The sequence below is a fragment of the Jaculus jaculus genome, chromosome 6, assembly GCF_020740685.1.
Source record: "Jaculus jaculus isolate mJacJac1 chromosome 6, mJacJac1.mat.Y.cur, whole genome shotgun sequence".
Classification (NCBI taxonomy): domain Eukaryota; kingdom Metazoa; phylum Chordata; class Mammalia; order Rodentia; family Dipodidae; genus Jaculus; species Jaculus jaculus.
This window is the reverse complement of record NC_059107.1, coordinates 1,636,768-1,707,348: the sequence shown is the minus strand read 5'-3', so window position 1 is coordinate 1,707,348 and position 70,581 is coordinate 1,636,768. Positions and strand designations below refer to the sequence as shown.

General features: G+C 50.3%; 1 protein-coding gene and 1 non-coding gene across 3 annotated transcripts; both read right to left on the bottom strand.

The window, feature by feature from the left end:
- Positions 1-14,332: 14,332 nt before the first annotated feature.
- On the bottom strand, positions 14,333-37,798 carry Sparc (secreted protein acidic and cysteine rich). 2 transcript variants are annotated; one of them, XM_004666598.2, is made up of 10 exons: positions 37,661-37,798; positions 24,656-24,723; positions 23,387-23,449; positions 22,717-22,804; positions 21,242-21,363; positions 20,188-20,308; positions 19,396-19,529; positions 18,726-18,874; positions 16,563-16,711; positions 14,333-15,512 (listed from the first exon to the last, which is right to left on the bottom strand). In XM_004666598.2, the coding sequence occupies exons 2-10, from the start codon at positions 24,710-24,712 to the stop codon at positions 15,484-15,486; spliced, it is 912 nt and encodes a 303-aa protein (XP_004666655.1). In that variant the 5' UTR covers positions 24,713-24,723; positions 37,661-37,798; the 3' UTR covers positions 14,333-15,483. The 2 variants fall into 2 exon arrangements, with proteins under 2 accessions (XP_004666655.1, XP_004666656.1); XM_004666599.2 differs by having other exon boundaries at positions 23,387-23,446.
- A 16,346-nt stretch (positions 37,799-54,144) lies between these two features.
- Positions 54,145-54,332, bottom strand: LOC123461746. Its single transcript, XR_006637828.1, has one exon. It is a non-coding gene; the product is annotated as a U2 spliceosomal RNA (small nuclear RNA).
- Between the last annotated feature and the right edge of the window lie 16,249 nt (positions 54,333-70,581).

Here is a 70,581-nt window from a genome sequence, read left to right as displayed (position 1 = left end):
ACAGCAACCTGCCATTTAGACACAGCTCAGACCAAACTTAAGTGCACTTTGGGGGCGTCCTCAGCAGGCTGCTCCTCGCTCCTCCCTCCTCCCCCAGCAGGGGAGGACGAATGCAACAAGCCTGGCCCACCAGGGATGTCAGCTCCCATCGGTTCCATTGGTTCCAGAACCTGCCTGTAGGGTGTGGCCAGCTCTGAATCCCATAGCCCAGCTGACCTCGCTGTTGCCGGTCTTCTCCGTCTGTCCCCGCACTCCAGGCAGCGCCAAGTCCATCCCACCCACCCTCGAGGAGGGCCAAGGGAGTGGACAGGCTCTGCGCCGGCCGCCTTGTCCTCCTCTGCTGCACGCGGACCGCCGCCCCAGGTGGGGAGGGCAGGGCGGCCCGGGAGGCGGCGGGTGGGCCCTGCCCCTCCGCTTTCCAAACGCTGTCTGTGCCAAAGCCCATCCTTGCTTTCCACTCCGCCCAAACCACCCGTGGGACTGGTTAGCCCCCACACAGGTCTCTTTGTTTGCTTCTCCAGTTTGCTTTCTGGCATTTGAACGGGGTTCTGTGGCTCGGGCTGGAGGATTGCCCAAGGCAAAGTTGGGCAGAGGGGGTGGGGCTGCCACACCTCCCTCCCCCTGCTGTCCCCCCGCCAGAGATACCCAGCCTTTCCCTCCGGAATCCCCTGCTCTTCTCTCCCTTCCTTTGGTTTCCTAGATCTCCGAGAGAAGGTTTTGCCTTAGGGACTCTTGGGTCTCCTGGTCTTTGTTTTCTGTGTTTTTATTGCTGCTGTTTGTTTGTTTGCCTCCTTGTAGCCTAGGCTGACCTGGAATTCTCTACGTAGTCTCAGGATGGCCTCGATGCCATGGGGATCCTCTTACCTCCCTCTCCTCAGTGTTGGGACTAAAGGTATGCACCACCACGCCTAGTCTTTAAAAATATAAATATATTTATTTATTATTTATTTGTAAGCAAAGAGAGATAGAGAGAATGGTCACACCAGGGACTCCAGTTGCTGCAAATGAACTCCAGATGCATGTGCCACTCTGTGTATCTGGCTTTACATGGGTCCTGGGGAATCAAACCCAGGACACCAGGCCTTGAAGGTAGGCGCCTTAACCACTGAGCAATCTCTCCAGCTCTGTTTTCCATTTTTGAGACAGGGGTCATGTAGCTACGGCTTGCCTTGAACTCCTGATCCTCCTGCTTCCATCTCTCAAGTGCTGGGATCACAGTCCTGTACCACCAGGTTCTTTGATCCCAATGGGAGGGGAGTCTCGGGAGGCTTGGTAGCTGGATTTCAGGTGGCAGTTTCAACCCCTGTGACAAGTCTATGGAGGTAAGTCAAGACAGTCCTCTGTTCATCCAGATTCTTCAGCAATTCCGATACCAGTGTGTCACTTGAAGGGTAGCACCTGCCTATTTCTGGTCCGTACAGCACCCTCGGGTGCACTGACCTCACAGAATGAGGCTCGGGCTTCCCAGCTGGCTGCACGGTGCCCTGCAGAATGCCGCTTCCTGTGGAAAGGGGCCACACCATGTTGTAGCCTCTCCCTCACCATTGATGAACATTGATGAATTTAGGGAGAGAAAAAAAAAGAACATGGCAGGGCTGGAGCGATATCTCAGTGGCTAAGGCAGTTGTTTGCAAATCCTGACAGCTGTGGTTTGATTCCCCAGTACCCACATAAAGCAGATGCACAAACTGGCACATGCATCTGGAGTTTGTTTGCAGTGGCTGGAGGCCCTGGCATGCCCATATTCATTCATTGTCTTTGTCTGTCTGTCTGTCTCTCTCTGCTTACAAATAAATAAATAAATAAAATGGTTTTATTACAAAAAAAAAAAGGAAATTTTCAGTGCCAGGGATGGGATACCTTCCAGTAAGTTGTTGGCCAGGGAGGTCCCTGATGCCCCCAAAACAATACAGGCCATTGCTGAGGCTCTTAGTTTCCCATCAGGAATAGGTGGTAAGACCCTATTGCTGAAGACTCCACAGACTTGGGCTGCAAGGCCCTGAGAAATCCTGCTAGAGCTGAGCCGAAAACCTCCTCCATGTAGATCAGCTGACAGAAAGCTGGAAAAAGCTATGCTGCATGGTTCAATGGGAGAGAGATAAATCGTCAGTGAAGATACTCAACAATGGACACTGCAAGGCTTATATTTTGCCAGCCAAGCCAAATGAGCCAACAGTGATAGTGGCACATCTGTTATGGGATCCACTCTGTGGGAGGGAATACATGCCAGATACTGAAAACCTATGGCGCAGGGAAGTCGTGAGCCCTATGGGTATAACGTCTGCTGGTGTCTGGCTAAATGTATATACTATGCTCACCAAACTGCCCAGTAAGTACTTCTCTTCATGTTCATACCCATATATTAGTGCTACGCTCACTTTTGGTTAGAGGAGCTTCTCTTTTCAGATGGTGGTGACCTCTAGGATGACTCCAAAGGCATCATAGTGTTGAGAAGAAGTGACAGAGGAGTGCTCAGTACTGAAACATCTCGATCACACCTTCCAAGGCTCAGGGTCCATTGTGGAAGAAGTGGCAGAAAGAATGTAAGAGCCAAAGGAAGGGTAGGACTCCTTACAATGTGCTCCTCCAGACACAAAATGGCCTGGATATCCATGACCTCACAGTGCCTGACACTACCTACACAAGACCATCATAATATGAGGAAAAGACATTGACATCAAAATAAGAGAGACTGATTGAGAGGGGGAGGGGATGTGATGGAAAGTGGAGTTGTGAAGGGGAAAGTGAGGGGGGAATTATCACGGTTTCTTGTCTATAATTATGGAAGTTATCAATAATAAAAAAATACTTACATAAAAAAGGACATAGCAAGCTGGGCATGGTGGCGCACGCCTTTAATCCCAGCACTCAGGAGGCAGAGGCAAGAGTATCGCCGTGAGTTCGAGGCCACCCTGAGACTCCTTTAGTCATCCTGGGCTACAAAAAAAAAAAAAAAAGGACATAGCAGGGCTGAGTGTGGTGGCACACACTTGTGATGAACATTTGGGTGGTTAAGTATTGCATCAGGTTCATATTGCTGTCAGAAAACACCCAACCAAGAGCAGCTTGTGGGGGGAGAAAAAGGTTTATTTTGGCTTAGAGATTCAAGGGGAAGCTCCATGATGGTAGGGGGAAACCATGGCATGAGCAGAGGGTAGACATCACCTCCTGGTCAACATCAGATGGACAACAGCAACAGGAAGCTGGCTATAACACCCGTGAGCCCGCCCCCAACAATCCAGCGCCTCCAGGAGGCGTTAATTTCCAAATTGCCATCAGCTGGGCACATGGCATTCAGAACACTGAAGTGCATAGGGTACACCTGAATCAAAGCACCACATTAGAGATGGAGAGTGCTAGCCTGGGCTACAAAGCAAGACCCTGTCTCAAAAACAGAACAAGCAAACCCAGGTTTGACTCCCCAGGACCCACATAAGCCAGACGCACAAGGTGGCACATGTGATGTGTCTGGAGTTCAACTGCAGTGGCTGGAGGCCCTGGTGTGCCCATTTTCTCTCTCTCTCCCTCCCTTCTCCCTTCCTCTCCTCCCTCCCTCCCCTCTCATTGCAAATAAATAAATAAAACAATGATAAACTCATAGCTGAAGATGTCAAAGATTCTGACCCTTTATTTTTTTAAATTTTTTATTTATTTATTTGAGAGCGACAGACACAGAGAGAAAGACAGGTAGAGGGAGAGAGAGAGAGAGAGAGAGAGAATGGGCGCGCCAGGGCTTCCAGCCTCTGCAAACAAACTCCAGACGCGTGCGCCCCCTTGTGCATCTGGCTAACGTGGGACCTGGGGAACCGAGCCTCGAACCGGGGTCCTTAGGCTTCACAGGCAAGCGCTTAACCACTAAGCCATCTCTCCAGCCTGATTCTGACCCTTTAGGAAGGCCCTGGGAAGGAGGCTGGGAAGCTGCTTGGGTTTCTGGCTCTGCCCACACTGGGCTGCTTCCTGGTTTGGGCCGCTTTCGCCTGGGCAGGGCATGTTGCAGTCTGCAAGGTGTGGTCACTGCCCTGACTCAGTTCAGTGTATTGGTCAACAATAGGCACCCCGTACCTCTGCAGAGGTGAGGAGCGTGAAGCAGGCGACAGCCTTGGAAACAGTGTTCTAAAACCGGGGCACAGTTCGCCTGTGGATGGGATTTACAGTGAGGGTGTGAGTGGATAGACAAAAGCCAGGCATGGTGGCTCACATTATCCTGACGGTCTGGAGGCTGAGACAGGAGGATTGTCATGATTCATGAAAGCCTAGGCTACATAGTGGGACCCTGTCTCAAAAAACAAAAAGGGTCTTGGGCTGGAGAGATGGCTTAGCGGTTAAAGCGCTTGTCTGCCAAGCCTAAAGACCCAGGTTTGATTCCCCAGGACCCACATAAGCCAGATGCACAAGGTGACGCATGTGTCTGGAGTTCAACTGCAGTGGCTGGAGGTCCTGGCGTGCCCATCCTCTCCATCCTCTTCATTCACTCTCTCCCTGTCTGCCTCCCTCCCTTCCTCCCTCCCCTCTAGTTGCAAATAAGTAAACAAAAGCATCTTTGATGTAAAAGTGCTCTCGAAGTGTGCAAGCTGAAGAGCCGGGATTGTCTCCCATCACCCCAGCACCCCATGCGCTATCCTCCTTATTCTAAATTTAAAATATTTGTTAGCCAGGCATGGTGGTGCACTCGGGAGGCAGGGGTAAGAGAATCGCCATGACTTCGAGGCCATCCTAAGACTAACATAGTGAATTCCAGGTCAGCCTGACCCTACCTTGAAAAAAAAAAAAAAAAAACTTATTTATTTGAGAAGAATTGGCATGCCAGAGTCTCTAGCCTCTGCAAATAAACTCCACACACACGCACCTCCTTGTGTATCTGGCTTTCTGTGAGTACTAGGGAGTAGAACCTGGGTCCTTAGGCTTTGCAGTCAAGCACCTTAGCCACTAAGCCTTCTCTCCAGCCCTCCTTAGGGACTTTGATGATGTACTTTCTAAGTCACCTCTCAGAAGCCCCTGGGAGCTCTGCCCCCACCCACTGCAAACCTGATCTCTATAAACACTCCTGCTCCCAGCTCTTTCATCTAAGAGGCTGTGCCAAGCCCAGGCAGACGCTCTCCTCCCTTCAGGCCTTCACTCCCTAAGCCTTTAAGCACCTTGTAACTCCATCATCCCAGGCCCTTTGGAAGGAGCCTGGCAGATTAAGTGACTGTGGATCCAGGCGCTGAGGAATCCGGGGCTTCTCGGGTTTCTTGGCAGGAGCAGCAAGCACAAGCAGGGACTCCTTCTTCAGAACAAGTGAGACTCATTCCTTGCAGGGGCAAAAAGAGGCAGGCTTTTGGCAAAGGCTGTGATAAGATGTTATCTCAGACCCTGCTTGAGAGCCCCAGCCAGGAGGGGAAGCTTGCTTAACCAGGTGGGAGATGGATGGGGCTGAGGGGAGGGACTTGGGCAGGGGAAGGCCACCTGCCTTTGCCCCTCTCCTGAGATGAGACAAGGAAAAGAGGGGGGCAAAGGGAGAGGAAAAAATGCACTGTAAAAACTTGGTGTGATGGTACAGTTCACTTGGGAAGTGGAGGCAAGAGGACCAGAAGTTCAAGGTCATCCTTGGCTACTTAGTAAGGTTGAGGCTAGCTACATAAAATGTAGAAGGGAAGGGAAAGCGTGGGGAGGAGAGGGGAGCGGAGAACAGGAGGGGAGGGAGGGAAGAGGAGAGTGGAAGAGGAAGGAAGAGGAGAGGAGGGAAGGAGTGGAGAATGAAAGGGAGTGGGGAGGGGAGGGAAGACCCCTTTCCATTCCCCAAGGTGGCCATCTTGGCAGGGAGGGGGAGTCACAGATCTGGAAAGCCAAGGCTGTAAGAAACTTGGGTACCATCCAGTCCTCTCTCTCATTTCGTGACTGAAGAGACCAGGGTCCCCAGACTGACGACTTCCCTCTGCTGGCCAGCACGGAACAGGCTGCCAGGGCAGCTGAGGAACCAGTAGAACTGGACACACTTTCAGAAGATGTTGGCAGTTCTCCCAAGGTGTTAGGTACACGCTCTGTGACCCATCAGCTCCACTTGTAGGAATTCATCCTGCAGAAAGCCTGTTCCAAGCACATGGAAAAGATGTGTGCACACACTGCCCCCATAGCCTGTTTGACAATGCAGGGCCTGTGTGGTTCCGGTCGAGGTAGGGGCAACCTTAAACTAGAACATTCATGTTACATAGTATTGTAGTCACTGCCAATAAGGGGAGAAAATACATCGCTAGGGAGAGGTCATGAAAGATTTTTAAATCTTTTATGTTTTATTTATTTACCTTTTCTGAGAGAGAGAGAGAGGTAGATAGAGAATGGGTGCACCAGGGCCTGCAAACAAATTCCAGATGCATGTGCCACCTTGTGCATCTGGCTTATGTGGGTACTGGGCAATTGAACCTAGGTCCTTGGGCTTCACAGGCAAGCACCTTAACTGCTAAATCATCTCTACAGCCCTATTTTATTTATTTGTTTGTTTGTTTTTCGAGGAAGGGTTTCACTCTAGCCCAGGCTGTCCTGGAATGAACTCTGTAGTCTCAGGGTGGCCTCAAACTCATGGCGATCCTCCTACCACTGCCTCCCAAGTGCTGGGATTAAAGACGTGGCCACCACACCCGGCTATCTCCAGCCCTATTTTAAATTGAACAATAAACACAAAAGCTGAATTTCATGGCTAAAACCGCTATTCCAGCACTTGGGAGGCTGAGGCAGAAGGACTACTGAAAGTTTGAGGCCAGACTGGACTATAAAACGAGAGCTTTTCTTAAAAAGGAAAATAAATGGCCGGGCGTGGTGGCACACGCCTTTAATCCCAGCTCTCGGGAGGCAGAGGTAGGAGGATCGCTGAGAGTTCGAGGCCACCCTGAGACTACATAGTGAATTCCAGGTCAGCCTGAGCCAGAGTGAGACCCTACCTCGAAAAACAAAAAAAAAAAAAAAAAAAAAGAAAGAAAAAGAAAATAAATGGAGCTGGGGTATAACTTAGTTGGCAGTGTGCTTGCCTATCATGCAGAAAGCTTTGGGTTTGATTCCCCAGCACCACAGATAGCAGACATATGCCCATGATCCCAGCCTTCCAGGTGGAGGCAGGAGGATCAGAAGTTCAGTCATCCTTAGCTACAGAGCAAGTTTGAGGTGCTGTATAGTATAAGCTATACTATATATATAAAAATGTATATATATATATATATATATATATATATATATATATAATGTCACCTTTCTAACAGATAAAACATAGATGATATATAGATACTTAACACAAAATTATTTTATTATAGTGTAATATGTTGCCAGAAATATATGCAAAGGGATATGAACTATTATTTGCCACATTTACCCCATTCTACACAGTGTGCACTTTTTCATTTGGTGTGTTTACTCACGCGTGTTTCAAGGACATTTGGAGTCTCTAGGTGGGAGGCCACTTGGCTGGCATTGTGAAATCTTCCTGTTACTGCCTGGATGGAAGCCAGAACCAAAGCTGCCAGCTTCTCTCTCTGCACTTTGGGTTGGAGTCCTGAGACGCCTCTGCCTCCTGTCTGTATGTACCCTAGCTGGGAACCGGAGGTGTGAATGTACTTTAGGTCTTTGAGTGCCGCCCCCCCCCAACACACACAGTTCATTCATTTTCTGACTGTACCACCAAGAGTAGGTACTGAACAAGTCTCTCATTTCTCTCCGCCGGTGCGACCCTGTGCAGAGTGGTGCAGTAGAAAAGCCGACCCTCCAGGTCCTGGGGACAGAGTTCAGGCTGCCGGAGCCAGGAGCTCCATTCCCGTGGTTAGGCCGCCCCCTGCTGGGCCCGCCAAGAAGCGCTCAGTAAACTGACAACAGAGGGTCTCAGTGGTGGCTGTACCGCCCGGTGGAGGCGGTTTGGGGAAAGATGCTTTGGTAGCCTGGAGCACTACGGGCAGGGGCTAGCGAAGCGACTTTCCCTGCCTCCTGCATGGATTTTTCTTTTCTTTTTTCTTTTGGTGTGCTGGGAATGGAACCCAGGTCCTTGATTGGAAATCTGGTACCTCTGCCACATAAAAATAAAAGAGAGACTGATTGAGAGGGGGAGGGGATATGATGGAGAACGGAGTTGCAAAGGGGAAAGTGGGGGGAGGGAGGGCATTACCGTGGGATATTGTCTACAATTATGGAAGTTGTCACAAAATAAATAAATGATTTTTAGTCAGGTGTGATGGCACATGCCTTTAATCCCAACATTTGGGAGACAGAGGTAGGAGGATCAATGCGGATTCAAAGCATCACCCCAGCCCTTACTCTTTGAGTATCTCGGGCTGACTTGGAACTCACTATATAGTCCACGTTGGCCTCGACCATGTAATTCTCTTGTCTCAGCCTGTCAAGTGCTAGGATTACAAATGTGTACCCCCATGCCCATCCCACCATGCAAGACTGAAGAGTTACTGACATACCAGTTAAACTCTGTCCTATGTCCCTGTTTTTCCTTAAGGTAACCCAGGGGGTCCCCACTGTTGCTCTGTATCAGCATCACCTGGGGATTTTCAGAAATGCAGGTACCAGTCAGGCGTGGTGGCATAAACCTTTAATCCCAGCACTCTGGAGGCAGAGGCAGGTGGATCACTGTGAATTCGAGGCCACCCCGAGACTACATAGTGAATTCCAAGTCCACCTGGACTAGAACGAGGTCCTACCTTGAAAAACAAAGAAAGAAGAAAAAAGAGCAGAAAAAGTAAAAGGGAGCTGGAGAGATGGCTTAGCGGTAAGGCATTTGCCTGCAAAGCCAAAGGATCCCATTTCGATTCTTCAGGGCCCACGTAAGCCAGATGCACAAGGCGGCACATATGTCTGGAGTTCGTTTGCAGTGGCTGGAGGCCCTGGCACATCCATTCTCTGTGTCTCTCTCTCTCTCTCTCTCTGTCTCTCTCTCTGTCTCTCTGTCTCTCTCTTTCTCTCTCAAATAAATAAATGAAATATATTTTTTTAAAAAAAGAAAAGAAATGCAGGTACCAGGGCTCCTCCATCCTTAGCATGCCAGGCTGGAGCAGGGAGGTCCGGAGGGACTGTACTAAGGAAACCTGTAGGTGGTCATCGTGGTAGCAGTGGTCCATAGGAGAACCCCCATCCCTCCCTCATGCCTGAAGCTCCTTTGCTGATATTCACAGTGACATTACCCCCACACTCTCTCCTAGAATGACACCAACAAGCACTTCCTGTGTCCTTGCAGAGAGGGAGCTAGACAGAGGTATAAGCAGAAGACACTGGGAATCGTGTTAGCCCAGAATTCAGGCGGTTCAAGGTCATCTCCACCACAGAGGGAGTTCAAGGCCAGCCTGTCCTAGACACTGGGCAGCTGGCCCATGCTTGGGTTGCAGATCCTGTTCAAACATTAATTCAGCGGCTAGACTTGTAATATTGTCGAATCTAGCAAAAAAAAAAACGGACGTGCATCCACCCTTCGATAACTCAGCTTGTATAGCAAAGTAGATTGACTACACAGTCCACCAGTCAAATGTAACTTTCAGATACCCAGTGGCTTTTTTGTTTTTGTTTTATGAGGAAGGGTCTCGCTCTAGCGCAGGCTGACCTGGAATTCACTACGTCCGTCCTCTCAGGGTGGCCTCAAACTCACGGAGATCCTCCTAACTCTGCCTCCCGAGTGCTGGAATTAAAGGTATGCACCACCATACCTGGCTCTTCTATTTATTTTTTATTTGAGGTAGGTCTCACTCTAGCCCAGGCTGACCTGGAATTTACTATGTAGTCTCAGGGTGGCCTCGAACTCACAGCGATCTTCCTATCTGTGCCTCCGCAGTACTGGGGTTAAAGGCATGTGCCACCTCGCCAGGCTCCAATGAGTCATTACTTACATGCAGTAGATGTCCAACATCATGTCGGATATATATACTTCAAAGTGTGTTGTTTATCTGAAGCTCACATTTAACTGCGTTTTATCTGGCAATCCTACCTGACGGGTTTCTCTGAGCCTCAGTTTCCCTATCTGGAAAATGAGAACCAGCTCTGGGTCCCTGTGACTTGTCTGTTGAGAGGAGTGCGGTCTGCTTTCCTCATCCCTGGTCCCTGAGAGCCCTTCTCTCCAGTACCACTAGGGGGAGCCCTGACTCTCCTCACTGGCGACTCCGCTAAGGTCCTGTGGGCTCTGGGGGAGCAGCTGGAGATACGGTGGACCAGCCTGTAAGCCTTCCATTGTGCCTATCCCTAGGACAGCAGATGCTCAAGTAGAGACGGGCAGAGCATGGAGTTTCTAGAGAGGACCATTTTGTCCAGCTGCCCGTTAACCATCTGTCAAAGAAGAGATGTGTGTCCAGGCATACACAGCTGACTGGACATCGCATTCCTAACTCTGCCCAGAGTTTATCTCCTTAGAGTATCCTTTATATTTTGGTCCCAATTTGGACATGTTTAACTCTTACAGTCCTGCCGTTTTTCAGCCAAGGCAAACACCGGCCAGTCCAGGAGAAGCCTAACGGAGCCACGATACCCCCAAGTTCCTTTCCAAATCTGGCTGGCAGGGGACCGGGGGCAAGTCCTGCCAGTACAAATAAGTGGTGGAGAAAGAGCCAGAGCCTGGCCGGTGATGCTGACATCCTCGTGCTGGCTTACTCTGTGCCCAGCACCCCAGCCCGGGAGGCACGGAGGGACCATGAACGTCAAGTTGGTCACAGAGGGTGGCACAGGCTCAGGCTGCTGGCACAAGCTCGGTCCTGTTGTTGCGGCAGCTGTGGGGAGCCAGGACTCCTTTACCCGCTCCTTCCACGTGTGCCTCCCTCTCAGGCTTGGTTTCTTCCTCTCCAGGAAGTGGTACAGGCTTAGAGGGGCTCCAGAGGACCCTCGGAGAAGTATTGCTACAAGGGAGGGTGGACTCCATGCTGGCCCAGATGAGTTGAGAAGAGTTACACATTTGTTTTTAATTAATGTCTAATTACTTATAAATGACTACATTCTATTTTCTCCTGTATGATTATCAAGAAAAAAAATTGGGGGTACATCCACGTGCTGCATACAATTGTTTTGGGTTTTGCTTGTTTGTTGTTTGTGTTTGTGATAGGCTCTGATGTAGCCCATACTGGCCTCAAATTCACTATGGAGCCACAGATGATCTTGAACTTCTGATCCTCTTGCCTCTACCTCCTGAGCGCTGGGATGACATGCACGCACCACCATGCCTGCTCTATGTGGTGCCGGGAACTGCACTCAGAGCTCTTTGTATGCTAGATGAGAACTCTACCAACCAAGTTATCTCCCCAGTCCTTATTGCTTATATTCTTATTGTACTGTCCTTAAGGTGATAATAAAATGTGGGTGGCTAGAGAGATGGCTCAGCAGTTAAGGTGCTTGCCTTCAGAGCTCAATTCCCCAGTACCCACGTAAAGCCAGATGTACAAAGTGTCACATGCATCTGGAGTCCATTTGCAGTGGCTGAAGGCTCTGGGGAACCCTTCCTCTCTCTCTCTCTCTTCTATCTCTGCTTGCAAATAAATAAATATGTTGTTTTTAAATTTTTTATTTTGAAAGTTGAAGGATTGTGGGAAGTTGTTTACTGGTTCGAGGCAAGCCCAGGTTGGCTTGAAATTCATTATGTAGCCCAGGCTGGCCTTAGACTTGAGATCTTCCTGCCTCTGCCTCCCAAGTTCTGGCTAGTATTATGGGTATAGGCACCAGGAACCCTGGCTCATTTTGTATCTTAAGTGATTTGCCTTAAAAAGGGGGGAAAGCTCTGCCATTAGGGGTCCTGGAGTCTTGAGGTCCCTGTCAGCTCCTCTGCTGGGCATGCAGTATCCCCAGCTGAGCTGTGTTCCCTGTCCTTCAATGCTGTTATTGGCAACTCTAAAGGGCTCCCTATGGGGGGGGGGGGCAGGGATCAGCACGTGGATATGTGGAGAAAACGCTAGGCTCCAGGCCCCCCATTATTCATCACGTCCTTGTGGTATGGCCAAGTCATCCACCCACCCGGAACCTCAGTAAGTTGGGCAGAGCTGTGGTGGTGAGCGCTGGGAATTCCATGATGAGCTTTCCGAACTGACCAAGGCACAAAGCTACGTCCTTCACCCACAAGGCCAAGGTCTTGTCCTCCACCGTGCCCGAGGGAGCACCCGTGCTCACTGTCCACATCAGCTCCCCGCAGTTTCTCTGGTGTTCTTGCTGTCCATATCCAGAGGGATTCTAACTGGAGCGCTGGGCTTACACGCCTCACAGGGCCAGGACCAGACTGGCCAAGTTCTTCCCTCTTCTCTCCTTCCCATGACACAGAAAACCAAAATCCAGTTGTGTTTGTTTGGAGGGTTTTTGTTTTGCATGCGTGTGTGTGGTGTGCGTTCAAGTGTGCACATGTGTGTGGGTAAACATGCATGTGTGTGTTGCATGTGGAGACCACATGTTGATATCAGCTGTCATCCTCAATAGCTCCCCACCTTATTTTTTGAAGATAGGGTCTTTTGCTGGCCCTGGAACTCATTGATTCAGCTAGACAAGTTAGGCAGTGAGCCCCAGGGAGTCCTGTCTCTGTCCTCCCAGCACTGGGATTATAGGCACCAGCCACCATATGCAGTGTTTTATGTGGGCATTGAGGATTGAACTCAGGCCCTCCTACTTGCAAAGCAAACCCTTTACTCACTGAGCCTTCTTCCAGGTTTCCGTTTTCTTTTTTAAAAGGCTTATATCGTTTTAGTTATCTTAAACTCATTTAAAACAAGATGGGGGGGGGCTAGAGATGGCTCAACAATTAAGGTGCTTGCCTGCAAAGCCTAATGACCCAAGTTCGATTCCTCAGTACCTACATAAGACCAGATGTGCAAAGTGCTGCATGCATCTGGACTTCATTTACAACAGCTGGAGGCCCTGGTTTGCCCACTCTCTCTCTTCCTTGCAAATAAGCAAATAAATAGGAAAAAAAAAAAGAGATGGGAAGGGGACCAATTTCTAGGCTTGACGTTTGAAGGCCCAGTGGTGTGGTGCGTGGCTACTGGACCCCCTCCCTTCTCGGGCCTTCTCCTCCACCTCAGTGGGGAGTCTTAGAAATCAGCCATAAATCGCACACTAGCCTGGCTGTCATGCATGCACTTTACAAAGCACTGCGTGGGCTTCTGGTGATCTAGAACTCCTGTGAGGATGATCTCTCCCATGGGGGCAACCATGTCCACGAGTGGCTCTCAAGCCCTTGAAACGTGGACAGTGGGATCAAGGAACACAAATTTGAGACTCAGGTGTATCACGCTGGCCTCAAACTTACTATGTAGCTGAGAATAACCTTGAACTCCTGATTCTCCTGCCTCCACCTCCCAAGGCATGCACCACCATCCCTCGTTTATACCGTGCTGGGGATAGAACCCAGGGCTTTGGGCTTGCTAGGTAAGCACTCTTGCTAAGTGAGCCACCACATTCTTGGCCCAGGAACTGAATTTTGAATTATCAAAATAGTCGCATATGGACAGGGGCTGCCATATGGGTTCACATTATGCTGGGATAATGCTAGGATGAAAATATTGGACGTGCCATATCTAGAGTAACTAATAAAAAATCTCATGCCAAGGAATCACTCCTATGGTGACCGTAGACTGATACACTAGAATACCGTGTGTCTCTGTTAAGCGCACACAGTCTCTCATACTCGCTGCTCTTGTGACATTGTGCAGGTTATATTTGGTTGTGTGATCATTTCATGCATCTGTTCCTGTTCTCTGGGCTCCAAAAACAACAAAGGCTTTGGGCTGGAGAGATGTAGTTAAGGCATTTGCCTGCAAAGCCAAAGGACCCAGGTTTGATTCCCCAGGACCCACGTTAGCCAAATGCACAAGGGAACACACACATCTAGAGTTCGTTTGCAATCCTGGAGACCCTGGCATGCCCATTCTCTCCCTCTCTCTCCCTCTTTCTCTGTCAAATAAATAAATAAAAATAAAGGCGTGCCCATTCTCTCACTCTCTCTCCCTCTTTCTCGGTCAAATAAATAAATAAAAATAAAATATTTTTTTAAAAAAACACAACAAAGGCTTTATTTGCTTTGCCACTATGGTGTCCCCTGGGCCTGGCAAGTAACCATAAGTATTTGTTGAATGAATGAATGAATGTTGTGTAACTGATCAATGGATAATGCCTTAGCCTAATTCTGGTAATAAAACACATTAATGAAACAGGTTAGATGAGACCCCATGACATTGAGCTTAAGTTGGTTGCATCTGCGCTCACAAGAAACACAGCTTTCCTGTGTGTGTATGTGAATGTATGAGCACATATGAGCACACATACATCATGGTATTTGCATCTGTGCAGATGGTGACCCGTCTGTGGGTCAGAGAAATAAAAGGCCCAAGACGAAGACACAGGTGACATCACTCCGGGAGGCAGTTTCTAAGTCGTTACTTTTTATTTTGAAGGATTTGGCAAACTCCTCATGCCACTGTGAGGGTCTGTACGCTCGGTAAGAAGCAGCCTTCTCATGAAATGCTTGGAGGTGAGTGAGCTCTCCACCTGTGAGGTCCGACCTTCCCATCTACTTAGACATTTCTCTCGATTAGAGGAAGATGGAAAAAGAGAAAAGAAAGGGGGGAACATGCTAGAAACCTTAAGGCAGCCATCTAAATGTGAAGCACAGAAGTAAACACTTCACCAGTTCCACTTTTTCTACCTTACAACTCTCATCTTTCTCTAGACCCCGGCTTTCCTTTATGAAGCAGCCACCCAGTCCCTGGAGCAGCTAAGAAATCTGAAACACCCCAAGAAGTTGGTGGGGGTATTCTGTTCCATGCCACAGCCTACAGCTCCCCAAAATTGGAACCAGCAGCCAAATGTGAAAAGAAACAGGCTGAAGAGTAAAGGGAGAAATGGGGAGGAACTGGGGCTGATGAAAAAGCTGCAGTTTCTTAACAGTTCCAGAATCTTCTCTTGGTCACAGCTCCAGGCATTCAAGACTTGCCATGTGGTTCTGGCTGCTGGGTCTTCCCATCCCAGAACACCCTCGCGTCTGTTATATACCCATTTCTCTTACTTCCCTTTGCCTACCTCCAGACCACCCCCAGAAACCCAGTAGCAACCCAGGAACTGACATGAAATGAACCATGAACTGACATGAAATGAAATGAACAAAAGTCTGACTGTAAGTATTAAATGAGCAGAAAAAAATGAAGAGGAAAGCTGAAGGGTGTGTGTGTGTGTGTGTGTGTGTGTGTGTGTAAGTGTGTGTAAGGCAACCTTAGGCAACTTTCCACCACAGCCAGCGAGACGCTGAGGCGCAGAAGAGGAGGTGCTGGGACTGGGTGGGCAAGCAAAAGCCCGAGTCGAGTTACATGGAAGAATGTTGTGACTTGGGTTACAGTTTTCATTGTTAGCACCGCGAATGTATTCAATTGAGTCTATGTTAGCACCTTATCCCCAGGCAGAACAACCGACCATCCAAACATTTTAAACATTGGGGGAACAGGAAGTGTGTCGGGGGAAGGGGTGGGGGGGATGTTCAGAGAGAGAGAATCTGGGACTGCGGAAGGAGCCACGGACTTAGACCACGAGATCCTTGTCGATGTCCTCTGCAAAGCAAGAAGAGGAGGAGCTAAAATGAGCGGTGGCACACGCTTTTAATCCCAACACTGGGGAGGTAGAGGTAGGAGGATCACTGTGAGTTTGAGGCCACCCTGAGAGGACAGAGTGAATTCTTGTCAGCCTGGGCTAGAGTGAGGCCCTACCTTGAAAATAAAAAATGAGGTTGGTCAGGGCCAGGTAGACAGCCAACAAGTAAAGTGCTTGCCTTGCAAGCATAAGGACCTGAGTTCAATGCCCAGAACCCACACAAAATGCTGAGTATGGCAATGTATGGCAGGAATCCCAGCACTAGGCACGCAGAGACAGGGGAATCCCATGAGCTCAATGGCCAGCCAGTCTATCCTAATTAGTGAGCTCCGGACCAGTTAGGGATCCTGTCTCAAAAAGAGGTTGATGGGAGCTGGAGAGATGGCTTAGCAGTTAAGGCGCATGCCTGCGAAGCCTAAGGACCCAGGTTTGATTCTCCAGGTCCCACGTAAACCAGATGCACAGGGTGGCGCATGTGTCTGGAGTTCATTTGCAGTGCCTAGAGGCCCTGGCGCGCCCATTCTCTCTGTCTCACTCTAGTAAATAGATAAAATAAATCTTTAAAAAAAATCTTTAAAAAGAAAGGCGGATGGTGCTCCTGAGAAAACAATATCCATGCTCCTCCTCTGCCCTCACATACGTGTGTACATGTGTGTACACGTGTGCGCACCAAGGAAGCTGTGCATCCTTCTCGGGGAACCACTGGATTCCCCACCATCCACCCCAGGGGCCGGAGCCCATGACTAGCCCAGCGCCGCCAGGAACTACGTGATGGGACCTCATCTCCCTTTCTCTGGCCCATTCGGGTCTCTCATACTTGCTGCTGCCAAGTTACATTTCCTGTGTCCTCTCTCCAGGCCTGCCAGTTCCCAAGACAGAGCTTTGTCAGAGTGAGAACTAATGCTTTCAGGCTGGGAAAGGGACAGAGAAAGAGAACTTGGGGGGAGCACAGCAGACAACAGCCCCGCCCTCCAGGAGCAGCCCCTGGGTCCCTGCGCACGGATACTCACGCTCCTTGATGCCAAAGCAGCTGGCCCACTCGTCCAGGGCGACGTACTTGTCATTGTCCAGGTCACAGGTCTCGAAGAAGCGGGTGGTGCAGTGCTCCATGGGAATGAGGGGAGCACGCAGCGGGGCCAGCTCAGTGTGGGACAGGTACCTGGCAGGGGGAGGCAGGCAGGACCTGAGCACAGGGCAGCCTGGAGCCTGGCATGAGCTGGCGACCACAGCCAGTCTGCCCTACCACACGGGGCCAGAAACCCAGCCCCTCCATTCTGAGCCTGTTTTCCCCCTCCATCGGACTGGGGGATAGAGTTGGCCACCCGGCCTCAGGGCCCTTTCAGTGCTGAGGCGCACAGGCTCTATAGCAAGGGTCTCTTGGAGCATTTAACGGTTCCCTATTGGCTGAGCAGTGGGGACATAGACACCCCAGTTACGGTAGGTCAAAGTCTGGTATGAAACAACACTGGAGACTCGATGCACACACACTGATACAGTTACAGAAGCTAGAGAAAGGCCTAAAAAGAGACCCAGAGACTGGTAACGGCTGGGGGGTGCAGCTCACTGGAACACATGCTGGGCATCCTTGAGGCTGGCTTCCATCCCCAGCGCCAAAAAAAAAAAAAAAAAAGCAAGCAACAAGCCAGGCGTGGTGGCGCACGCCTTGAATCCCAGCACTCGAGGCAAAGGTAAGAGGATCACTGTGAAGTTCGAGGCCACCCTAAGACTCCATAGTGAATTCCAGATCAGCCTGGCTTAGAGTGAAACCCAACCTTTGACACCCCCAAAAAGCAAGCAAAAACAACTGGTGCCATACTGCCGCGAGGGGCTGGGACAGAGCTGAAGGGAAGTGAGGAGTAACAGGTACTTGGGCCTCCTTTGTGGACCCTTTGCATACCGTGTAATGACCTTAAGGAAGCCCTTTCCTTCCTCTCCCACTGACGGCCATCTCTGTCCTCTGTGCTGACCTTGGCTTCCAGAGCATAGGGATGACTTATTAAAAAAAAAATTCCGCCCAGAATCCACAATTAGTTATTCCCAAGACACCCTTCCCTGCGAAGGGACTCCAAGGAACACTGTCTGCAATTTTCTTCTCAGCCTCCCACTCCTAACAGGCCTCACGCTGCGTCTGAACTGGCAGGGACCCTCTCCCCTGTGTTGCTGGTGAGAAAGCAAGCCCACTCACGTGAGGACAGGACGCAGGCAAGGAGGCTAGAGCACTTTCCCAGCTACACACCCCCTACAGTCCACCTGGAACCTTCCCTCCAGGCCCTGTGGCTTGTGGGATTCAGATGTCCCCCAGGACTGTCCCCTCCAGGACTTTCCACACCCCAGTGTCACTCAGTTGGATCCCAGCCAGAGCAACAGCTTGGGAGAGAAGCAGCTGAGAGCTTCCCAGAGCCCGAGAGAACCAGGCGCCTAGGACGGCCTCCAGCGTGGGCGATGTCCCCGTATGCAGCTGCACATAGTCACGAGCCTCACCCGGAGCCTCCCTGACCCAGGGTCGCTCCTCCAGGCTCGTGAGGACGGGTCTGCCCAGGCCCCTGACATAAGACGCGTCTCACCATCAAAGGAGAGAGTGGAAGGAGCTCAGGAAGGAGTAGGTGGGGTGTTTTATTTGGGGCTGTGTAAGAGCAAGGACTCTTGCTCCCAGGGTGGGTACAGAGGGGGCTGCCTGCTTAACTTCCTGCAGTGTGGCGTGTCATGCTCCATCACACCCAGACCAAGGACTATGCTTTGCAGTGAGGGTACAAGTGACTGGATTTGGGGGTGACTTCTAGGGCCTCCATTGGAGCCTCAGAGGGGTTGCCCTCCTTCCTGTGCTCTGTGGAAGGACTGGGCGTTTGGGTCTGTTCTCTCTCTCTCTCTCTCTCTCTCTGTCTTTCTCTCCATGGATGGGTCCCCAGTAGCAGCCTTCGCACACCTGAGAAGGTGTTCTCCACACACACACACCCACCTTTTTGGGCTTTCTTCTTCCCAAGTCAGCCCCCTTTCTTGGGTTGCTTGTCTATTCTGCTCCAAGTCCAGGCAGACCGTGGGCTCCAGGGACACAGCAAAGGCTACCTGGGGACCTGCTGGCCTCACCTCGACGCCCCCCCCCCACCCGCCTCCGCCAGCCAGCTTTGGCCAGGGGCCAGATCAGAGCCCGCATTCCCGGGGCACCAGGCTCTTACCCGTCAATGGGGTGCTGGTCCAGCTGGCCGAACTGCCAGTGGACAGGGAAGATGTACATGTGGTAGTTCTTCTCAAAGTCGCGGGCCAGCAGCTCCACGGGGTGGTCTCCGGCCTCCAGGCGCTTCTCATTCTCATGGATCTTCTTCACCTATGGGGGAAGGGGTGCAGTAACCAAGCTGAGATCCCCCCACCACCACCTGTGACTGCAGCCCAGCCAAGACCAAAGCCCAGGGTGAAGGGAAGGGAGAAGCAGGAGCCAGCAGCTCATTCTCAGATGAGGAGGCCCGCCATGCTCTCGAAGATTCCTTCATAGAGCTACCCACGAGGGGAACATTAAGTGCAGTTTCTGGAGCCTTGCCTCATGGGGACACTGATTCAGTAGGCCTCAGGAGGGGCCAAGGAATCAGCATTTGATCCACACCCTGGGATGCTTGATATGCCCAGCCAAGGTGAAGAGGCTTGTGGGGGAGAAATGGGCAGGGATGCTGCTTGGGTCTCCGCTGTCCTCAGAGCCCTTGAGGTGGGCTGGGAGCCTCCAAAGGCGGCAGGAAGCATGCGCCCCGGTGTTCAGGATGAAGGTACCCCGTAATATGGGGCCAAGGCCACCATGATCACAGCCAGCCAGAGACAGAAGGGCGCCCAGGAGCAGGCTGGGAAAAGACCACTTACACGCAGTTTCTGCTTCTCGGTCAGGAGGTTGTGGCCCTCGTCCCTCTCATACAAGGTGACCAGGACGTTCTTGAGCCAGTCCCGCATGCGCAGGGGGAATTCTGTCAGCTCGGAGTCCAGGCAGGGGGGGATGTCTAGGGTCCAGAGGACAAGAGTGATCAGTGTGAACTCCAGGCAGGGTTGACACGCTGCCCAGATGCCCTCCACCTTCCCTGTGCCACTCCTGCAGTCACTCCAGTAGGCCACCTTGGCCATCACAGCTCAGCCTCTCTGGATTGGTCCCCTTGCAGGCTGATGTGTGGGTAGACATGAAGGCACGCCTGCTCCTTGCCCAGCCTCCATCTGACTTTCTGAGGGTCACCCCAGAGGATGACCGTCCTGGGTGATGGGCAGGGTGAGATCTTAGAAGAAGGGGGACCCACTCTGGAGACACCAAAAGCTGGGAGGTGTTTGAAATGTCCATCCTCGCATATAGCTTGATGGGAGCAAGGAGCAGAAGGCTCAGGCATGTTAAACCCTCAGAACCTTCTAGAGATAATGACCCAGTGGTTGTCTTTGTGCTGGTGGAAGGTTCCAGCAACCCTCCTCCCAGTCTGTGCTTCCGCAGTGACTCAGGCCCCTCCCAGCGTACGTCATGACTTCGTTTGCTAAGTGGGAAGCCCAAGGCTCAGCGAGAGGAGGACACTTCCCAAGATCACACAGCATGGCGTTGGCCAGGAGAGCGCCCGCGCCGGGGACGGCCTCTTTCCTGGGGACGGACGGGAGGCTTGGCCAGGTCTGGGGCAGACTCACATTTGCACGGCCCAATGTAGTCCAGGTGGAGCTTGTGGCCCTTCTTGGTGCCCTCCAGGGTGCACTTCGTGGCAAAGAAGTGGCAGGAGGAGTCGAAGGTCTTGTTGTCATTGCTGCATACCTGTTGACGAAGCACATGGTACCTGTCTGTCATCCTGAAGCTGGTCCTTTTTCCATGGCCCTCCTCCACCCTGACGGTGCCCTGCTGCCCTCGTTCTGGGTAAGCATGATGGGCTGTGTGCTCAAACCGAGAGCCAACAGGAGACCGTCCTCCCTGGAGGTCCTTCTGGTCAGGCATTTTGTCACAGCGACACAGCACCCAAGCTCCAGCAGAAGTCGGCACCTCGGGCCATGCCTGCAGACTAGTGTTTTCTTTTTGCAATACCAGGGTTAAGCCTAGGGTTTTGGAATGCCTTCATTTTTTTAAATTTTTATTTCATTTATTTATTTATTTTTTTGAGACAGTCTTGCTGAGTTGCTCAGTCTGGTCCTGGAGCATACTCTAGAGACAAAGCAGGTCTTGAACTTGCAGTCCTCTTGCCTCAGGCTTCCTAGTGATGGGGGTGACAGGCCAGTGTTGCCAGGCGTGGCCAAAGTAAAATTGATTCTTTTCCTTCTTGGTTTATCAAGGTAGGGTTTTGCTCTAGCCCAGGCTGACTTGGAATTCACTATGCCCATCTTCTGACATAGGAAGCCTTAGGAAGTCTTGGCACCTTGGCTGAGATGACCGCCCACAAGTAGTGGAGATGAGTATTGGAGACAGCCTTCATGCTGACCCCAGACCCATGTTTGTGGGCAGGACGCTCTCTGCTAAGATACAGAGAGGACATTCTTCTGAGATTATGTAGACACCCCTAGAGCTTGGGGATCCTGTGGTGCTGGCTAAATTCTTGCCAGTGGCCAAAGGGATTCAGGCCAGGTAGGCCCCTCACCTCCAACTCGGCGCCACTTCCTTGCTGGGATGGGCCCTAGCGAGGACACTTCTGAGACTGGAACTGCCCCCAGGGAACCCCCACACCCACAAACTTCTGGGGCCAGACCCCCCCACACTTACCTTCTCGAACTCGCCGATGGGGGCAGGGCAGCTGGTGGGGTCCTGGCACACGCACATGGGGGTGTTGTTCTCGTCCACTTCGCACACCTTGCCATGTTTGCAGTGGTGGTTCTGGCAGGGGTCTGAAAGGCCCAGGGCACAGAGTGAGCACACCAGGCTGGCACGCCCACCCCAAGATATGCAGATGGAGTTTTGAAAAAACAGCCGTTCATAATCCCATGACACCCCCACCTCCACACTGGGCGCGGGTCATCCCTGAGTCCTCAACACTCATCCACAGAGCTTAGAACCCACAAGTATGGGAATCTGGGAATCTGAGGCTCAATTTGAAGCCGGGACCAGTCCCTTAGTAGGGGCCTGAAGGCTTAGAGGCGGAATTGGGAACATCGTATGCATATGGCTCCCCCAAGGCCTGGGGCAACTGCTGGGATTTTCAGCTGCTCACTGAAGGAATGCAGTGAGGCATTTTGCATTGAAAGCACTTTCTAAAATGGTTTGGAACTTGAACTGTTGTTATGGAGCCCAAGAAGCTGTGAGGCCCAAACACAGACTGAAATGCCCGTAAAGGAACAGGAAGAGGAATCTAGGGGCCGTGCTGAACAATAGGGCCTAGCTGTGTTGTGCAAACAGCAGATAAGGTGGGCATAGAGGAGGAAAGGGATGTGACTCAGAAGAGAGACCCCACCGCCACCACACCTGCTCGGCTCCCGCAGACAGCGCTCAGCTTGCTCCAAACACCTTGAGTTGTCCCTTAAGCAACACTCAGTCTAGCCAGGTCTTCCCCAGGCATGCGCTAGGGTATTTTCATCATTCTCTGTGGATGGTCTCCTACTTTGTCTACAACCCTCGCTGTGCCCTGATGTCACTTCATCACAGCCTGGTATGAAGGCTCAGAGGATTCACACCTTCCTTGAATCTCTTTGCTACTACACCCCCACACACACACTGATGCTTCAACCCGCAGGCTGGAGTTTCCCCACCTCCCCAGGTCCTCAGGGCCTACATCTCTCCCTTTGGCACGATCTCCACAGGCGGCAGGAAAGGTGATGTCAGGCTCTAGCCCATTTCCTGGAGCTACTAAGTGTCAGCCAGAAGCTGCCTGGCATCCCTTGTCAGAGTGGCTCCTGAGTGGAGCTCGAGCTGAGACAGAGGCCCCAGGAAGACCTCGGTGACAAAATGGGACCATGACCTCGGTGGCAAGGTGAAGGCCAACTATGGAGTCTTGGGGAGCTGTAGGAGAAAAGGCCTCATCCTGATGGGGAGCCTCCCTTCCTGCCCGGCGCCTCACAATCTGGGCGACCCAATCATGAACAGATCTTTTCCAGCCTCCCCAAGCCTGAGCATCGTCAGCTCTCTCTCCATGGCCCAGAGGGCCACGGCCAGCATTTCGTTGAGCAGAAACCTGGGTGGCCCTTGGGCGCTGCAGCCGTCGGGCTGGGTGTGCCCGGCTACGAGGGAGCGGGGCAGGGACCTACTCTCGGCTCCCACATCCTCCACAGCTTCCTCAGCACCGTCCTCGAACTCCCCCACTTCCACTTGCACAGGGTTGGTGCCCACAGGTACCTAGGATGGGAAGGGAAGAATGAATGCACACCCCAGACCTGGGAGAACGGGGCAAGACTACGGGGCTTCCTGGAGGCCTTAGGAACTCAGGGGGACAGTGAGAGGCCAGCCAGGAAGGTGGAGGGGGCCCCTGTTAGAGCACGAATGCCGGGGTGAAGAATTTCAGTGGGATCTTGTATTGATCATTATTTTATTAAATGTGTTCATAATCTTATGTCAAATCTGTCCAGAACTTGGTTGAGGTGACTTGGAGTCCACCCAAGGATACTACCCCTGCCAGGCTTAGCTCAGCAGGTCCCCCTTCAACTGTTTCATGCCCCAGGGGACTATGGGCGACAATGGAATAAATGTAAAAACTAGGGAAGTTCAAAATGGTGGCTCCCAACAGCAGAGTTCTATTGAAGGCGTGGGACGCACACAGGGGCCTTTGGGGGGCACTCAGGATGGACATGGGTACTGTGTGCTCACAGGACCCATATCTCATTCTAGCGAGGAGCCCACTGTGCCTGTCTGCACTGCCCAGGGGAGGGACTGCACGGAGCAGGACCGGCCTGCAGTCACCACCACCACCACCCCGCATACCTCGGCCTCCTCAGCCACCGTCTCCTCCACTGCTGTTCCCTCAGACAGGGCTTCGGCCTGCTGCTGGAAAAGAAGGAAGGGTTCAGAGGAAGTCCAAGGCCAGCTTCCATCTGGAGGTCTGGAGCATAACGCTAGGGAGCGGGGCTCAATGCCCCTGGCTGGGTCTCAGGAACCCCAAGGTGGGGTATGTAAAGGAGAGGCTTCTGAAAATAGAAGAACTCCTTTTTATTTGATATGTAATTTCCTATCATTTAGGCAGGGATCCCTGTGTAGTCCACATAGCTCTCCAATAGTGTGAGCCACCATGCACAATTTACTACAGAGCAGACATCCACAGTGCCTAGACCACCCACGATGTAGCTTCCAAGAACATTTCTTTCCTTTCTTCCTTCCTTTTCTTTTCTTTTTCTTTTTAAATGTAATTTGTTTATTTGCAAGCAGAAAGAAATAAAAGAGAGACAGACAGAGAATGGGCACATCAGAACTTGAAATTATAGAAAACTCTTTTCTCTGGAACCTCCAGCCAGTGGTTCTAAACTTATTGGCTTAAGAGAAAGGTTGGGGGTTGTATTGTGTGTGGCATGTGTTTGTGTGTGGACCCACATGTGCACACAGAGGACAACCTCAGGTGTTGTTCCTCATGTTCACCATCCACCCATTTTTGCAGGGGTTCTGAGGTAGGGTCTCACTCTAACCCAGGCTGACCTGGAATTCTCTATGTAGTCTCAGGGTGGCCTCAAACTCACGGCGATCCTCCTACCTCTGCTTCCCAAGTGCTGGGATTAAAGGCGTGTGCCACCACGCCCGGCTCATCCACCCCTTTTTGAGAATGAGGCTATCATTAGTTGGAAGCTCAGCTATTAGGCTGGAATAGCCGGTGAGCTTCAGGGATTCTCTTGTCTCCACCCCCCATTCTACCCCCCAACACTGCAGTTACAGGCATGCATCACCATGCCTGGTTCAAAAAAAAAAAAAAAAATGAACTTGTTGTGTTACTGAAAATGACCTTGAATTTCCAATCCTTTTCCTCCACCCCCTGAGTCCTGGGATTACAGGAATGTGCCACCGTGTCTGCTTTACACGGTGCTGGGGGTGAAACCAGGCTTCAGGCATGCTAGGCAATCACTCTGCCAACTGAGCCACATCCCTAAACCCAAGAAAGTCTTGGATAGATAACAGATAACTTGAGATGAGGAAGTTCCTCCTCCTCTGAGTGTCCAGAGAGAAGGGAATGAGGTCGAGACACAGATGGCATCTTGGGGTACTTACAGGGGCGGCCAAGGCCCTTCCGGCCAGGCAAAGGAGAAAGAAAATCCAGGCCCTCATGGTGCTGGACCCTGTGGGGGAGAAGAGAAGAAAGGTCAGCAAGAGGGGGCTTCCTTCCAAGTGCCTGAGTTGTGCAAAATGATTTTAGGCAAAATGTGTTCACCCATGGTGAAAGGTGGGGCGGGAAGGTGGTTCCTTCCACGCTTTCAGTTTTGGCTCTGTGAAAGCCTCCATCTGGGCTAAGACGCCTTCGGCACCTCCGATAGCCATCCAGCCACTTTTTCTTTTTCTTTTTTTTAATGAGCGACAGACAGAGAGAGAAAGAGACAGAGAGAAAGAGAGAGAGAGCACCAGGGCCTCCAGCCACTGCAAATGAACTCCAGATGCATGTGCCACCTTGAACATCTGGCTTACATGGGTCCTGGGGAATTGAGCCTCGAACCAGGGTCCTTAGGCTTCATAGGCAAGCACTTAACCACTAAGCCATCTCTCCAGCTCCTATCCATCCACCTTTTTAGCAGGGAGAGCAGTCCTGGCTCAGAGCCCCCAGGGACCCACACGCAGCTGCAAGGACAAGGAGTTGGCTTGGTGCTCTGTGTTCACTTTACAATTTCCTCCCATTGACAGCAAAGGGCCACAGAGCTCTCCACCCACAGTGTGATAAGAAGCCTCCATTCTAAGCACACCCATTATATATTTAAGTGGAAAAGTGATCCACAATGCTGGCGGGCTAATTTTTGGACAGTGCCAGGTCTAGAGCCCTCCCACCATTCCTTCTGTAAGATTTTCCTCTGCTCCCCAAAGTCTCCTCCTCTCATCTTCACCCCTTTCCTCCCCCAACATTCTTCCTCCCCCTTCTTGTAGTCCTCCAACCCCCTCCCCACTCAGTTTCCTCTCTCCCCCTCATCTTCCTCCTCACCCGCCTCTCTCTCCTCCTTGGCAATGGGAGAAGTTAGTGGGCAGCCATCCCTTGCAAAATTTCAGACAATGAGCTCCACATTTTAAACAAAGAACAACAGTCTGGAATGTGACCCATGGAAATGACTGCAACACATTTTTTCCCCCATTCTACCCATAAGGAAAGCGCTCCTTGGGATCCTGCAGGAGGAAACCTTCCAGATGCTTCCATGTATTGCAGAGGGGGATGTTAGCTAAGATCTAGAAAGTTCCCCTGGTCTCTGCTCAGACCCCACTTCTGACTTGTGACTTTAAGGGATCTTGGAGCAGAATCTCCTCTGCTGACTTAACACCAAAATGTCACCCATGACAAAGATCTGTGGTGGGGACAAGTGACTTCTTGTGCTAACTAATTAAATGGGTTACCATTTCCAGATGACTTGAGAAAATTCTTCTTTGTCATGATCTAATTGTCTCCTTGACATTTCTGGTCTATCCTGTAGCCCCACACAGCAAGTCTGTTCCCTCTGTCCTCAAAACAACTTTTCAGTCAAAGCCACTAATTCTTCCCTCTTTGGTTGCTCAACACCTCCACACTTATATACATGGGAATGGAGCTCAACTGGTAGATTGTTTGCCTATCATGCACAAAGCCCTGAGTTCTATCCCATCACAGCATCAACTGGGTACGCTGACCTGGAATTCACTGTGTAATCCAGGTTGACTTCGAACTCACAGCAGTCCTCCTACCTCTGCCTCTCAAATACTGGGATTAAAGGCATGCACCACACCAGCTAAGGTCAAGTTTTTTAAAAATATTTTATTTTTATTTTTTTATTTGAGAGAGAGATTGAGAGAATGGGTATGCCAGGACCTCTAGCAATTGCAAACAAACTCCAAACACATGTGCCACCTTGTGTATCGGGTTTACATGGGTCCTGGGGAATCAAACCTGGATCCTTTAGCTTTGCAGGCAAGTGCCTTAACCACTAAGCCATCTCTCCAGCCCCCAAGGTCAAGTTTTAAAAAGACAACTTCCCTACCTAACTCATCATCTGTAGCCTTCTCCTAGACTTCTCAAGGGGTCATGCATGGCTCTGGGAGGCGCCCTGGCATCGTGAACAAATCCGCTGAGCCTGGGGCCGAATGCCGTGGCTCTTGCTCCCTCAGTACCGCCTCAGTGTGCTGGTTAAACCCTCCGTCCTCTCCAGACCTTGGCTCCCCAGCCTCGCTGGAGAGGGTCAGGCAGCCAGCGTTGAGGTGGTGGGAGGAGTCTTGAGAAAGCTCTCACAGCGATCTAACCAGTGAGGGGAGGCTGGAGTCTGTGGCAGCGCTCAGCATGCCCTAGGCCCTGGGTTCAGTCCCCACACCAGAACAAACACACGCAGGTGTACGTGAGTCTTGTCACATCCTTCCAAGGTAGCATGGCTCTTCTTCCCTTAGATGCTAATATTTGTGATTTTTTTTAAGTCCAGAACTTGAGCTGAAGAGATGGCTCAGCAGCTAAGGCGCCTGCCTGTGAAGCCTGAAGATCAAGGTTCAATTTCCCGGTACCCACATAAGCCAGATACACAGAAACAGCACGTGTGTCTGGAGCTCATTCATGGTGGCTGGAGGCCCTGGTGTGTCTATTCTCTTCCTCTCTCTTTCTCTCTCTCTCTCTCTCAAATATATATATATATATATGTATTTTTTTTTAACTGTCCAGAAATTTAAGCTGAGGATTTTATCACAGTGGCAGAGCACATGCCTGCCACGTGCAGAAAACTGAGTTCACTCCCCAGCACCACCAAATTATGCAGATCGTATCTGGGTGGCAGGAGCAAGCCGAGGAAGACGGGCTTCCCAAGAGTCCTGTGCTGAGCTCACGGAGCTCAGAACCTTGCCGCCTGCTCCTGGAGTGGGTGCGAAAGAAGACCAACCAGCAAATTAAAGCAACGGGGAACTTGGCGTTGCTTCATGAGGGCCCCACGTCCCTTATGAGGGAGGAGGCCAGTCTTCCCTGTCCAGGCAGATTCTGGAATGTTCCTCTCCCTCACACAGTTGTTCACTTGTTTCCTCGAGCTTCACTGGGGAAGCTCCTATTTGCCCATTTGGAAGACACAAGGTCAACATGCCGTGCATGTGGCTTTGGACCCATGGAACAGGAAGAAAGCATCAATGGCAGGCTTGTCTGAGATCACTTGAAATGGAAAGGTCAAAGTCAGACTGACAGGTAGAGCTCAAAAGTCACTTTGTCCAGACTTCATTGATGGTGAGGTCATGTCATTGGAGAAGCCAGGCCAGGACGAGGCATGTCCTAAGCTCTGGGTTAGAGAGCCAAAGAGACCAACACCCATGCCTGGACATCTCTTCCTGATGAAGGGGAGAGAAGGGTTGGGGGTTTTTTGGCTCCTCTGGGACTGTCCTGTCCCCCCATCCAGCACCTTTCCCACCCACCATGCTGTCTCTGGGTCTCCATCCTGGAGGGCTTGAAGTGCTTTTGCTTGTATATGAGTGTGTTGTGCACGCACGTGTCTGTATGAGTTCTGTGTGTGCACTCGTGTGCGTGGAGGCCAGTGGTAGACACTGGGTGTTGTCCTCAGTCCCTCTGTACCTGACTCTTTGACACAGGGTCTCTAAGCCCAAAGCTCACTGATTCAGTTAGACTAAGTAGCCATCAGGCCCCAGGGCTTCCTTTCTCTGCCTTCCCAGCATGGGGATTTCGAGTGGGTACCACAGTGCTGGGTATTGAACTTGGGTCCTTGTGCTTGTGTGGCAGGCACTCTACCCACTGAGCCATCCTCCCAGCCCTCCCGAGTGCTTTACAGCATGTCCAGAGGCTGGAGGGTGGGCGGAGGCAAAGGCAGATGGAGTGTTGAGCAGAGAACGTGAACTCCTGGGAGGAGTTCCTTTCCACCTTTTAGTTCAGCCAGGTGCCCCATTGCCAGTTCCAGAGTTCCTTTCCTCCAGAGGAGGGGTGAGCAGGCAGGGGAGCCCTCGACTGCACAGCCACCCCCACCCCGCATGCTTGGGAGACACTTCTCTAACACACCACTGGCCAAAGAAGCTGGGGTCCACCCACCCTTCAAGGCTAGTTGGGATACAACTGTCACTCCAGCTGAGTATGATTGATCGACTGTGACCCTCTCCCATTAAATCCAGGCCCCAGCATGCCCCAGGTGCCTTCCAAACACCTCCCATCCAAACCAGAGCGGGAATGGAACCCCCTCTGGGCGTGTCTCTAGTGTACCATGGTGCACGAGTGTCTCCATTCTCTGCGGGGTTTTCACAAGTCAGCATTCAGCGTGGGCTCCAGGCAGGTCTTTCTGCCCCACCGTACAGATGACTAGACTAAGGCCTGCACAGGAAGATGTCTGCCCACAGTCAACATCCCAGGACATGAAATCCAGTCACTGGCATGTTTCCTGCCTCTGCTGTTCCCCCTTGGCAGCCACTCGCTCCCAGGTAGTCACTAAAATGAGACCCACTTGGTCCAAACTGGCCCTGGGTGCAGGTAGGAAATTGCACTGGGCAGGGAAGGAAGGGCAACAGTATTGCCTTTGGCTCTGTAGACGCCAACTGCGGGCACCAGGAGCCCTCGTCCCACCGCCACCTCCCCTTGTCCTGCACATCCAGTCCCTTCCTTCTGCCTCTATTTGCTCTGGAGATGACTGAAAACCCAGCCTCGGCTGCCAGCAAGGGCCCCGAAGACAAGGTTACTTGTCTCCCTCTGGAAGGACTCAGGGATGGAAAAGTACAGCCAGCTTTTCCCGTCCCGTCCCCGACCCCATCCCACCCTAAGGCTCGCCTCCCTCCAAAACTACAGAGGGTCCTCGGAGCACCCCGGGACACTGACTACCACAGCGGTACCACTCGGCACCGCAGACTTACAAAGGACACACACTCTGAGCGCCACCAGTGCCCGGCTGAGTGCCCGGCTGGTGGGACACCGAGGCCCGTCTAGAGGGTCAAACAGCTCTCTGTACTTGGCTGCGGCAGCTATTGGTCCGTGTGGGCTTGCAGTTAGCAGGCTCTTTTCCTTTCTTTTCCTGTTTTTGGTTTTTCGAGGTAGGGTCTCGCTGAAGCCCAGGCTGACCTGGAATTCACTATGTAGTCTCGAACTCACTGCGATTCTCCTACCTCCACCTCCCGAGTGCTGGGGTTAAAGGTTTGCACCACCACGCCTGCTTCTTTTTTTGGGGGCGGGGGTGACAAACTCTCATGTAGCTCTGGCTGGCCTCAAACTTGCTAAGTAGCCCAGACTAACTGTGAAGTCCTCATCCTTCCTCCTACATCTCCCAAATGTGGGGATGACAGGTGTGAGCCATCATCCCCGGCTCTATTTTTCTTTGCTTGCTTGTTTCTGCTGTGGGTGTGGATATGGGTGCGTGCACATGAACCTGCATGTGCGCGTGTGTGTAGCTCACATGCGTGCAACTGTGGAGGCCACGGTCAGGGTCCCTCGCTGAACCCAGAGCTCACCCATGCAGCTGAAGTAGCTGGACAGTGCGCTCGGCGGGGACCCTCTCCTTGCCAGCTCCTCGTTTCTGAGGCACAGGGAAGACGACGCCCTCCTGCTGCCTGTGGCTACTGAGCCTTTGACACGCCGCCCGTGGGAATGAACAACGGGCTTCTTACTGTGTAACATTTGGATGGATGTACGTCTAGATGGCCACATGTAGGAAGCGTCCACCGTAGTGGACAGAGTGGGTCCATGGGCAGTGTGGCATGAAGAGGAGCTCCCAGCTCTGGAACCGGGACACACTGGCTCAAAGCCTGGCTCTCAGCAATTATGTGTCCTCATTCAGAGTCTCTGAACCTCAACCAATCCCTGCCCATCTGTGAAATGGGAATAGCATGCCTACTGTGAAAGGCCCAGAACACGAGGTAGAATAAAGCGATTGATTCAGAGTCTCCAAGCCCTCTAGAATCCTGTGCTACTGAGCGTGGTCACACACACCTGAAATCCCAGCACCCAGGAGGCTGAGGCAGGGGTCGTGAGTTTGAGGACAGTCTTGACTATATAAGGAGTTCAAGGCCAGTCTGGATTACATAGGGAGAGTTTGTCTCCAAAACAAAACAGAACAAGATCAGTGCAGTAATCACGGCCCTTTACCTGCAAACCAGGAGGAGAGGTGAGAGGCAAGAGCCGGGCCTGCGGAGGACGCAGGGCTGCAGGCTGGGCCCCAGGCTGCGCCACACGAGTCAAGCAGCTCACCCCATGTCTGACTGGTAAACAAGCCCAAAGAAGTTCCACAGAGGGAGCTGCGGGCCAGGCTGCCAGAAGCCAGAGCCCAGAAACAAGGAGGGCTCCAACCCCCCCTCCCCCGCCACCTCCCGTACACACTGCCTGATCAGGGCAGAGAGGTGGCCATGGCACTGTGTCCACATGTCTATGCTGGCATTCCTGCTTGATCAACCACAGCTGCTTGGAGGTGGCCTCCCCACGGGGGTAGGAGGCCAAGTACCAGGGAAGGTCAACCCTGCTCCCAGCTCTCCCAAAAATGTCAGGAAATTTTCTCCACTTCCTGGACCTAAACTTCCCTCACCCCTCTGTACAGGAAGAACCCTACTTAAGGTCACAGACGTGTAATGACATAAGGCATGAAATCCTGCCACTAAAGCTTGCTGCACTGGGACAGAAGGGCTATTATCTCAAGCAGCCTGTGTGTGTTGAGACATGTGAATGTATGCATTCAATGCATGAGCTGGAGAGATGGCTTAGCCGTTAAGGCGCTTGCCTGCAAAGCCAGAGGACTCAGGTTCAATTCCCCAGGACCCACGTAAGCCAGATAGATGCACAGGGGCACACACATCTGGAGTTTGTTTGCAGTGGCTGGAGGCCCTGGCAGGCTTGCTCTCTCTCTCTCTCTCTCTCTCTCTGTCTGTCTTTCTGCCTATTTCTGTATCTCTCTCTCAAATAAATAAATACAAATATTAAAAAAAAAATCTTGATCCAGGCGTGGTGGCGCAAGCCTTTAATCCCAGTGCTCAGGAGGCAGAGGTAGGAGGATCGAGACCACCCTGAGGCTACATAGTGAATTCCAGGTCAGCCTGGGCTAGAGTGAAACCCTACCTCAAAAAAACGAAAAAAAAAAAAAAATGCATGAGCTTAAAACATAAAAAAAGAAAATGTCAAGGACTGGAAAGATGGCTCAATGGTTAAAGGCGCTTGCCTACAAAGCCTGCCAGCCCTGGGTTTAACTCCTGGCACCCATGTAAGCCAGATGCAACAAATGGCACAAGCATCTGGAGTTCCTTTGCAACAGGAAGAGGCCCTGGCATACCCATGCCCATGCAAATAAGTAAACAGAGAGCTGAGAAAACTGGAGTGGAGGTGAGGGTGACAGTCTGCCCACTTGGACATTCATGAGCCATCTTGAACTATCTCTAAGTTCCCTGAGAGACCCTTGGGCAAGGAAGCCCCTCAGGCCCTTTCAGCTGTGACCTCCTGAGCGAAGGTTCTGGGATGCCACCCCTCTGTACCACCTCCTAGACTCCCAGTTTCCATTTCTTTTGTTGTTAAAATTATTTATTTACTTATTTATTTATTTAAGATAGAGAAAGAGCGAAATAGAGGAAAAGGCAGGTAGAGAGAATGGGCATGCCAGGGCCTCTAGCCACCACAAACTCTAGACGCAAGTGCCACCCTGTGCATCTGGCTTATGTGGGTACTGGGAAATCGAACCTGGGTCCTTGGGCTTCACAGGCGAGCACCTTAGCTGCTAAGCCATCTCTCCAGCATCTCTGTTTCCATTTCTAATATCTGTTGCTGGAAGAGAATATTATGGAAAACTTTGAGGGTGCCACAGATGCTAAAAGCTAGGGTCAGTGAGATTCTGGAGCAAACTCAGAGGCAGCTCCAGTCCTAGAGGCTGGATGCCACCCAACTGAAATTCCACAGTGTCTTAAAGTGCCACGTTCCACTGTGGCTTGCCTAGGCTCAGGGTGGAGCCCCAGCATCCTCCTCAGTGCCCTCTGGGAAGCCACAGCTGCAATAAGGGTGACCACAAAATGGAGGGGATGAGAAACAACATGGAAGTGTCCAGGACGATACGTCTGGAAAAGGCCGAAGACAGCAGACGTGCAGCATATATGCCTTTTCACACCCATCCTGTGCCCGTGGCAGACATCATTAATCAATCATGCAACATTTTGCACCCCCCCACCCCAGTCTGGCACAGCATCAGAATTCCAGTGACTACTAGTTCTCTGCCCTGCCTCTTGCTTTAGAGAGGAACAACGGTTCACTCAGGGTCATCTGGAAGCTTGTAGGTGAGCCAAACTTCAAGATGTTCAGATAGATGCAGATGTTCACTCTGTTCTCTGCTAAATCTGATGTCCATGGGATGACCCAAGGCATCTGCCCCTCATGCAAAGTTTCTGGAAGGACCCGGCTCTGGATAGAACGGTCACTTCTTTTTTCTTGTCCTTTTCTTTCCTAACTGTCTGCTTTTTTGGGCACAGGTGTGCACATGTGTATGTGTGTCCATATGTGGCACATACATGGAGGGGTGTGCGTGGACATATGGACAGGTACGTCAACTTCGGGCTCTTCCTCAACTGCTTGCCACCTTTATTTATTTATTTTTTTTTTTTTTTTTTTTTTTTTGGTTTTTCAAGGTAGAGTCTTGTTCTAGCCTAGGCTAGAACATGGAATTCTCAGATTGGCCTCGATCTCACAGCAATCCTCCTACCTCTGCCTCTGTGCCTGTCTCCTCCTCCCCAGTGCTGGGATTACAGGCATATGCCACCAGCATTTACAAGGGCTCTGGGGACTTGAACTCAGGTCTTCATGCTTGCCCAGCAAGCATGTAGCCCATTGAAACATCTCCCTAGTCCGGCGAGTTAACTATTTCTGTTTCCCTGTGGGCAGCCCTGGCTGGGAGGATGACGGCAGAGCGGATGCACCGTGCAAGACGGCCTCTGGCTAAGGAGGAGGCTTTCTTTCTAAGCGTTTCTGTCAAGTCATTACTTGCTGGCCCCGGGTCTGCACAGCCCAGCTGTCCCTGGGATCACACTCTCCATTGTGGAGGAGAGGCCGCCTCACTAATCCCTAGGGCTGGCTGCTAGCCTCCCCCTCTCTCCTGCTGGGAGGGAGCCAGCAGGAGAGCCAGCCACCGCTGTAAACCGCTTACCAGCCATATTAGTTGGGCTTGGGCCTAATGACAAAGCCATGTGGGTTAGGGTAAGCCAATGTGGGCCAGCAAAGGAAGGGAGGAAGGGTTACTAACCACCTATTATGCATAGGATTTAAGCCCAACAGAGGAAGGGTGTGAGCCCAACTCTAAATTGGAAAGGGGACAGGGAGAGGACACAGTTTCAAAGACCTGGCAGCTGGGCTCAGACACCAACCTACTGTGTGACTTCAAGTAAGTTCCTTCCCCTTCCTGAGGTTCAAGTTCTTGATCTTAAAAATAAAGAGACAGGGCTGGAGAGATGGCTTCATGGCTAAGGCGGCGAAGCCTAAGGACCCAGGTTCAACTCTCCAGGTCCCACGTAGGCCAGATGCAGAAGGGGGCGCACACATCTGGAGTTCGTTTGCAATGACTGGAGGCCCTGGAGCACCCATTCTCACTCTCTCTTCCCCCTCTCTCTGTTTCAAATAAATAAATTAAATAAATTAAATGTTTCTTTTTAAAAGAAAATAAAGGGATCAACCAAGTGTGGTAGTTCATACTTTTAATCCCAGCTCTCAGAGGCAGAGGCAGGAGGATTGCTGTGAGTTCGAGGCCCCCCTGAGGCTAGAGCAAGACCCTACCTCGAAAAGAAAAGAAAATATAGGGATAGTTGGGTTGTGCGCCTGTTATGTAACTGTCTCCTTGTCATGATTAGTGTTCTGTTTGTGGGTGTTTGCACACCTCATGGTGTGTCTGCACAGGTGACTTATGGCCTTAGTGTCTGTTTTGTCCTGATGAGGACTAGGGTTGTCAAATCCACCAAGTACATGTACCTGGGGAGCGTGCGTGTGCATGTGCGTGTCGCTCAGAGAGATACAAGAGGTCACGAATATGTCATTTACTTATTTTGGCTGCCCCACGGGTTTGTGTTAACTCTGTGTCTCTCCATCCGTCTCCATCAGCACAAAAGGCCTCAACAGACAAATACTCAACGCTTTACCTCACATCCCCCAGGTCCTTCCTTTGCCACTTGAAGCTCATTTTCAGCCAGGAAATAGCAAGCCCCTCTGTGTGACTGGATGAGGGGTCTTCACAGACAGAGAAGGGTCTACCCAGAACCCTGGGCACCCCAGTCCTGCTCTCTAGTTCCTTTCCAAAGAGAGGAGGGGTGGCCATTAAGACTGCAAGCCAAGGAATTCAGTGTCTGGGATTTGGGTTCATAGGACTTCAGAGCTAGAAGTATACCAGGAGCCCATTGAGCTCAGATTCACCATCCAATAGAAAGGGAAACTGGGAGAGCTGGGTGTGGTGGTGCACATCTTTAATCCCAGCACTTGAGAGGCAGAGGTAGGAGGATTGACGTGAGTTCAAAGTCACCCTGAGACTGCATAGTGAATTCCAGGTCAGCCTGGCTAGAGCAAGATCCTACCTCGAAAATCTATTAAAAAAAAAAAAAGAAAGAAAGAAAGAAAGAAAGAAAGAAAGAAAGAAAGAAAGAAAGTAAAAAGAAAGTAAAAGGGCTGGAGGGATGGCTTAGCAGTTAAGGCATTTGCTTGCAAAGCCAAAGGACCCAGGTTCGATTCCCCAGGACCCACATTAGCCAGATGCACAAGGGGGTACACAAATCTGGAGTTTGTTTGCAGTGGCTAGAGGCCTTGGCACACCCATTCTCTCTCTCTCTCTCTCTCTCTCTCTCTCTCTGTCTCCCTCCCTCTTTCTCCATCAAATAAATAAATAAAGATAAAATATTAAAAAGATAGAAAGACAGAGAAAGTGAGAGAGAGAAACTGGAGACAAGTCAGGTAGCGTCTTTGCCAACATCACACACTGAGTTACAACCCATGTCTGTTTGTGGCCTTGGCCAATGCTCTTCCCACAGTAAAGGGCACAGGTCTCTTGGGAAATATGCAAGAAGGTCCCCAAAATAAGACGAATTTAAACAATATGGTTTTTGTTTTGTTTTGTTGAAGCAGGCTATCATTCTAGTCCAGACTGGCTTTGAACTCATGGAAACCTTCTACCACAGCCACCACACACATCCAGTTGATTTTTTAAAAGCCTGGCAGTACTTTTGTTAAAGAGAGGGTCTCTACAGACTTCCAGTGATGGAGCTGCCAGAAGAAAAAGAGACGGGAGTGATTTCACCTGCTCTTTAGACAAACCCATCAGTGTTGAAAACCCATCCATCCACTTAGGAGGGCAGTGTATAAAGTACTTCCTGGCACATTACACCATTTCATTCACAACATGCTCTGAAGGGAGCCACTGTGACTGTTCTTAATGAGGAGGAATGGGGCGTAAGGAAGGAGGCAAATTAGTTCAAGGCCCCGCAATCCCTTCTGGGCATAGATCAAAAATCCAGGTTTTCCTACACTCAGTTCTAGTCACTGAACACGCCCCAGGCTGCCTTGGGATACTGGGTGATGGGGCTGGGACCTGGAGTTTGCTGTCATCCTTGTATTTTGGGGGCAGGGTGGAATGAGGGAGCAATCAGATCAAGCCAGGCGCCTGACCATTCTCTCTCAATGTTCCCAGGAGCCCCTCCAAGCTAGCAGGCAGAGACCCTGGAAAAAAAAAGGTTACCGTGGCAACTCACATTCCTCGGAGAGTGAGTCACTGCGGAGAAGCGCCTCTTGGTGGGTGGGGCTTGGGGAAAGTTTCAAAAGTTGATTCCTTCCCCAGCCCACCCCTCCTCCTCCCGCCCCCTGGGCTCCAGGCTCTGTCGATGTGGCAGCTGAAGGCTGGGTTAACTCTTCCCCCAGCCCTACCCACCCTTTCACCCTCTGGCTATGCATTTGTTTTCTTTCTCCGCATCATTCCCTAGGGCCCTTTCAGGACTTTGGTACCCATTCTGGAGGTTTCTATGTCTAAAAGCTGTAAATACTCATCCTCTCTTTTACACACACACACACACACACACACACACACACACACACCACTTCACTAGGCACACAATTTTAAGAGGCTTGCAAATACCTTGAAGACCACTCAAAGACCACTTTATAGACTCAGGTACAAGACTTTCTTTGAATGCTTCAGGGCACAGCAGGCAGGGGAGGGAAGGACAGGACGGGGAAGACCCTGGCAAGCTCTCCCACAAGCCCTGCCTGAGATCCGCCATCCCACTGGCTTTGTGTCTCTCCATACCATGGCCACTTGGGAGGGGACCAGAAAGAAATACTTTCTCCCCAGCGAGCAGGCAGGCCTCCCCTGAGGAAGACACACGTCTCCTGTTCCCTTTGGGGAGAGCCATCCCAATGTCGCCCTCCCGGGGCGGTGTGTGTGTTGGGGGGGTTACAAACACAGAAGTTCACAGAACAACTCAGCTAGGCTGGACCGGACCTGGGTACAGTGCAGCGGCGAGGAGGGAAGGTGCCCAAGAGATGCCATCCCACCCTGCTGTGCACTGTCACACCCTAAGGCACCCGGATAGGAACAACGGCAACCCAGGGCCGGTGCCATTTCAGGCTCAGTGGCGCCACGATTGTGTGTCCTGTGCGTGGCGGGGGTGGGGGACTTCTCCCGAGGGGCTGACTAAAGCGGCTGCTCCATCTTTCTGGTTCACAGGTCGTCCCAAGCTTCCTGTATGCTCTCCTTTGGAAAACAGTGCCTCAAGCCAGAACCAAACCTAGGGAGAGGCTCTTCTTAAACAGGGAGCTAGACTAGCCAGATCCCTGGGGCAGCTGCGGTGGGCAGGCACCGACCAGAGTCCCAGGAAAGGAGACAGCCACCGCCAGATGGGGGGAAAAAGGACAGACATCTGCACCAGAGAGAAAACACCCCCCCAACATACACACACACACACACACACACACACACACACACACACACAAACAGATTATTTTCTGCAGACCTAGTGACACTTTTGAAAAGCAACAGGCGGCCAGTTGGGGACAGTGGCCTTCAGTGTAGCCATATGGGGAGCCCGTGGGGATGCACCGCAGCCAGGCTCCTCTCTCAGGCTGGTGATGTGGTTGCAGGAGGGAAGGGTGGGCAGGGGTGACGGTACCTCGGCACAGGCGGGCAGACAGCAGCGGTAGGCAGAGCAGCTCCGGCAGTCTGAAGGGCTCGCAGGAATGTGGAGGGGTTTAGAGACGGGCCACAGGAAGCCACTCAGAGCTCTGGGCTGGTCTATCCCCCCCCACCTCCACCCGAGGGCCCTCCTCCTCTGTCTCCTCCTTCCTCTGGCCTTCCTCCCCCTTCTCCCCAGAGCCAAAGCTAACTCTAGCCTCTTCTTTTTTTCTCCCTACCCTTGTGGTGGGCTGTGTTGCCCAGACACCCTGACCCCACCTGCCTTTCCTCTGGGGCTGGTGACTAAACAGATTCAGGAGGGCCAGGGCTGGAAGGACCTCAGGAATCACTTAGAACAGGCCTGGCTTTGGTCAGAAGGCAAAGACCTAGAGAGGGTGAGGATTTCCTAAAGGTCCCAGGGGCACTGCCAAGCTCAGTGTTCTAACTATATGGCCAGAGATCTCAGCCCTTAGCGTAGGCAATACGGAGAAGGACAAAGAAATTGAAGAGCGTTAGATCTGTGACAAAAACAAGACTGGCAAGGGCTTCCTGGAGGAAGTGGATGTTGGAGGTGGACTGGGTTTGGATAATATGGGAAGGAAGAAGGCAGATACAATCCTTAGACTAGACTTCCGTGCTTTTGTTTCTTTTTTTCAAGGTAGGGTCTTTCCCAGGCTGACCTGGAATCCACTCTGTATTCTCGGGGTGCCCTCGAACTCATGGAGATCCTTCTACCTCTGCCTCCTAAGTGCTGGGATTAAAGGTGTGTGCAACCACGTCAGCATTCATCATTTTTTGTTGTTGTTGTTGTTGTTGTTTTGTTTTGTTTTTCGAGGCAGGTTCTCACTCTAGCTCAGGCTGACCTGGAATTCACTATGTAGTCTCAGGGTGGCCTCGAACTCACAGTGATCCTCCTAAATGCTGGGATTAAAGGCGTGCGCCACCACACCTGGCAGGGGGTCTCATCTACGCCAAGCCGCTCTGCCAGGCAGTGCTGCTCTAGCCCATTGCCTAGGATGCCCGCGTAGACGTGACTTCCAACGACCCCCACCCCAAGAACACTGGCAACCTTGCTCATCCCTGCAATCAGCTCTTGAGGAGAGGCGGGGATCTCACATCAGGGTGGTGGGTGGAGGTACAGGAGGGCAGGCAAGGATTCCACCTTGGTGCGGTTCACATCCCGGCAGAAGGAAGCCAGCTTCACATGGATGGGGTTCACCGGATGATGGGAAAGTGACGCGGGGCATGGGGATGGCGACTCTAGATAGGGAACTTGGACCAGGCCTCTTAGAGGAAGGAAAATGAGAAAACGCTGGAATGCCAAGTCTAGGAGCACCGGCGAAAATTTCTAGCAAGGACAGAAAATAAGCACCAAGACCCTGAGGCAGAGCCCAGCTTAGGCCAGCCCACTCCTATAACCCCAGCACTCACTTGGGAGGGGGAGGTGGGAGGACCAGTTGAAAGTCATCACCCACGACAGAGGGCGTTTGAGGCCAGTCTGGGCAATATGAGACTCTATCCCCAATCAAGTAATTAATTGTGGTCCACATTGCAGTTATAATCATCCTCTGGCAAAGATTTCTTTATTCTTCCTCTTCTCTTTTGGCCACTCCAGAACCTTCCTCCTCTACTATCTCAGTGAACAGGCCTGGGAAGGAGACTGGATAGGATTCAAACCTACAGTGCTGACCTGGGGAACTGAGGCCTCCAGCACCCAGTACAGTTGGGGTTCCACACCCCATGACTCACAGTAGGATTCTCAGGCCCACAAGAAACCTACTTGCCTCTCTGACAACCCCAGAGGTTCTGCCACCCAATGAGCCATCTCTAGGTACTGGGCTGGGGCCAGGTGGGCATTCAGGGTTCTCATATGTGACTGGATACCCAGACAGGGCCTTGACTTTGGAAACAGGCCAGAAGCCAAGGTAAAGGAAGGCCAGTAAATGTCCCCAAATCTGTATGTCCAGCGCAGCACCAGTGGCTCAGTTCCGGGCTGCAACTCCTAAGGATAAAGTAACTAACTCATGGAGGGGGTGTGGCTCAGTTAGTAGCGTGCTCACCTAGCAGGCACGAAGCGCCGGATTCAAACCCAGCATCACATCCAACCAAGCATAGGGATGCATGCCTATAATCCCATCACTCAGGAGATGGAGAGGGGAGGGTCAGAAATTCAAGGTCCACCTTGACTACCCGGTGAGTTTAAGGCCAGCCTGGGGCTGCAGAATGAGTTCCAGGTCAGCTTCAGCTAAAGTGAGACCCTGGGCTGGAGAGATGGCTTAACCGTTAAGGTGCTTGCCTGCAAAGCCTAAGGACTCTTGTTCTACTTTCCAGGTCCCACATAAGCCCGACACACAGTGACACAAGCACATGAGGTCGCACATGTGCAAAAAGGGGCTCATGCATATGGAATTTGATTACAGTGGCTGAAGGCCCTGGTGTGCCAATTCCCTCTCTCTCTCAATCTCTCTCTCTCTCTCTCTCTTGCATTTAAAAAAGCGGGGCTGGGGAAATAGCTTAGCGGTTAAGGCATTTGCCTGCAAAGCCTAAGGACCCCAGTTCTACTCCCCACATCAGCCAGATGCACAAGGGGGCACATGCGTTTGGAGTTTGTTTGCAGTAGCTGGAGGCCCTGGCTCACCCATTCTTTCTCTCCCTCTCGATTTGCCTCTTTTTCTATCATCTCAAATAAATAAATATATATATATATATATATATATATATATATGTCTCCTTTTAAAAGGCCAATCAGTTGGGCTTGCCTCAAAAATAAAATAAGTAGCCGGGCATGGTGGCACACACCTTTAATTCCAGCACTTGGGAGGCAGAGGTAGGAGGATCACCATGAGTTCAAGGCCACCCTGAGACTACATAGTACATTGCAGGTCCCTCTGGGCTAGAGTGAAACCCTACCTCCAAAATCCAAAAATAAATAAATAAATAAAGTGAGACCCAAGCCCCCCCAAAAATAAAACAAGCTAACAAGCAAGTAAAACCACAGCCAGTTTTATTGTGAAAATCCTAGATGCCCCTGCAGCAGTTATCAGTGAACTAAGACGCCAATAGTCCACAATTTTTGTGAGCCGCTCTGGGAACCTGTGCCATGTCCACCACTCGCTTCATTTTCACAACAACACATGGTCAGTGCATCTGTTTCCCACAATGTACTTCCACTGGCTTGGTGGCTCAAAAGCCATTTGCTGTCTTACAGTTGTGCAAGGCAGAGGTCTTTAAATCATGGAGTCATAGCTGTGTTCCCTCTGGAAGCTTGAGGGAAAACTTTGTTTTCTTATTCCCTTTTGAGCTTCCAGAAGTCACCACATGCCTTGGCCAGCAACTTTCTATTTTTCTGGAGGTGGGGAGTTTCGAGGTAGGGTCTTACTCTAGCCAAGGCTGACCTTGAATTCACTGTATAGTCTCCAGGTAACCTTGAACTCACAGAGATCCTCCTACCTCAGCCTCCCAAGTGCTAGGAATAAAGGCATGCGCCACCACGCCTGGCTCGACCCTTCCATTTTATTTTCTGTTAATTCATTTTATTTGTAGACAGGGCTTCATGAAGCCCAGGCTGGCCTTGAAGTGGCTATGTAGCTGAGCATGACCTCAAATTTCTGTTCCTCCTGCTTCCATCTCCCCAGTGCTGAGATCAAAAGTATGCAGCTATGCAGCATGGGGCTGGAGAGATGGCTCAACAATTAGGGCATCTGCCTGCAAAGCCCAAGGACCCAGGTTCAATTCCCCAGTACCACTTAAAGCCAGATGCACAAAGTGGTACATACATCTGGAGTTCCTTTGCAATGACTAGAGGCCCTGGCATACCCATTCTCCCTCTCTCTCTCTCTCTCTTTCTCAAATAATACATAAATAAAATATTTTTTAAAGTACCCACCTCCACATCTCGTTCTTGCGACATGAAGGAACCAGGGCTATCTGTGCACTATCGGGCACTCTAGCAACCGAGCCACACTCCCAGCCCCACTTCCTCCAGCTTCTAAGCACCTCACCCCTGGCTCTGCTTCTGCCTCCAACTTCCTTTGTCTTGATTTGGCCCTTGGGCCTCCACCTTACATGGTTGATGATGACACGACCCGTTCCTCAAATTCTTTAATCTCAGAGTCCTGCCCAGTCCTGCTCTTCTTGGATGACTAAATTGTAGGGTTAGAAGGCAACTGGAACAGGTAGAGACCTAGGTCTGGAGTCTTGGTCTCCCAGCCCCAGGTCCTGGCTGCTGCCAGCTCGGCCTGCTTGAGACTTAGGGTAGAGGATTATGTGTCACAGCCCCTGTTGCTATGCCCTTTGTGTGTCTGGCTCAGCGTCAAGGCTGTCTCAGAAGGCCAGGCCCACTGGGGACTGATTCAGCCTGTTGCCTCGTTACTGTATCTTTCCCCAGGCAGACCCTCCCATTGGCTAGAGGGCATAAAGACCCCATTGTCATGGGGGCCTCGGTTCCGTGCTGACCAGGGTGAGGCCAAGCGCAGGAGAGGATGAAATTTGACTTCAGCTCTTTTCCCCACTCGCCACGCTCCCCTGGGCAGCTGGAAAGGCCCTCAGCTCTGCGAGCTTCACAGAGGACTCCATGCCCCCGAGCGCATGAGTGGCACATCTGAAGCCTGTGAGGTAGTGACACAGAGACTCACCAGCACGTCTTGAGCTGGGGCAGACAGCAGGCAAGACAAGAGAGTGATGTAGGAGCCGGGCTTTCCAGTCACGTCTCTGAATTTGAGCCTTGGGCAAGTTAGTTAATTCTGGACAACTAGAGGCAGCCTCAATTTCCTCAAATGTAAAGTGTACTCCTCTAAACACATGATATGAGGTTATTTTTCTTTAAAAAGGAAGAGCAATTGCTGTTATGTTGTTGTGTGTATGTGTGGTGTGTGGGCATACAAGCTCATACATGTGTGCGCACACATGCTTATGTATGACAAGCTAGAGGCTGACATAGGATCTTCTTCAATCACTCTTGATCTTGATCTTACTTTTTACATATTTTATTTATTTATGTACTTATGTGAGAGAGGAAGAAAGGGAGAGAATGGGTGCACCAGGACCCCTAGCCACTGCAAACGACCTCCAGACACGTGTGCCCTTGTATATCTGTGTTTGTTGGATACTGGGAAATTGAACTTGGCATGGCCTGATCTGCCTGGGCTACCCAGCTAGTAAATAGCGTAGCTGAATTTTTTTAATATTTTATTTATTTGAGAGAGATAGAGAAGAGTGAGGCAGAGAGAGAGAATGAGCACACCAGGGCCTCCAGCCACTGCAAATGAACTTCAAGCACTGCATATGAACTTCAGATGCATTCTCCACTTTGTGCATCTGACTTACTGGGGAGTCGAATCTGAGTCTTTAATCTTCACAGACAAGTGCCTCAGCTATCTCTTTAGCCCCAGAGCTGTGTTTTTATTTATGACAGAGAGATTGAGAGAGAGAGCGAAATGGGCGTGCCAGGGCCTCTAGCCACTGCAAAGAAACTCCAGATGCATGCACCACCTTGTGCATGTGGCTTATGTGGGACCTAGAAAATTGAGCCTGGGCCCTTAGGCTTCGTGGGTAAGTGCTTTAGCCACTAAGCCATCTCTCCAGTAGTCCGGAGCTGAGATCTGACTTAAGCTAACAGCCTTTGGTATGTGTAAGTGGAGGCATACATGGTACATGTAAGGAGGTCGAGGAGAACTCTGGGTGTTGCTTCTCAGCTTCCATCTTTTTTTTTTTTTTTTTTTTTAGGTAGGGTCTCACTCTAGCCCAGGCTGACCTGGAATTCACTATGGAGTCTCAGGGCGGCCTTGAACTCATGGCGATCCTCCTACCTCTGCCTCCCGAGTGCTGGGATTAAAGGCGTGCGCCACCACCACCACGCCGGGCCAGGTTCCATGTTATTTGAGGCAAGTTCTCTGTTGCTCACAGCTGTATTCCCCAGGCTAGCTGGCCCACCAGCTCCCAGGAGATTCTTCCGTCTGCACCTGGGAGCATAGGTGCCTGCTGGGACATGTGGTTTGGGGTCCTGGGTACTTGTCCTCCGGTACTCAGGCTTTATGCACAGAGCCATCTCCCCAACTCAAGGGCCCATTGCTTTTTCTCTGAATCCGTGCTAAGGAAATGCCTTCTCTTCTAAATGCTAGAGAATCCTGTTCCGCTTCTTGGCACTCTGGTCCTTCCCCTGGTGCCCGCTCCCACTTCAGGGAGAGCACCCTGGGCAGGGATGGAGGCGCTCGCTCCCCATTGGATTGGCTCTGCCTTCCCCCATCCTGGGTCTGGCATGTTGTCGCTGCTGGTCCACAGCCAGGAACATTCGCTGGCGGCCACCAGTTTTCCCCTGAAAGCCCACAGGATTGGAAGTGCTTTCCGCAGGAAGGAGGGAAGCCCAGCTGCCCAGCCCCGCCAACGTGGCAGCTCCCATGCCTCCCGACGTGGCCCACAGACCAGACCTCTCCAGTTTCAGCAGCAGTGTGGGGAGCCAGGACGTGGCAGCCCAGCCCATGACTCAGCACCCTGGCCCGGCCTCAGTCTGCAGGCTCTGCGCAGACACCTACCTGTGGAGAACGATCTAGATGAACCATGTCAGCCCTCTCCTCTGCTCGGCTTCCAGAGAGGAGGCTGACCTCACTGCCAGCTGCTACCTGGGACAGTGACGGTGCCCTATGGTGCCATTGCTTCCTACCTTGGGCTCCTGCAGCCTTGCCCATGAGCTCTAGGTATCTCTCACGCCTGTGGTTTACTCGTTCTAAAGAGCCCTGGTGGCTCCTCACCTGGGCCTCAAGGGCAGATAAGGGAGGCTGGGATGGGTGGTCTTCAGGCCTTGCTGCTTTGGCCTGACTAAAATTTCGTATCTAAAAATGATTCCAGGGCTGGGGAGATTGCTCAACAGTTAAAGGCATTTGCTTGCAAAGCCTGCCCTTCTAGGTTCCATTCCCTGGGATCCCTGTAAAGTGAGGTGAACAAAGCGGCCCATGTTTGCAGTGGCAAGAGGCCCCCACATGCCCATATACCCTCTCTCTCTCCTCATAAATAAATAAAAATGGTGGGGCATGGTGGCACACGCCTTTAATCCCAGCACTCAGGAGACAGAGGTAGGAGGCTCACCGTGAGTTCAAGGCCACCCTGAGACTACATAGTGAATTCCAGGTCAGCCTGGGCTAGAGTGAGACCCTCTGTTGAAAATCAAACAAACAAAAAAGGCGACCAGTGCCTGAGGAGCAACACCTGAGGTTTTACTCTGACCTCCGCACACATGTGTATATATGTACACACACAAAAACTTTGAGACTAGGTGTGGCAGCACATGTCTGTAATCTCACCACTTGGGAGGCTGAAGTAAGAGGGTTACAAATTCAGACATACGTAGTGAATTCCAGGCCAGTGTGGGCTACAGGGTGAAACACTGTCTCAACAAACAAGCAACAACAACAACACATTTCACATTTGTTGAGCTAATTTAGTTCATTTATGCTGAACCCACTGGCTCTCCAAGCACGGGACCAGGGAGGAGGGTTCCAAGAACCAGGCGAGAGCCGCAGAAGAGAGCAGACCCACCTCCCAGAAGGCCGCAGTCTAGCCACGTGGTGAGCGGCCCATGGTCTCTGCCTTGTCCTGGGAGGAGGAGGAAGGGGGCTGGGGTCTAATGGGATTGTAGGAGGCTGACACAGAACCTTCCAGCACCCGCAGAAAACTCAGGCAGGCAGCCCTTCTCTCATATCAAGCAACATGGGGACTTCAAAGGCCCAACACCAAATGCCCACCACAAGTCCTGGTCCTTTCTCCCCACCTTGAAAAGTTTTCTCTTCAAACAAAAACTGTGTACAAGGGCTGGAGAGATGGCTTAGTGGTTAAGGCGCTTGCCTGCAAAGCCAAAGATCCTAGGTTCCAGTCCCCAGGACCCATGTGAGTCAGATGCACAAGATGGCACATGTGTCTGGAGTTGTTTTGCAGGGCTAGAGGCCCTGGTGCATTTATTATCTCTCTCTCTCTTCTTTCTTTCTCTCTCTCACAAGAATAAATAAAATAAAATATTAGGGTAGGCATGGTGGTGCATGCCTTTAATCCCAGCACTTGGGAAGCAGAGGTAGGAGTATTGCCATGAGTTCAAGGCCACCCTGAGACTACATAGTGAATTCCAGGTCAGCCTGGACTAGAGTGAGACCCTACCTTGAAAAAAAAAAAAAACTGTATACAGGGGAGTGCCACCTTTAAGTGTCTGTTTTGGTAGGACCTGAATGTTCCCTTTCATACTTTTCAGAGGAAAAACATCTATCCTGGGTATTTGGGTCTGTTTGTTTGCTTTTTTTTTTTTTTAATTATTTGTTGGTTTTGTTTTTGAGACAAGGGTTCATGTATCCCAGTCTGGCTTCAACTTCCTATATGGCTGAAGGTGGATGACCTTAAACTCCTGATCCTCCTGCCTCCACTCCCTAGTGCTGATATTAGAAGCGTGAGTCCACAAAGTCCTGTTTATACAGTGCTGGGGATTGAACCCAGCCTGGCGCATGGTAGCCACACGCTTCACCCCCTGAGCCGCCTCCCCAGCCTGCTTTGTTGTTGTTTTGGCACAAGTTCTCACCCTGTCAGCCAGGCTTGCCCTGGAACTTTCAGTCCTTCTTCCTCTGCCTCCCAAGTGGGGGGTCACAGGTGGGCACCACCATACCTGGCTCCAACTTGATTGTGAAAAGTTTTTCCTCTGCCTCCTTCTCTCTCTGAACCTGGTCTTCATTTCTTGTCTCTTCTCCTCTGTTCTTCCCTACCTTTTAAAAAGAGTGCTCGAGCCAGGCATGGTGGCGCACGCCTTTAATCCCAGCACTCAGGAGACAGAAGTAGGAGGATCGCCATGAGTTCAAGGCCACCCTGAGATGACATAGTGAATTCCAGTCAGCCTGAGCTGATGAGACCCTACCTTGAACACCCCGCCCCCCAAAAAAGAGACTGCTATACAGGAAGCTGAGAGACTGAGCTCCTTTGCAATCAGATATGATGTGAACAAACCATCTCCCCTGTCTGGGCCTTTTATTTATTTACAAGGAGAGAGAGAGAGGCATGGGTGGGGGGGAATGCCAGACCCTCTTACCACTGCAATTCCAGATACATGCACCACTTTGTGCACCTGGGTTTACATGGGTGCTGGGAAATGGAACCTGGGCCATCAGGCTTTGCCAGCAAACACCTTTAGCCACTGGGCTATCTCTCCAGCCCAGTACATGCTAAGTGAGGGATGAACTGAGTTGCACCCCAGCTCCCCTCCAGCCTTTAAATTCAGGGTTCACTCAGCATCTTCTGACTCCGTCTCTTTTCCTTCAATCCTTACTGGGTCCTCAGTTTCCTGGCAGAGCTGGGATTCTCCACCTCCCCACAACCCCGCCAGGTTGGCCTCAGCATCTCCCCGGGACCTGGACTCTGCCCTTCCACTTGCCACCTGGGCTGAGATCCCAGAGCCATGAGCGAGAGCGAGGGCCACGGCAAATCCCAGCGCGCCACTCCATCTGGTCCAACGCTGAGCCTCCAACTCCTCCCCACCCCCCACTGAACTGCAGGCTCCCCAGCCCCGTCCCAAATTGGGTTATCTTCCTGATTCAGGCATTTTTGTGGTGTGAAATCATCACCACAGCCAGCCGAAGCCCAGAGCAGCCCCAGCCCACCGCTGCCCTCCCTTCCCCTGCCACGTCCCCACACCCACGGCTCAGCCTCCTCCAGGCCCGCAGAATTTCCCAGGGAGTCCTTCCAGCCTTGCAAAGAACGTAGGCAGACTGGCTAGGGCGGCTCCGTTCTCTCCCCCAGCGCCGGGCGCGGTTCCTGGTATGGCGTACTCCCCGGGACAGTGATTGGAGGAGTTTGAGAGATGGAGATAGAGAAAAGAGACAGAGCCCCAGGAGACAAGACACAGTCCCGCCGAGGAAGGCATGACACATACAAGTGCTACCGCGATGGAGGGACAAACTGACAGAACGGAAGGCACACAGAGACAGAGACTGAAAGGGTGAAGGCAAGAGGGTGGCCTTGTGTCCTTGAAACATTAGGCTGGCGCTTGGTCCCCAGTCCCATCCAGGAACATTTTCTTATTCACTACTGACTGGGGATCTGATCCAGTAGTTACTCGTTAATCTGTCAGCTTCTGTCCAGTGACACAAAAGACTCAGAGGTTACCCTGTTATTGCCTTGTAGGACATTAACCCGTGTCTATCTTATCTATCTCATATGGCTTAGCAGTCTTTCCCCACCATTCTTTCTTCTGCCTATCTGTACAGATGCCCTTTGAACCAGATTTACCATCTTGCTTACTCTTTTTTTCTTTTCTTTTCTTTTGAGAAAGGGTCTTGTGTAGCCCAGAGCAGGATAATAGATGAAAAGAGACTGGGGGCTGGTAATGATTTTTCTGAGATGAAGTGGTTAGTACTTGGGAGGCTGAGGCAGGAGGATTGAGAAAGGAGGCCTTGTTTCAAAATGTACAAAAGAAAAAAAAGAAAGAAAGAAAAAGAAAATTCGAGACTAAAGGAAAGCAAGAGAGAGAGTGGAGCAGAAATCACCAGAGACACCAAGACTAGCCAGAGCCAAGTGCTGGAAACAACGCAGTACAGTGGTAGAGTGTGTGTTAGCCTGGGCATGGCAAAAAGAAGGAAGGAAGAAAGAGGAAGGGAGGGAGGGAGAGAGGGAGGGAAGGAGGGAGGAAGGAAGGAAGGAAGGAAGGAAAAGGAAGGAGGAAGAGAAAGGGAAAAAGGAAGGGAAGTGCTGGGCATGGCGGCGCACGCCTTTAATCCCAGCACGTGGGAGGCAGAGGTAGGAGGATCACTGTGAGTTTGAGGCCACCCTGAGACTACATAGTGAATTCCAGGTCAGCCTGGGCTAGAGAGAGACCCTACTTGAAAAACAAAAAAAAAAAAAAAGGGAGAAAGAGAAAGGAAGAAGAGAAGAGAAAGGGCAAAAGAAAGGGAAGTGAGAGGAGAGGAAGAAAAGATTTTAAAAAAAGAGTAAAGAACACTAAGGGCAGAGAAAGCAAGCTCCGGCAGGAGGAGAGGAGAGGCTGGGTGGGCGGCTGGAAGATTGCCTCCACGGTCACCTCTGACCTCCCGACACTGCTAAGCCTGGCCCTGGACCGGAGGTGCTGGGGTTACATGGGAGGTGGGAACGGAGCTGGAGAAGGCAGAACAGGGTTGAGCACAGAGCGAGATGAGCAGGAAAAAGGCAGGGACAGAGCCAAGAGGGCCGGGGACATCCTTCTGCAGCCAGGACTCCCAGGCCTGAAACCAGAGAGACCAGGGGTGAAAGAGACAAAGAGAAAGCCACGGGCAAGAACCCAGGGAGCTGGTAATGGGGTTTTCTGCCAGAATGAGATCTCATTGATCTCAGAATGAGATTCTTGTAGAATGAGATCTAACTTGCTCGTGCAACGTGGCCCTGGTCTACCGGGCTTTAGTTCCAGCTTCTGTTTCCTGCACCGAGCACTCTCTCCATTAGCATTGTCAGGGTCCACCTCAGGGTGCTTGCCCTCACTGCTCTGCCTGCTGTTCTAATGAGGTCCTTTTTAATATATATTTTATTTATTTGAGAGAGAGAAAGAGACAGAGAGAGTGCAGGGGAGGGAGAGAATGGGCACGCCAGGGCCTCCAGCCACTGTGAACGAACTCCAGATGCATGTGTCCCTTGTGCATCTGGCTTATGTGGGTCCTGAGGAACTGAACCTGGGTCCTCTGGCTTTGCAGACAAACACCTTAAGCGCTAAGCCATCTCTCCAGTCCCTAATGGGGTATTTTTCAAATTAAATTTTTCCTTCATACATGCATATGTGTACATAATGTACTTTGTTCATATTCACCCATTATTCTCTCTTTTCCCCTCTCACTAGCCTCCTTGTTACCTTCATGTCTTTTTTTTTTCTTTTGGTGACCCACCAAGTTTAATTAGTACTGCACATATGTGGGTGAGGGGTTATTGACTGGAGCATGGGCAATTTACTACTGGCCACACCATTGAAAAACATGACCCTAGGCTGGAGCGATGGCTTAGCGGTTACAGCACATGCTTGTGAAGCCCGAGGACCCAGGTTCAATTCTCCAGGTCCCACGTAAGCCAGATGCACAAGTGGCACATGCATCCGGAATTCGTTTGCAGTGGCTAGAGGCCCTGGCACACCATTGTCTCTCTCGCGCGCTCTCTTTCTCCCTCCCTCTCTCTCTAATAAATAAATGAATAAAATCTTTTTTTAAAAAAACATGATCTAAGGCTGGAGAGATATCTTAGCAGTTAAGGCACTTGCCTGCGAAGCCTAAGGACTCAGGTTCGAGTCTCCAGGTCCCACATAAGCCAGATGCACATGGTGGTGCATGCGTCTAGAGTTTGTTTGTAGTGGCTGGAGGCCCTGGCATGCCCATTCTCTCTTTTCTCTCTCTTTCTTTTTCTCTGTCTCTAATAAATAAATAAAAACAAAAATCTTTAAAAAAAAAAACATGACCCTGCCTCCTCCAGCAGCTCCTCGGGAAGGGGTTGAAGTAGGTTTTCACAGTCAACCTACTCCCTCCTCTGAGCTCTGCTCTACTAATTCTTTGTGAGTTGTTTTGTTTGGTGACAGGGTCTCTACATGTAGCCCAGACTGGCATCCCACACCCCTGTCCTCCTTCCTCAGCCTCCCCAGTGCTAGCTCTCTAATCTGGGAGGGGGCCATCGCCAGCTCCCCACCATCTTTTCATCTATTATCCTGCCCTGGCCTATTGTCTTCACAATCCTCACTGTAAGACTGTTATCGCCTGTGCTTATTTACTGTCTTGGTGACTGTCTTGGTGACGGCTTGGTGGTCCATGTCACACCTGTGTTTGATTGACTATGATTGTTCCCTTATCTGTGGGGAGAGGCCTGGCCGCTGAAAGGAGATGGGGGCGGGGCGCTGGAGAGATGTCTCACCAGTAAGGCATTTGCCTGTAAAGCCTAATGGTCCAGGCTCAATTCCCTCGTTCCCACATAAAGCCAGATGCGCAAAGTGGCACATGCACATCGAGTTTGTCTGCGGCAGCTTGAGGCCCTGGCGCCTCTCTAAATGCTTCTCTCACCCTCTCAGATAAATAAATAAAGTGTCAAAAACTAAAAATAAAATAAAAGTAATCAGCTCTAGAGTGTAGGAGACAGACCCTGAGGATACTCAACACCTACCAAAGCAGAGATTCAGAGGCTCCTAAGAGCTCATCACTAAAGTAGACTTAAAACACACCTACCACAGCTCAGGGAATTTTGTGGAAGAGGGGGTGGAAAGAGTATAAGAACCACAGGCTGCTGGGCGTGGTGGCGCACGCCTTTAATCCCATCACTCGGGAGGCAGAGGTAGGAGAATCGCTGTGAGTTCAAGGCCACCCTGAGACTCCATAGTGAATTCCAGGTCAGACTGGGCTACAGTGAAACCCTATCTCAAAAAAACAAAAAAATTAAAAAAATTAAAAAAAAGAAACACAGGTTGAGACATCATGCCCAGAAGAAGCATTCCCTCACTGTCCCAAAATAAATGACTACTGCTCCCACAATGTGTAAACCACAACCCCATGGGGAATACCTGCAACCCCACTAAGGACTGTCACCAACAGAATGGGAACAGGGCTAAGGGAAAAGAGGGTACCAACACAGGATGTATCCATATGAAACATCTTGTTAATAATAATAATAAACATTTAAAATTAAATTTAAACGGGGCTAGAGAGATGGTTCAGCAGTTAAGGTACTTCCTAACAACCCAAGTTCAATTCCCCAGTACCCATGTGAAGCCAGATGCACAGTGATACATGTGTCTGGAGTTTGCAGTGGCTATAGGCCCTGGTGCACCCATTCTCTCCCTCTCCCTCCCTCCCTCCCTCTCTCTAGTTCTCTCTCTCCTTGCAAATAATTAACAAAAATAAGAAGAACTCACCACGAGAGGCTGGGCATGGTGGCAAACGCCTGTGAACCCAGCCCTTGCGAGGTGCTGTTGGAGAGGTTCTATCCCCAGCACAGCATAAACTGGGTCTGGCGGCACAGGCCAGTAATTCCAGCATTAGGAAGGTGCAAGCAGGTGAATTAGAAGTTTAAATTCGCCTGTGGTTACACAGAGTGTGAAGTCAGCCTGGGGTAGAAACCATCTAAATAAAGAGATAAATGAATAAACAAACACATAAATAAAGCCTATTTACACACAAAAAAATTCATTTATATAAAAAGGGGCTAGGGAGATGTGTCTTTCTGATTAAAGGCAGTTACTTGCCAAACCTGCCAGCCCTGGGTTCAATTCCCCAGTACCCGTGTAAAGCCAGATGCACAAAGTGGCTCGTGCATCTGGAACTAATATAAGAATAACTCCGTAAATGCCAGGCATGTGCTGTGACATGGTGTGAACATGACAGTGTGATGTGCCCTTCAGGAACTTATGACTGTTGGTGGGTAAAAGTTACATGCACACGCGCTAAGAGACAATGTGGACAGCGGCCACCAAGTCTGGAAAACGTGACATTAAGTGACAAAAGCAATCACAAAAGACACAATACCATGTAATGTGGCTTGAACATGTCTGCCAGCTGACAGGCCAACGGCATTTGGAGGGGTGGCCTTTGGTGGTGACCAGGCTGCCAGGCCTCTGCCCTTGTGAATGGATTAATCTGTTTGTGGATTATTGGATGAACCCACTATTGAGGGAGAGGCGTTGCTATAACAATGAGCTGTCTGTGTCTCTGGCAGCTTCTTTGGTCTTACCATGTGATGCCTTTCGCTATATTAAGATATGTCAAAGGCTGGGTATAGAGGTGGCCCAGGCCTGTACTCCAGGACCTGGAAGGCTGAGGCAGAAGGATCAGGAGTTCAAAAGAAGCCTTAGTTACATTGCAAGTTCCAGTATACTTGGGCTGGAGAGATGACTCAGCAGTTAAGGCACTTGCCTGCAAAGCCTTCTAACCCAGGTTTGATTCCCCAGTACCCACTTAAAGCCAGATGCACAAAGTGACACATGTATCTGGAGTTCATTTGCAGTGGCTGGAGGCCCTAGGGGCACCTATTCTCTCTGTCTGTCTCTTTTCTCTTTGTCTCTCTCTGCTTGCAAATAAATGATTTTTTTTTAAGTGTCTCAAAAAAGGCCAGGCGTGGTAGTGCATGACTTTAATCCCAGCACTTGGGAGGCAGGGGTAGGAGGATTGCCGCGAGTTTGAGACCAGCCTGGGCTGGAGCAAGACCCTACCTTGAAACCCTCCCCCAAGAAAAAGTGTCTCAAAAAAGGAAAAGAAAAAGATGTGGCCCAAGACGCCCCCACCAAACCCAAGTAGAAGCCCCCTACTCCAGGACCATGAGCCAAACAAACCTCTCTTCTTTGTATATCAGCTGGTTTTGGATATTACCTCTATTCACTTAAAATGATGTTTTCTTTTTTCTTTTCCTTTTTTTCTTTTCTTTTCTTCTTTTTAGAGGCAGGGTTTCACTGTGGCCCAGGCTAACCTGGAACTCACTATGTAGTCTCAGTGTGGCCTTGAACTCACGGCGATACTCTTACCTCTGTCTCTGAGTGCTGGGATTGAAGGTGTGTGCCACCACTCCTATAGTCACTGAAAATGGACTAAGATGTGATTTTCACGAAAGGTCCAGAATAGGTGGATTGAAGGAAGCCCCAAATCAGATAATGGGCTCCCAGAGCTGGGAGAAGGGGGAACGGAAGACCCCTGATAGTGCACACAGACTTCCATTTTGAGTAAAAAACATGTTTTACACTAAGAGATGGGGTTCACCGTGGCACCCAGGGTGGCCTCACACTATTGACTCAGGTGATCCTCCTAAGTAGCTGGTACTATAGGCACATGCCACCGGGCCTGGCATATTCTAAATCTGATAATGGTGATAGACGCCCCACTCTGGATTGATTTGTTTGTTTGTTTACGTGTTTATTTGCAAGTGTGCACGTGGGTGTTTGGGGGGGTGTTGAGCATATGAGCACACCAGGGTTTCTTGCCACTGCAGTTAATACCAAATGCATGTACCACGTTGGTGTGCTGGCTTTAGCAGGTAGTGGATACTCAAACCTGGGCCTCCAAGCTTTGTAAACAAGTAACTTTAAGCACAGAACCATTTCCTCAGACCCTGCATGTATTTAAACCACTGGATTATTTCCTTCCTTTCCTTTTCTTCTTTCCTTCCTCCCTTTCGCCCACCCTTCCTCCCTCCCTGCTTCCTTCCTCCCCAAGTCCCATGGTGGACTTGAACTCCTGTGCTCAAGCAATCCTCCTACCTTGCCTTTGAGTAGCCGGGACACAGTCACCACCATGCGGGGCTTGGCTTGTCTGCCATTTGCTAGGATGGGGAGGCCCGAGCAAAGCGGCACCCGGGAGGCTTGTCTCATGTTCCTGAAGCGAGCCTGGGGGTCAGCGGGGCTGCGCTTTTCTGGGGCCTCCCGGGCTGGGACTTGCTGCGTCCCCTGTGTCTTCCTGGGTCGCTCTTCCTGCTGTGTGTCTGTGTACACATTTCCTAAGATAAGGACGCTAGTCTTGTGGGAGTGAAAACTTTTTTTTCTTTTCTGTATGTACCGTTCCTGGAGGTACTGCAATACCAGGTAGGTGTGTGGAATAGACGGAGCAAGTGCCTATTCCAACTTCTAGCTCTAAAAATTCATTTAATATTTTGTCCTTGGATAGAGAATGTATCAGATATTAAACTGATAAGAACAGATACTACACTTGATATTAGCCAAAAGGCCAAGCAATGGGAGTAAGAACTATTCTAATAACCTATTTGTTTTATTTAGTTATTTATTTGGTTTTTCAAGGTAGGTTCTCACTCTAGCCCAGGCTGACCTGGAATTCACTATGGAGTCTCAGGGTGGCCTCAAACTCATGGCAATCCTCCTACCTCTGCCTCCCTAGTGCTGGGTTAAAGGCGTGTGCCACCACGCCCAGCTGTATTTATTTATTTTTCATTTTATTAAAGCAAGGTCTCATGTAACCCAGGCTGGCCTTGAACTTGATAATCTAACCAAAGCTGGCCTTGAACTCCTGATTGTCCTGCCTCCACTCAAGGGCTGGGATTACAACACATGCACACACACACACACACACACACACACACACACACACCTCTAATAACCTCATTTTAGCTCAGGTATCTCTTTAAAGACTGCCTCCAGAGGCTGAGGAGAGGCTCAGTCAATAAAGTGCTTGCCCCATAAACATGAGGAGCTGAGTTCATGGCTTGGCATCAACCTCTGGCTTCCACACACACGCACACACACCCAACCACACATCATCACACAAAAGTAATAATAAAAGAAAGAAAGACTATCTCTAAAAGATCACATTCTGCACACTGAAGTTTAGGACTTCGGACATTAATTTTTTTTTTTTTTTTTTTTTTTGGTTTTTCGAGGTAGGGTCTCACTCTGGTCCAGGCAGACCTGGAATTAACTCTGTAGTCTCAGGGTGGCCTTGAACTCATGGCGATCCTCCTACCTCTGCCTCCCGAGTGCTAGGATTAAAGGCATGCACCACCACGCCCGGCTCGACATTAATTTTTGTAAGAAGATAGTTTGGCCCATAGTATACATGGGACATATATATAAATTGTAAGTCAATAAAGCTGTTATTTTTGTTTGTTTGTTTTTGGCTTTTCAAGGTAGGGTCTCACTCTGGCTCAGGCTGACCTGGAATTCACTATGTAGTCTCAGGGTGGCCTCAAACTCATGGTACTCCTCCTACCTCTGCCTCCTGAGTGCTGGAATTAAAAGCATGCACCACCCTGCCCAGCTCTAAAATAATATTAAAAAAAAAAAAAAAAAAAAAAAGGAAATGGGCAATGGCTTCCAAAGAGACAGCACTTAGGAGGCCGAGGCAGGAGCATTTTGAGTTCAAGTCCCGACAGAAGTACTTAGTGATACCCTGTCTTAAAAAAGAAGAAAAAGAGGGCTGGGTGTGATGGTGCACACCTTTCAATCCCAGCAGTTAGAGGCAGAGGGAGGAGGATTGCCATGAGTTCAAAGCAAGCCTGAGACTCTGGTGATTTGATTCAGCTGTCCCCTATAAACTTAGGTGTTCTGAATGCCATGGCCCCAGCTGTTGGCAATTTGGGAATTAAAGCCTCCTGGAGGCGTTGTGGTCAGGCCTATGGGTGTTGTAGCCAGCTTCCTCTTGCCAGTGTTTGGTACATCCTCCTGCTGCTGTTGTCTATCTGATGTGGGCCAGGAGGTGATGTCTACCCTCTGTTCCTGCCATCATTTCCCCCTGCCATTATGGAGCTTCCCCTCAAGAATGTAAACCAAAATAGACTTTTTCCCCCCACAAGCTGCTCTTGGTTGGATGTTTTCTGACAGCAATGCAAAGCTAACGGCAGCAGACTCCACAGTGAATTCCAGGTCAGCCTGGGCTACAGCGAGACCCTACCTCAAAAAAAAAAAAAAAAAAAGAAAGAAAGAAAAAGAAAAGGAAAGAAAGCAAAAAGAAGTAAAGGAGAGAGGCTGCACTTATAATTCAATTGGTAGGGTGCTTGCCTAGCAAGCTTTGAGTTCAATTCCCAGTATTGAATAAACTGGACATGGTGTCTCATGCCTGTAATTCTAGCATTGCAGAGACAGAGACAGGGGAATCATCAGTTCAAGGTCATCCTTTGCCACCCCGAGAGTTCAAGACTGACTTGGACTACATGAAACTCTGTTTCAAAATAAATAAATAAATGGGACTGGAGAGATGGCTTGGTGGTTTAAGGCACTTGCTTGCAAAGCCTGCTGGCCCAGGTTCTTTTCCCCAGGACCCACGTAAAGCCAGATGCACAAAGAGGCACATGCATCTGGCATTTATTTGCAGTGGCAGGGAGCCCTAGCATGCTCATACTCACTCTTTCTATCTGCTTCTTTCCCTTTCTCAAGCAAATAAATAAATAATATTTTGAAAAACTAAATCCATAAAAGGAATGAAGGCATCAAGAATGGAGCAGGGGAGGGAGAAAGGAAAGAAGGAAGGCAGGAATGAAGGAGGGAAAGAAGGAAGGGGTCCACTAAGATGCACAGTCTTCGGAGGGAGGCAGAAGGGACAACATGCTGGTGCGCAGCCGAGGAAGGATCCTGAGAAGAGGCCACACAGGATATGCCCGAGCGCTGCCTCTGGGGCCTCTGAACAGGACTCTCATTGTGTCACTGTCCTGTCTGAATCTTTCCTTCCTGCCCTGACACCCTTCAGGCTGCTAGGAGGCTTACAGGTGCCTGCACATGCTACACCCCACCTGCCCCTCCAGCCTCCTCTCTCAGCACCCACCAAACACACTCTCATAAAGACGCAGTTGTGGTGCCACAGCGGGCGTCCCCCACACCGCTCCTGCCTCCCAGGCTTCTGCCCTCAGCTCAGAGGTCACCTTCTATAGAAAGCTTTCCTTTCCTCCAAGTCTGAGGTTGGTACAGCCCCTGACCCCTCTCCCCCCAAATCACAGCTCCATGATCCCCTCTGAATCCCAGCTTTCTGTTCCTATGGTCCTAGAAGAGAAATCTTGTGTGTGTGTGTTTTGTTTGTTTGTTTGTTTGTTTGTTTGTTTGTTTTCGAGGTCGGGTCTCTCTCTAGCCCAGGCTGACCTGAAATCAGTCTCAGGATGGCCTTGAGCTCACGGCAATCACTTACATGTTTCCCAAGTAGTGGGATTAAAGGCGTGCGCCATCACCCCTGGCAAGAGCTCTTTTTTAAAATATTTTATTTTTATTTGTCTATTCAAGAGAGACCAAAAAAAAAAAGAGGCATATAGAGAAAGACTGTGCCGCCAGAGCACCCAGCCACTGCAAATGAACCCCAAAAGCATTGTGCATTGGCTTATGTGAGTCCTGGGGAATCAAACCTGGGTCCTCTGGCTTTGCAGGCAAGTGCCTTAACCACTAATCCATCTCTCCAGCTCTGGAAGAGAAACCTTCACTTTTCTGAAGTGGTATTTGCCAACCTCTCCAGCCCACGACTATGCTGGTTTCATGAGGGTGGAATCCAGGCCTAGAATCTTCCACCCTTTATGCTTCTTCTCCAGTGTCTAGCCCGGAGTCTTGACATAGCAGCCAGACAGTGCCCAGCCTTCCTCTGGAGGCCAAGGAGGGAGAAAGCTGACCCTGACTGCCTGGAATGGTGGGCAGAGCAGCTGTGCTGTGTGGAGCCCAGTGGGGAACAGCCCATTTCACCGGCTCTCAGCTCCTCTCCCAGTGATGTCTCCTGCACTTTCCAGTTAAGTGTAGAATGGTACTGAGGTTTGCAGAGGTTCTCAGAGGGCCCAAGGAAAGGCAGCTGGGAGGGGCCATGCAGGAGGGGAGACCCCAGCCAAACTATAAGGACCATCTGTGGGTGTGAGCAGGGCTCCCCAACTCCTGCCCTCCCCGCCTTCTTCAGTCTTTGCCACATCTTCATCAGGCTACGGGATTATTTATCTTTTGTCAACAATTCTTTTTAAAATTTTTATTTATTTATTTATAATCAGAGAGAGAGAGAAGAGAGACAGAGAGACAATGGACATGCCAGGGCCTCTAGCCACTGCAAACGAACTCCAGGTGTGTGTGCCCCCTTGTGCATCTGGCTAACGTGGGTCCTGGGGAATTGAGCCTGGGTCCTTTGGCTTTGCTGGCAAATGCCTTAACCACTAAGCCATCCCTCCAGCCCAAAGTATTCTTAATACTATGGCAACATTCATCTGTCTATTTATTTGGGGTGCATGCAATAAGCGGGGTGTGTGTGTGCAGGTACATGTGCCCCTTAGGCAGGCATGAGGAGGTCAGAGGAGCGTGTTGGGCGTACTCCTCTGTCGCTCTTCACTTTATTTCCCTGAAACAGTCTCTTATGAAATCTAGACTCTCTATGTTTGCAGTTAGATTGGACCTCCTGTTTCCACCTCCCTCGGTGCTGGGGTTATAGCCATGTGCGGCCATGTCTAGCATTTACTTATTTATTTATTGGTTTCTTGAGGTAGGGTCTCGCTCTAGCCCAGGCTGACCTGGAATTCACTATGTAGTCTCAGGGTGGCCTCAAACTCACCATCAGGGGTGTGCCGCCATCCCCAGCAATGTATTGCATTTCATGTGGATGCTTAGGGATCAAGCTCAGGCCCTCATACTTGCACAGCAAGCACCCTTACCCACTGAACCATCTCCCCCATATTTCAACTTTTGTTCATTTTATTTGTTTTTTTGTTTGTTTGTCTGTTTTTGAGGTAGAGTCTCACTCTAGCTCAGGCTGACCTGGAATGCACTATGTAGTTAGTCACAGGGTGGCCTCCGAACTCACGGTGATCCTCCGACCTCTGCCTTCTGAGTGCTGGGATTAAAGGTGTGCACCACTATGCCCAGCTCAAATTTTTTTTTTTAAATCAGACTTGCTATGTAGTAGAAGTCGACCTTGGCCTCCTGATCCTCCTCCCTCCACTTCCCAAGTGCTAGGATCACAGATGTCCACCACCGTGCCCGGTTTGTGCAGTCCCCACCTGCCACCTGCCTACTCCCCAAAGCCCTGCTCCTTGCACACATGCCTACCCATACACTGTTAAGCACTCTACCACCTGAGCTAACACACCACACAGAGGTGAATGTGGTGGTGTAAATCAAACATCGCTCACAAACTCGTGTGTTTGGAGGGCTGGAAAGATGGCTTAGTGGTTAAGCACTTGCCTGAAAACCCAGGTTCAACTCCCCAGGACCCACATAAGATGGTAGTACATGTACCTTGAGTTCATTTGCAGTGGGTGCCTCTTTCTCATGTGGTTTTTATTTATTTATTAGCGATAGGTAGAGGGAGAGAGAGAGAGAGTGAGAATAGACATGCCAGGCAGGGCCTCTAGCCACTGCAAATAAACTCCAGATGCGTGTGCCACCATCTGCATCTGACTTATATGAGACCTGGAGTATCGAACCTAGATCCTTAGGTTTCACAGGCATGCACCTTAACCACTAAGCCATTTCCCCAGCATTTCCCACTCTCTCATGTGTTTTCAATGCTTGGTCCCCCGCTGACGGCAACTGGGGATATGGAGCCCTGCTACAGGAGGTGTGTTGCTGGGGCGGGCTTTGGGGTGTTATAGCCAGCTCCTCTTTGCCAGAGTTTAGCTCTCTCTGTTGCTGCTGGTTTCTACCTGCTGTGGGAGAGGTGATGTCCAGGCTCTACTCATGCCATGCTTTCCCCTGCAATCACAAAACTTCCCCTCCAGACTGTAAGCCAAAGTAAATACTTTCCTCCCATCAGCTGCTTTTGGTTGGGTGCTTTGTACCAACAAGAAGGTAACTGCTGGGTGTGGTGGTGCAAGCCTTTAATCCCAGCACTCAGGGAGGCAGAGGTAGGAGGATCGCTGTGAGTGCGAGGCCAGCCTAAGACTACATAGTGAATTCTAGGTCAGCCTTTGCTAGAACGAGACCTCAAGAGAGAGAGAGAGAGAGAGAGAGAGAAGAGCAGGTAATTGTGATAGTGAATAGAAAATGCCTTTGTCATACTGGGTATGTCCAGTTTGCTCCACAGATCCATCCTGTGCCTCTCTCCATCTATCCTAGTGGCTCACAGACCCTCTGGCCAGCACCATTGCTCTCCTGTGGTTTCCTATGGCCTTGGTCTTTCTAGGACTGGCCAGCAAGGAGCACCAGAAGGACGGTGGGAGGAGTGGGGAAGAAAGCTCAGTGGCAATATTGTCTCCCAGCTCCTTCCTTCCTTTTTGGTTTTTTTTTTAACTTTATTTTATTTTGTTTGTTTGAGAGAAAGGGAGGGGTATGAGGGGAGAAAGGGAGATAGAGAGAGAGAATGGACGTGCCAGGGCCTTTAGCCCTTGAAAACAAACTCCAGACACATGTGCCACCTTGTACATCTGGCTTACTCAGGTCCTGGGGAATCAGACTCGGGTCCTTTGGCTTTGCAAGCAACCATCTTAACCACTAGACCATCTCTCCAGCCCCAGGCTGTGTTTCCTGACCCAAGGCCCCACATGTGTGGCAATCTTCTCACTGGTTCTAGTGACCACACACCCTTGTTCATCAGGCATTTTGCTGTGGCCAGCTCTGTGGACCTCTTTAGCCCTGGCTTACCTACACAGGGCCCACGTCTTTATAAACAGTCTCTTGGTTAAATTCTCCTTCAGGCTACTCACTTTGAAAGTAACATATGTTTCTAGCCAGGAATTTGGCTGACATACTTGTTATAAACAGAAATGAATTAAAACAGTGATAATCAAATTATGCATTAAGTACTGACTAAATGTGAAAAGCAATAAAAAAGGATATCTGACTGATACAATAAAATGGGTCTGGAGAGATGGCTTAGTGGTTAAGGCACTTGCCTGCAAAGCCCAAGGATGTAGGTTCAATTCCCCAGGACCCACATAAACCAGATGCACAAGGTGGCACATGTGTCTGGAGTTTGTTTGCAGCAGCTGGAGGCCCTGGCATGCCCATTATCTCTTTCTCTCTCCCTCTCTATCTGCCTCTTTCTCTCTCTCTTTCAAATAAAAATAAGTAAATAAAGTGATCTATTGGACACACAAAGTGAAAAGCAAGGAAAGTGTGTGGAGGGGTGATGGTAGATGGCTTAGTGAATACAGCTTTTGCCACACAACACAAGGTCCTAAGTGCAGGTCCTCAGCACCTGGAGACGCAGCCGCACAGCTTCTGTAACCCAGCGTACCTGGGAGGCAGAGACAGGGGATCTCCTGGAAGTTCACGGACCAGCTTACCTGGTGAACACAGTGGTGACTAACAAGAAATAACTCTGCCTCAAACAAGGAGGAAGGTGAGGGTCCACCCTGAGGTTGTCCTCTGACCTCTATGTGTGCATTGGGGCACACACGTGCCAGACACACACACATCAGAAAAGGGGGCTATGGGCTGGGGAGATGGCTCAAGAGTTAAAGGCATTTCAGTAAGCTAGAAAGGGGATAGAAATGGAACAGAAAGGGAGGGAAGGGACTTACTAGGATGGCATTGTATATATGCAAGTAGAACAGATTAATGGGAGAGAAAAGGCCTAAGTGAGGTCAGGGGAAGAGACTGAGTAAAGGAAAGGTGGGGGGAGGGCTAATCAAAATCTAAGAGGATATAAATAAGTTATATGGTAACCTACTTTTTTGGACAATGGATCACACAGGAGCCATAGATTGTTACTAGAAAATTTTCAGTGCCAGGGTGGGGTACCTTCCAGTGAGTTGTTGGCCAGGGAGGTCCCTGATGCCCCTAAAACATTATAGGCCATTGCCGAGGTTCTTGGTTTCCTACGAGGAACAATAGGTTTCCCTGTTGCTGAAGACTCCACATACTTGGGCTGCAAGGTCACTGAGAAGTACTGCTGGAGCTGAGCTGAAAACCTCCTCCATGTAGACCAGCTGACAGAAAGCTGAAAAAGCTATGCTGCATGCAGTTCAATGGGAGAAAGAGAAAATCACCAGTGGAGATATTCAATAGTGGACACTGCAAGCCTTAAATTTGGCCAGCCAGGCCAAATAGGCCAACAGGCACAATAGTGGCATGTCTGTTATGGGGAAAATCAACCACTCTCTAATTGGACTGGAGGCCTGCTCCATGGGAGTGAATACATCCCTGATACAGAAAACCTACAACACGGGTAGTCATGAGCCCTAGGGGTGTAACATCTACTGGTGTCTGGCTAAATGTGTACTATGTTCACCAAACTGCCTGGTAAGTACTTCTCTTAATGTTCATACCCATATATATTTTTTTTAACTTTCTTTTTTTTGTTTTGTTTTTATTTCCAGATTTTTTTCTCAATTTATTAACATTCTCCATGATTATTAAAAAAATATCCCATAGTAATACCCTCCCTTCCCCCCACACAAACCCATATATTAATGCTACTCTAATGTTTGGTTACAGAAGCTTCTCTTTTCAGATGGCAGTGACCCTGGGATGATTCAGAAGGCACAGTGGTACTGAGAAGAAGTGACAGAGGAGTGCTCAGCACTGCAATATCTCTATCACACCTTCCAAGGCTCAGGGTCCATTGTGGAAGAGATGGCAGAAAGAATGTAAGAGCCAAAGGAAGGGTAGGACTCCTTACAACATGCTCCTCCAGACACAAAATGGCCTGGATGTCCATGACCCCAGAGTGCCTGGCACTACCTATACAAGACCATCATAATAGGAGGAAAAGATGATGTCATCAAAATAAAAGAGAGACTGATTGAGAGGGGGAGGGGATATGATGGAGATGGAGTTGCCAAGGGGAAAGTGGAGTAAGGGAGGGAATTTCCATGGGTTATTGTCTACAGTTTTGGAAGTTGTTAATAAAAAAAAATTATTTAAAAACAATGGTGCTGGAAGAAAATGTCTGTGACTAGAGAGCACAGCCCTCTCCTGGACTTCTCCTTTCTATGGACCAGCAGATCCCCCCCTTGGCTCATGCTGGCTGGAGCCCGGTATTCATATTCATTCTCTGTCTCGGCCTCTCTCTCCCACCCCAACCCCCAGAGTCCTCACATATCTCAAACTAGCCTCTGTGTCACCTTGTGGCTGAGAACGCTCTAGAACTCTGGATCCTCCTCCCTCCACCTCCCACGAGTTGGGCTTACAGGGCTTTACCACCACAGGTCACCAGATGTCCCTCTGGCTCGAGGAGACATAGGGAGCCAAAACGATCCCTTTTAGGAGAAAGATGACGGGAAGGCTTACGCTATGGCTGAAGAGGAAGAAAGTCATGGGAGGGGACACAGAGGATCCGTACAGGACAGAACATTTGTTCTGGCTTCAGAAGAGACTGAAGTGGTGTCTGGGGCTGCAGTCTAGACACAAAAATAACTCTGATGATTGTACCGCCAAGCTATGCAGGGGAGGCGCCTCGCTGTCAGTGAGCCTGGCCTGGCCCTGCCTCTTCCCAGGCATGTGAGGAACTGCATTTCGTGGATTCAGACTCTCCAGGAGGTCTCCTCTTTTCTGAAAAGGGCTGGGGAGGGGCTGGAAGAGGGTTAAAATGATCATCAAGAAATGGTGGCATCAATAAGATGAGAATATAAATTCAGATTTGTGCCAATGTTTTTGAAAACAATATGATGATAACAGTCGTCTTCTAGGATTGTGGCAAGAATGAGGTGAGCTACCAAATTTTGCTAGGGAAAGCTATGCCTGGTGGCACATACCTGTCAACCCAGAGCTCGGGAAGGTGAAGCAGGAAGGTTGTTAGAGGCCAGCCTTGGCTACATAGTGAGACTCTATCGTGAAGACAAAAAAGAAAGAAAACACAAAAATATTTACTAGGGTCTGGACATAGCCCAGTGGTTAAAGGTACCTGCTTATAAAGTTGCTGGCCGGGTTCTATTCCCCAGTGCCCACATTAAGCCAAATGCCCAAAGTAGTGCATGTATCTGGAGTTTGTTTGCAGAAGGTCCTGGTGCACCCATGCTCTGTCTCTTCCACTGTCTCTCTCCCTCATAAATAAATAAATAAATTTTAGATGTATGTTTACTAGACTGGCCAGGCGTGGTGGTGCACGCCTTTAATCCCAGCATTCAGGAGGCAGAGTTCAGAGTTTGAGACCACCCTGAGACTACATAGTGAATTCCAGGTCAGCCTGGAGCTAGAGGGAGACCCTACCTTGAAAAACCAGTAATAATAATAATGAATAAAATAAGAGAGAGAAGCAAATATCTTCTCAGACCCAGTACTTCACCCCAGCTCCTCTCCACCTTCAACAAGGGAGGACAGGGAGAAGCCTAGGGCACCAGGGGCAAGCACTGGAGAGGCCAGGCCACCATAAGGCTCACCCGCACATTGCCCTGCTAGCCTGGCAAATGGTCCTTCAGCTCCTGTGACCAGGGACTTGCAAATGATGGGTGGCAGGCAGGTGACAGCTATTGCTGCCAGCATGGGATCCCTGCCACTCACCGTTTAGCATGACCCAAGGGGGCCTTGCCTTTGGGAGGTCATAGTCCCCTCTACCCAGAGCCACTCTATTAGACCAGTTTGCAGCTTTGGGGGGGGGGGGCAGTGCTCACTCACAGCCAGAGTGAGGTCGGCCTCTTAGTAAACCTAACTCCTCCATTCACCTCAGCTGAGGGCTGGGCATTGCACGAGAGGAGTTTCGTATCAATGCCTCTAAGTACATGCCCTTTGCCAGGCGCTGAGGGAGCAGGCTGAATTTACTCCCTAGAAGGTGGTAGAAAAAACATGAAGTTAGAGCACAGGGTGATCTGAGAGGTGAGACGTGCAGGCAGTGTGGAGCACTGATCCTGCTTGTGGAAGCTTGATTGTGCTCCCCCACGGACTCGGACGTCTTACTAAAGCACACTAACGTGGGCCTCCAGCTGCCGAGGGCTCTGAGCTCTGCCTGGGGCCCTGCTGCTTGCTGCCTGTTTGTCCAGGCTGCTTTGAGTTTTCACAGGTTGTTTGAAGGCTTCTCTCTGATCGGATGTGTGCAGACGGCTTCTTGCACCACCGACTTCCCCTTGCATCGCTAAGGGTGAACTGCCTCCCTCCTGCCCCACAACCTATGTCTGGCGCGGGGGGTTCATCTCACCACCGTGGAGTCATCTACAACACTGCGCCACGGAAGGGTCTGTCCTCACACAGCAGCGGCAACAGCCAGCGCCGAGGCTCAGCGGAGGACTGCGCACTCAAATCCCATCCCCTACTAAGTTACCTCTCACGGCCTCTGCACAACAGACGAGACAGAAATGGCAGGGGCTGGGGAGGTGCACATGGGTAAAGTGCTCACTGCACAAGCACGTGACACTGGAAGTCCGTCCCCCAGCACCCACAAGAAGTACCGGGAGCGAGACACATAGGAGGGTTCCAAGGACTCACTGCTTAGCTGGTCTAGCCAAGTCAGAGAACTCTAGGTTCAGTGGGTGATACTGTCTCAAAAAATAAGGTGGGGGCTGGAGAGATAGCTTAGTGGTTAAGCGTTTGCCTATGAAGCCTAAGGACCCCAGTTTGAGGCTCGATTCCCCAGGACCCATGTTAGCCAGATGCACAAGGGGGTGCATGCATCTGGAGTTCGTTTGCAGTGTCTGGAGGCCCTAGCATGCCCATTCTCTCTCTCTCTCTCTCTGCCTCTTTCTCTCTCTGTCACTTTCAAATAAATAAATAAAAATAAACAAAAAAAATAAGGTGGAAAGCCGGGCATGGTGGCTCATGCCTTAAATCCCAGCACTCGGGAGGCAGAGGTAGGAGGATCGCCATGAGTTCGAGGCCACTCAGAGACTGCATAGTGAATTCCAGGTCAGCCTGAGCTAGAGTGAGACCCTACCTCGAAAAACTAAAAAAGAATCAATAAATAAGGTGGAACACAATTGAGAAAGGCACCCGATGTTGACCTCTGTCCTACTCACACACCCACCCACACCCACACCCACACAAAACATGCCTATACCTACACGTATGAACACACATGTGCACCACACACAGCCACACAAAACCCCAAAACGTACAACTATGGTGCCCATTTCTTAAGGTTCCAAGAGAACTCACTGAGGCGATACATAGGACGTGCCTAGTCCCGGGCCTGCAGCATACGTCTGTGAAAGCCAAGCTGTGACCATTGGTGTCGTGGGAAGTGTTAGGACAAGATAGAGGCAGGCTTAGTACTGCGGAATGTTGCTAGTGACTCCTGAGAAGCCCTGTCCTCTCCGGACCCATGCCCTGGGCTGAGCCCAGGGCAGACTCTCCTCTTTTGTTCAGTAGAGGGCTGGAGTGATATAGCTCAGCCATGCCCTGTGAGTGTCACCTCTGGGGACCTCCCTACCCTGCTGGAGTCAGAGAGTTCCTACATGCCTGGCTAGGGTTGCGCTGATGCAAACCTGAGCTCACTTCCCAGTCCTACAGTTAACCGGAAGCCAGGCTGGTCCCCCGAGGAAAGCCTTTTGTTAGCTCATGGGGGCTGGGGGGCCTTGGGACTCCATAGTCTCAGAGGCAGTATGCTCTTAGAGATTTTCTGGTTCAGAAGGGTTTTTTTTTTTTTAATTTTTAATTTATTTATTTGAGAGAGACAGACACAGAGAGAAAGACAGATAGAGGGAGAGAGAGAGAATGGGCATGCCAGGGCTTCCCGCCTCTGCAAACGAACTCCAGACGCGTGCGCCCCCTTGTGCATCTGGCTAACGTGGGTTCTGGGGAATGGAGCCTCGAACCGGGGTCCTTAGGCTTCACAGGCAAGCGCTTAACCACTAAGCCATCTCTCCAGCCCAGAAGGGTTTTATTTTTGTTATTTGAGGTAAAGTCTCACTGTAGCCCAGGCTGACCTAGAATTTACTAGGTAATCACAGGCTGTCCTCAAACTCAGTTATCCTATTACTTCTGCCTCCTGAGTGCTGGGATTAAAGGTGTGCACCACCACGCCCAGCTTCAGAGGGCTTTTTTGTTGGTTGGTTCATTGGCTTTTTTTTGTTTGGTTGGTTTTTCGAGGTATGGTCTTGCACTAACTAGCCCAGGCTGACCTGGATTCACTATGTAGTCTCAGGGTGGCCTTGAACTCATGGAGAGCCTCCTACCTCTCTGCCTCCTGAGTGCTGGAATTAAAGATGTGTGCCACCATGCCCAACTTAAAACTTTTTTTTTTTGACAGTTTCCATAATTATAGACAATAAACCATGGTAATTCCCTCCATATCTCCACTTTCTCCTTCACAAATCCACTCTCTATCAATTAGTATCTTATTTTATTTATTTATTTATTTTTGGTTTCGTGTTTTTTCAAGGTAGGGTCTCACTCTAGCCCAGGCTGACCTGAAATTCACTATGTAGTCTCAGGCTGGCCTTGAACTCATGGCAATCCTCCTACCTCTGCTTCCCGAGTGCTGGGATTAAAGGTGTGTGCCACCATGCCCAGCTCTCTTTTATTTTGATGTTATGATCTTTTCCTCCTATTATGATGGTCTTGTGTAGGTAGTGTCAGGCACTGTGAGGTCATGGATATCCAGGCCATTTTGTGTCTGGAGGAGCACATTGTAAGGAGTCCTACCCTTCCTTGGGCTCTTACATTCTTTCTGCCACCTCTTCCACAATGGACCCTGAGCCTTGGAAGGTGTGATAGATATGTTTTAGTACTGAGCACTCCTCTGTCACTTCTTCTCAGCACTATGGTGACTTTTTTGTCATCCCAGTGGTCACCACCACCTGAAAAGAGGAGCTTGTCTAACCAACAGTGAGAGTAGCATTAGTATGTGGGTATGAATATTAAGAAAAGTGCTTACTGGGCAGTTTGGTGAACACAGTATAAACATTTAGCCAGACATCAGCAGGCGTTACTCCCCTGGACCTCATGACCTCCCCTGCCATAGACTTTTGATTAGGATTTCACCCTTAATTCTTTATTATTGTACACATTTTATTTTATTAATTTATTTATTTGAGAGAGAGAGAGAATGGGCATGCCAGGGACTTTACGCACTGCAAATGAGCTCCAAATGCATGTGCCGCCTTATGCATCTGGCTTACATGGGTACTGGGGAATTGAACCATGGTCCTTTGGCTATGGAGGCAAGCACCTTAACAGCTAAGCCATCTCTCCAGACCTGACCTCAAATCTTAACCCTACTTCCTCAATCTTCTGAGTGCTGGAAGTACAGGCACCTCCATTCCCAGGCTATCTACACCTTATAGCATATTTGTTGATTATGGCCAACAGCATTTGTACAGAGCAGCCCAGTGGTCCTGTGATCCTATGGACAACAGACACATCAATAGCCGGGTGTGGTGGCGCACACATTTAATCCCAGCACTTGGGAGGCAGAGGTAGGAGGATCGCCATGAGTTCGAGGCCACCGTGAGACTACATAGTGAATTCCAGGTCAGCCTGGGCTAGAGTAAAACCTTTTCTCAAAAAAAAAAAAAAAAAAAAAAAAAAAAGACACATCAATACATAAAGGCCACATGAGTGGCTGGAAGATCACCTTTCCAGTCCAGGGAGCCCACCTCTCTGGAAAAGTACTGAGTTATCCCAAACGCTGGAAAAATATATTCCTTGTAGCTCCAGGAAGCAACTGTGGAGCTGACCTAAACCTGCCCAGTCCAGGGTGGGTTCCCAGGGGAACACTGGCTGGGCCCTACAGTCTGGCATTAAGCTTATTGTACCCGGAGCCCTGGCCAGGAGGCAGCCACCCAGTGTGTGTCCGGACCTGTTTTCCTCCCTCTGCCGGCTCCTTTCAGAGCTCAACTGAATGGCTCCAGTCTCTGGGTAATGCTTCAACCAGCGCCGGACCCCTCCGTGTCTGGCCAACTCCTCTCCCAGCAGCCTTGATCAACAGCCCTCTCTCCACTGGGAACCGCAGCGCGGGGCCTCTAACTCCCTCCTGCGCTCCAGGACGCCTCTGCCTTGCCTGGGCTGCCTTCCCGGGGGCCTTGGCTGGCGACCTATGTTAACTCGTCCCCAGCCCAGTCACCTGAAGGCAAAGAGACTCACAGGAGGCCCGAGATGAAAGGGCCTTTAATCCCGGGGCCTTTTGAGTTTTGTTTTCAGCAGGAAAACTTTGCTTTCCAAACAAATTATTACGCAGAATTTGCCAGTGTACAGAACAGATAAATAAGTACATTTATGGTAGGCCTGTTCATTATGGCCAAATACTGGAGAGAAAGTAAATTTCCACGGTAGGAACCAGGTTAAATAAAATGATGTGAAAGTTATACAGTGGAATGCTATTCAGCCATATAAAGCACGAGATGCATCCCAACAATAACATCAAGAGGTCTGGAGAGAAAAACAATCTTCATTTTATATGGACAATATTGCTTCACAGTTTCATTTTCGAGGACAGAGCACAGTGACTGCTGGTTTTCTTAAAACTGACCTGCTCCTATTTAAACTGGCCTAATGTTTATTTGATACTTAAATATGGTGACCAAACATTCTGATTTTCCCTGAACCTCCTAGAGGGTTTCTTGGGATAAAGGATTTTAAAGTGCTAGAACTGAGAAAAGTCCCAAGCAAAGAAATGAGTTGGCCACAGAAGCCAATACTTTTAATTTGGAAAGAGTAAGTGAACGCCTACTGATGTTAGCATGCGTTAATAAGACAGTGTACTCACAAGTGAGACGGAAGAGTACTAATCATGTGTTAGGGGTGTTTGCTTGTAAAGCTGGGTCTTCATACGTAGCCTAGGCTGCCCTCGAACTCTTGATTCTCCTGCCTCGGCCTCCTGAGTGCTAGAATTAAAAATGTACGCCACCGCATCATGTTCAGCCTATTTATGCTTGAAAAATAGTTTACTTGCTTATTTATTTAAGAGAGAGAGAAAGTGAAAGAAGTAGGGAGAGAGAAAATGGACACACCAGGGCCTCTAGCCACTGCAAACGAGCTCCAGGCACATGTGCCATCTTGTGCATCTGGCTTATGTGGGTCCTAGGGAAATCGAACCTTAGGCTTCACAGGCAAGTGCCTTAATTGCTAAGCCATCCCTCACCCCTTATTTTTGTTTTAAATAACAGTATAAAACACTGTGGATTGATAGAAAACATGAAACTCTCTAAAGATACAGTGACTGAAGGCCAGAGCAGAACAATGTGCCATGTCTCTCTGTCTCTCGCTTTGGCTTCTTTCCCCCCAGCAGTGAAGGGTGTTTCCATCAAAACAAAGTGTGTGAATTCTCGTCTGCTTCTGCACACCATCAGGAGAAAATGGCTGGCGTGATTTGTGCCAAACTTTAGGGATGTGCTTGAGATTATTTTACTCCTCAGCATTAAACAAAAAAATGAAAGAAAAAAAATAAAACCATACAGGGAAGAGCTGATGGGGAAGCTTCTTTTGTCAACTCTATAAAAACATTTGTTTATTTATTTATTTATTGCCAAGTAGAGAGAGATAGAAGAGAGACAGAGAGAGAATGTTTGCAGTGGCTGGAGGCCCTGGTGTACCCAGACTCCAGATAGATGTGTACACCCTCATGATCCCAGTTCAGGAGGCTGAGGCAGCAGAATAACAAGTTCCAGGCCAGCCCAAGATACACAGCAAGACTGACTTTCTCTCTCTCTCTCTCTCTCTCTCTCTCTCTCTCTCTCACACACACACACACACACACACACGGGGCTGGAGAGATTGCA

What these genes read in the sequence shown, in the direction of transcription:
- Sparc (XM_004666598.2), bottom strand. Translation starts at nt 24,712, where the DNA reads ATGAGGGCCTGGATTTTCTTTCTCCTTTGCCTGGCCGGAAGGGCCTTG. An exon ending in GACCAGCACCCCATTGACGG is followed by an intron (nt 16,712 to 18,725) that starts GTAAGAGCCTGG and finishes TCCCCCTGCCAG; the next exon opens with GTACCTGTCCCACACTGAGC. An exon ending in CTGCTTTGGCATCAAGGAGC is followed by an intron (nt 15,513 to 16,562) that starts GTGAGTATCCGT and finishes CTTGCTTTGCAG; the next exon opens with AGGACATCGACAAGGATCTC.